The 70,740-nt window shown below is 43.4% G+C and overlaps 4 protein-coding genes across 5 annotated transcripts in view; all 4 read right to left on the reverse strand.

Annotated features, from left to right (window-relative positions):
* Window positions 1-3,625: 3,625 nt before the first annotated feature.
* Window positions 3,626-9,057, reverse strand: FGF17 (fibroblast growth factor 17). 2 transcript variants are annotated; one of them, XM_006864411.1, is made up of 5 exons: window positions 8,978-9,057; window positions 8,750-8,786; window positions 5,371-5,515; window positions 4,992-5,098; window positions 3,626-3,972 (listed from the first exon to the last, which is right to left on the reverse strand). In XM_006864411.1, exons 1-5 carry the CDS (start codon window positions 9,010-9,012, stop codon window positions 3,679-3,681), a joined length of 618 nt encoding a protein of 205 aa, XP_006864473.1. In that variant the 5' UTR covers window positions 9,013-9,057; the 3' UTR covers window positions 3,626-3,678. The 2 variants fall into 2 exon arrangements, with proteins under 2 accessions (XP_006864473.1, XP_006864472.1); XM_006864410.1 differs by having other exon boundaries at window positions 5,371-5,548.
* Window positions 9,058-15,808: 6,751 nt separating this feature from the next.
* NPM2 (nucleophosmin/nucleoplasmin 2) lies at window positions 15,809-35,382 on the reverse strand. The gene is made up of 8 exons (XM_006864412.1): window positions 35,325-35,382; window positions 35,070-35,155; window positions 34,797-34,922; window positions 18,564-18,657; window positions 16,815-16,984; window positions 16,566-16,600; window positions 15,957-15,990; window positions 15,809-15,853 (listed from the first exon to the last, which is right to left on the reverse strand). Exons 1-8 carry the CDS (start codon window positions 35,380-35,382, stop codon window positions 15,809-15,811), a joined length of 648 nt encoding a protein of 215 aa, XP_006864474.1.
* LOC102834957 (ras GTPase-activating protein-binding protein 1-like) lies at window positions 26,792-34,768 on the reverse strand. Its single transcript, XM_006864419.1, has 3 exons — window positions 34,723-34,768; window positions 27,464-28,159; window positions 26,792-27,381 (listed from the first exon to the last, which is right to left on the reverse strand). The coding sequence occupies exons 1-3, from the start codon at window positions 34,766-34,768 to the stop codon at window positions 26,792-26,794; spliced, it is 1,332 nt and encodes a 443-aa protein (XP_006864481.1).
* Window positions 35,383-53,309: 17,927 nt separating the features above from the next.
* XPO7 (exportin 7) overlaps window positions 53,310-70,740 on the reverse strand; it is a 136,088-nt gene continuing 118,657 nt past the window's right edge. The window contains exons 14-28 of the mRNA XM_006864413.1: window positions 70,128-70,263; window positions 69,542-69,615; window positions 68,334-68,414; window positions 67,547-67,610; window positions 67,018-67,126; window positions 66,013-66,119; window positions 63,975-64,063; window positions 63,122-63,229; window positions 60,989-61,071; window positions 60,069-60,283; window positions 59,693-59,831; window positions 57,659-57,819; window positions 56,626-56,724; window positions 55,868-55,995; window positions 53,310-54,895 (exon numbers count right to left, since the gene is read on the reverse strand). Of these exons, the coding sequence (XP_006864475.1) occupies window positions 54,802-54,895; window positions 55,868-55,995; window positions 56,626-56,724; window positions 57,659-57,819; window positions 59,693-59,831; window positions 60,069-60,283; window positions 60,989-61,071; window positions 63,122-63,229; window positions 63,975-64,063; window positions 66,013-66,119; window positions 67,018-67,126; window positions 67,547-67,610; window positions 68,334-68,414; window positions 69,542-69,615; window positions 70,128-70,263 (1,687 nt within the window). The 3' untranslated portion in view covers window positions 53,310-54,801. The remainder of the gene's footprint in view (window positions 54,896-55,867; window positions 55,996-56,625; window positions 56,725-57,658; window positions 57,820-59,692; window positions 59,832-60,068; window positions 60,284-60,988; window positions 61,072-63,121; window positions 63,230-63,974; window positions 64,064-66,012; window positions 66,120-67,017; window positions 67,127-67,546; window positions 67,611-68,333; window positions 68,415-69,541; window positions 69,616-70,127; window positions 70,264-70,740) is intronic.

Below are 70,740 nucleotides of genomic sequence, written 5' to 3' on the forward strand. Positions count from 1 at the left end.
GTTCAAACTAACTAGCAATCCAGCGCATTAACCACAGCACCACACCAGGACTCCTAGGGTAAGGTAAAATGAGCAAAATGAGTAACCTGTTGGAGTGTGGAGGCATCCAAGGCAGACAGATGACTCAAAAGCTATTGCAGATCACGCAGAGGTCTGGAAAACGGTGCAGAGTTTCAATTTGGGAGAGAAAGCAGTCAAGTGCAAGGTGATAGTTGAGATGTTGAGATTGCTGGGGTGGGGGGTGGGAGAGACAGCATGAAGAACAAGAAGGGAATTGAATGGAAGAAACCTTAAGGAAAGTTTCTATGAAGGAATCTCCAGATTGAAGGGGAGCCAGAGAAGAAAAAGAAAGAGGTGAGAGGACAAGGCTAGGCCAGCCTCCTGCATGCCTAGGAAGAATGCCTTTCAAGAAGGGGTGGTCTGTGGTGTTATGTGTTGAGAGGCATTTGACTTGGTGACTGGAAGGTCACTGGTTATTGACATCAGAGGGGCAGAAGCCAGGTTTCATGGGCTGCAAAGTGAGTGGATTTCCCTTTCTGACTTCCTGCTTTGGCTCCTGCCTTATTTGGCCTTTTGGAGAACAGGATAGAGAAAGGATAGATCAGATCGATAGATAGGCTACTCTTAGCTAAAATTCTTGGTAATCATATGCGACCCAGAACCTGAGGGATGCCATCAGCTCCCAGTGTCCTCACACTTGCTTAGAACCTTCAGCCACACAGATAGGACCAAAGTTGCTGTCCTTGTTGGTAGAGCAGGTAGCCAGTTGTAGTGCGGTCTGAGGTACCTGGGGAAGCCTCGGTCCTACCACATACATATGCACTTGAAACCCCTCTGGAGTTCCATTATTAGTGATCTATTCCTTTGGCCTCTTCCTTTCTAATATCTTCTAAGTTACCACCAGTTCAGAGAGAATGAGCTGAAAAGACTTCCAGAGTATGAAGAATGCCCATGAGTATGGCCTGGGTGCTGAGCAGAGAGGCACTAAAAGGTGTGGTGAGAAAGAAGGTTCAGACAGTAGAGCCAGGCATCAGACACCCCATAGGCTTGTGGCTTGGGGTAGGGTGAGGGCACTCTCTGAGATGGCCCAGGCCTCCCAAGCTGGCCTCCTCTCTTTCCCTTCCCCATTCTCTGTCCCTCCCTGCCAGGTCTCACCTCGAAAAGCCGGAAAGGAAACAGTGAGGGCTTTCTGGAACCGGCCCCCAGAGGCTTGTCTGTGCTGGGGAGGTCACAGAGAGGGAGGGAGGGACCTGAGAGAAGCAGGGAAGAAAGCAGAGGCAGGACAAAGAGCCGGGTCCACCTTTGAAGCTCCCTAACCCAAGGGAGGGAGGGGTGGGGGTGGGTCAGAGAGCTCGGCTGGGTGGGGAGGCAGTCTAGAGTTTTAAAGAATGTCTCAAATTCCTGCGGAAGTCAGAGGGATTGTAAGAGCTCCCCCTCCCCAACACACCTCCTTCCCAGTCCCCCCCAAGTCCAGTCCTGCACACCTGGGGGGCCCCCAACCCTTTGTCCTCAAGTAATTGCTGGGTGTTGCCTCTGCTTTTAAAGTTCCATTGAACTCGCCAGTTATCAGCTGTGACTCCAGACCACCCTCCCTACACACACCCCAGAAATCTACCCCCAACACACCCCGCAGTCTTCACCAGGATTAAGTCTCTTTGTGATGGGGGGAGAGAAAAAAAGGAACCTGGTGAAAAGCAATTATGACAAGCCGGAGGGCGGGAGAATGTCTGTCCTGAGGCCTGGGGGACCTCCCTCTTGGCTGCTGTCCCCACCTTCTAAATTGCCCAAGGTTGGGGGTGTCAGACTGCTCCAGTCCTCACCAACAGAGAGGTGAGTGACCCCCCTCAGTCCCCATCAACTTGGACGGCTAGTAAAGCTGCTCAGTCCACTTCCCATTTGGACCAAACCAGACCCCTCCACAACATCCCATTCCTTCCTTATTTTGAGGCCATTCTTGGAGAAGCGCACATGTAGTTCCTATTTCTCCTTCTTCCTCCGTAAACCCCCTCCCAATGCATTCTCACAAAGAAGAAGGAGGGAAGGGGAAACTGAGGTTCGGGGTCCAAGAGCAGAAGTGAGGAGGGATCATTGAAGGTGTCTCCCTTGAGCAGACTTGAGGGGGACGCTTCTAGGTGGGGCCTCCCACTTGACAAGATTAAAAGTGAGTGTAAAGAACGAAGAGGCGGGTTTTATGGCGTCTTAGTTCCACTCCCAAAATGCACACCTGAAGGCTTATGGGAAAGCCCACCCAGAGAAGCTCTGACCCCTTTTTCTTCCTTCTTCTGCCTGATCTGCCCCCTCACCCCGGGCAATCCGGGTAAAGCCGTGCCGCCTCTACTCGTTGAGATTTCCCCTCAGGTGTGGCTGCCCTCCGGCCCCCAGCGGGGACCTGGGAGAACAAGAGGACGCATTCTCGCCCTCACTCCCCCTTCCGCTCCGCCAGAGCCCTCCTCCCCCACCCTCCGAGCCTCCTCACCGGAAAAAAGCAATCTGGTTCCCTGCGAGGAGGCTTCTGGCGTCCGCAGGCCGCCCGGGCCTCGATGAGGCCGGCCAGCCCCGCCGCGGGCGCCCGGGAGCGGTCCCGCCAGCGTCCGCAGGCCCCGCGCCCGCGCCTTGGGCCTGGCGCCCCTGCTGGCCCTCCCCACCCTCCCCGGCCCCTGCGGCTCAAGCCAGCCGAAGGGTTTTGGTTTTCGTTGCCCCGACAGGTAGCACGGGATGCGCGGTGAAAGCCGAGGAAACCGGAGCCCGAGAGGAGGGAGGGGCGCGCCCGGCGGTCCCGGGGGCCCGGCACGCCCTGGGCCGTCAGTCTCCCTTGGGGCGGCGGTGCGGAGGCCTTCTGGAACACAGGGCTCCCTTGCTACCGCAGGTCCTTCTTCCCCTGGAGGCAGGCACTGTCCACCTGTGCCTTCGCGGCCATGTGAGGCTCAGGCCCACCGAGCGGCCCCTGCGTTCGGCCCCTCCACCTGCCACGCCCCGCCCCGGGCCTAGGGCGCTCGCCTCCCACCGCCAGCACCGCGCTTCTCTGGGGCTCTTGCAGAAGCAAGGTCGTTACCAGTTGAGTTTTGCGGTTGGCTCCCCTCCTCCCGACCCCTCTTCAGATAACCCATTTGCAGGAAAATGGTTTTATTCTGGGGCTGGGAGTTGGGGGTGGGGGTGCAGGCCTAGGGAGTGGAATGTGAAGAATGGCCAACTCTTTTTTTCCCCTTTTTCTTTTTTTTCCCCTGGAACAAAAGTCCCTTCCTACAGTCAGGCCTGGAGGAATTTGGGAGCTGGGGGCAGACTGAGGGAGACGCGGGGAGCAGAATTTGAGAGCCACCCCCCCAGACAGTTGTCTGCAAGGCCTTGGATCGGCTGACGTTTCCACTTGTTGCACGTCGCCAGGGCTGGGAGGCCGGCGTTGGAGTCCAGGGTAATACTACAGTTTCTCTCTTAGGGGTTTACCTACTCCCTGGAAGGGAGCCTATTCCAATGTGAGGTCATAGGGCGGCTGCCCTCTGGCACCAACCCCATGTTTGCGGCGGTCCTGCCTCTTTCCAGCTGGAGGCGCGATGCTTCCTGGTCCTCAGTGGTCCGCCTTGGGGGATCTGATTCCCCCACTTGGGCCCCAGCCAGTCTTTGGATTAGGAAGGGAAGGGGATGGGGAAGCTGGTGAGGGACAGCTGTCCCCTGCCTCCGTGACTACGTGACGGGCTGGGGCCGCCGAGTGCGCTTGGTCCGGCGAGTGGGGGCTGAGCCCACAAACTCAAACTGCTTCTGCCTCTCGGCGTGGTTGGGGAAGGGCAGCTGGCCCTGGTAGAGGCGCTTGATGAAGTGGGCCTCTCGCTGGTTCTGGCGGCTGCGGGACGCCTGGCGGGGCCGGCCCTGCCGCGTGAAGGCCATGAACCAGCCCTCGTGCCGGGCGTTCTGGAAGGCGGTGTAGTTGTTCTCTAGCACGATCTCGGTAAACACGCAGTCTTTGCTCTTCCCGCTGGGCTGCGGGAGGAGAGGAGGGGAGTTTGTCTATCCACCCTCTTGGGGTCATCTGCATTTTGGGCCAATTTGGTAGGAATGAGGAAGGAGCAAGAATCCAGGGACTGTGCTTGGTGGAGGGGCACCCTTGTTATAGAGGCAAGAGTAGGAGAGAGGAATAAGCTTTGCTTGAAATCAGACCTAAATACGCTTGTCATTTGGAAGTTGTGTACCCTGAGCAAGGCATTTAACCACTTGGTACCTCCGTTTCCTGAGATGGCGCAAAAAGATCAGAGGTAATTACATAGTCCATCACATCCCCAGCAGCACTAGTACATGAAAACTCTCACTTAGTGAAAGTGAGTGGTGTTGCTGGGTGGAGGGACAGAAGGTAAGGATCTGATGGAAAGAAGGGGACAGATGGTTACAGATTACTGGCCAGGTGTCAAGAACCACACAATCACCCATTTGATTCTTATAGATTGTTTGGGGGCTGTGCACATTTTTTACAGACAAGAAACCTGAGGCTTGGCAAAAAGAAAAGAGAAGTTATTGGGTGAGCAACAGCCTGAATTGGAAGCCAGGATTGACTGATTCCCAAGGAAAAGGAATTCTTCGCTACCATTTCAGATGGTTACACTAGAAGGTGACTAGTGAGCATTTTGCTAGTTGGATCCTGTGGACCCCACTGAATTGGGGAGTGCTTCAACTTCCAACCCTGCTCAGCCCTTAACCCTGAACACAGGAACTGCAACTTCATGCAGGTGTTAAAATATTTACTGATGGATGCATGGGAAATACACTATAAATCAGAGTCAGGGACCCTCCATGATCAGTCCCCTCAGAGAATTTACACATCCACAGGGCTTCATTTAAACCACTGAGTGGGTGGGATGAGAGTATAATAGGAAGTGTAGTCTTGCCCAAAGCCCTAACCATACCCAGGTGTGTTGGAGAGGCGGGTGGGATGCTGTTGGGGCCCAGCATGCTCCCACCCCAGTAAGAATCATTCATCATCTACTTTCCTATCTCCCAGGCCTCACCTTCCCAATGAGTTTGCCCCTCTTGTTCATGCAGATATATTTCTCGCTCTCTGCCCCCTTGATGCGCACCCGGCTGCCAAACGTGTCCGTCTCCACTATGAGCTTGGCTGTGATTTGGGAGGGGAAGGAGGAGAAAGATCTCTGTCCATTGGGGCTACCAGCCCAGGGGTATAGTAGGGGGTCCTACAATCAAACTGATCTCCAGGAGTAGGAGTCAGAACTATCAGAGGTTGACCGACATGCCCTTGGAGGCCCTCCTCTTGGAGGCTTTTCCCTGCTCAACCCCTGCAGCCTCAGCTGACAAACATGTGGATGGACTGCGGGGATGTGTGGGGGGGGGGGGCAAACCAGGTGGACTGGGTAGAGGATTGGAGCTCACCAAACTTGTTGCCATCTTCAGCGGTGGCAGAGATGCGACGCCCGGTGACCTGCACGTGCTTGCCACTGGTTCGACTGTAGAGCTGGTACTCGCGGATCTGCCGCCTGCTCAACTGGTCAGTCATGGCGCCCTGGTCCCTCACGTACTGGTTAAAATTAGGAGACGGGTGATTCTCCCCCTTTACGGTTACCAAGGGAAAAATAGTGTCAATTTGCTTTGGGTGACACCACCACCGGTCCAGCCAGGGGAGAAGGGTGAGGATATGAGTATGTTGGATGCAGGGGAAATACCCTACTGATAGGTCAGAGTAGGCTGTGAAGTGGACACATGGTCAAGAACTAGAGGAGGGAATGACCATGATCTTCCATTGTCACTGGGTGAGCCAGTTGTTTGCTCTACTCCGCACCCTGGAGCAGAGGACTGGTGGATATCCAGCTTGAGAGGCACATAGTGGTAGAGCACAGACCTAAAATCATGACATGGAGCTGGAAGGAATCTCCTAGATGATAAAGTCTGATCCCCATGTTCTATGGAGGAGGCCTACAGGTCCACACCTGCCCCTGACTCAGATTAGTGCTTGTACCTTTCTGGACCTCCAAGGTCTTGGTGCTATTAGCCAACAAGCTTTCTCTTTAATCCTCTCCAATGACCTTGCAGGACCCTACCCCAGCACATGCATACACAAGCACACACTCAGAAGGGCATCTCTTGAGAGCTCTGAGATAGCATTAGGGGGAAAAAACCACATAGGGAGAGCACTGTGGGGTCTCTTTTTAGGTTCCGGCAGGGCTCTTGTGAACCTTAAGAGCACTAGCCATGCAATTCTGAGCCAAATGTTCTCTCTGGGTGCTCAGGGCCCTCAGAGTCAGTTCTGTTCCTATCTTTCCTTAGTCCTTTACCAGGCTGGGGCTCAGAGCCTCCATTGAGGAGGAAGGTGGAGGCAGCTATCAGCGGCTATCAGCTGTGGCCAAGCGCCTGCTCCTCCCAGGCTGCAGGCCTGTGTCACAATGTAACAGGCTTGTGGCTGTCCTCCTGATTGCTGGGGAGAGGAGAGGAGCTATTTCCACCCACTCACAGTGCAAAGACAGCACAAGTACAATCTCCAAGCTGGGCCTACTTATCTACCTATTGCTCTGAGTGTGAGTGGAAGAGAAACAGGCCAGTTACCTGCCCTCTCCTTCCTTCAGGGTGCAAACCAGGAAGACATCTGCCTGGCTGCTTGTGGTGACCCATTACTAGCATAGACAGTATACCTCATTTTTGTCTTCTGTGTTGGCCTGCCTGTACTCGGGCAACCTTTCCTAGCCCTTCCCCAAATCCCTAATTCCACCTTTATCCCAGGCACAAACCCAGTCATCTGGAGGGAGCTAGAGCCAGATCAGTCTCTGTTGTTGTTGTTAAGTGCCATAGCGATCCTGTATAGGGTTTCCGATGAGTGACTGGTGAGCTTGAACCACCGACTTCAGTTCAAATGGCTTTGCAGTCTAGCACATTAACCCACAGAGCCACACCAGGATAAGGGACTGGGCGTGGAAGTTTCACCTTTGAGGCAGGGGGAGGTGAGGGAGCAGCTCTGGAAGCTGGAAGTTTAACCTGTTCAGGATTAACCCTTCTTGCTTGTCATTGTTTCTTCCCAAGTCCAGCAACCCCTGGGCCAGGAGTACTGCTGGAGCATCAGAAAGAAGTGTCTGCAGCAGTGTCCACAGGGGGGCTCAGGACAGCAGTACCCACCCCCCAACCTACCCTGGAAAAAACTGAGGAGAGCATTTAGGGTAAGGGACCTGTCTGGCTTGCCCCTCCATTGGCCTCCCTGCCAGGAGGTGTGGCCTGTCCTGCGGGGTGGGGGGTGGGGGGACCTTGGTGGAGTCCTGCTTGACTCCCCAGCCCCTGAGTCTCCTGGCCCAGGTTCAGGCCCTCCGCCCCTCTTGGCGGGCAGCCTCCTCTGGCTGTCTGTTCCAGGTCAGGAGCAGAGAGGGCCCCCCCAAAGCCCCCTCCTCTCCTTGTCCCCCTTCAAGCCCAGCACAAAAGCAGCCCCACGCCCCCCCACAGCCCACAGCCCACAAGTCGCTCTCCCCGCGGGACCTTGCCTGTCCCTTTCATGTTCCCGCTGCAGGGGGACCTCCCCTTCCACTGCCGCAGACAGCTGCTTGTCAGACGGCCCCTCAAGCATGGCTGTGGTCCGGCCTGCTGGCCCCCCCTCGGAGGGGGGCGAGGGGGCACTTCAAGGGGGAAAGGACAGCTTTGCCACCTTCCTCGAGTCCTGAATGGGGCCTCAGCTGGGCCATAAACGCCCCGGCCAGCCGCACCATTGTGCTAATTCCCCTTCCAGAACAGGTTGGGCCCACCCCCAGCCCCCTCCCGGCCAGGCTGGGGGCTTTCTTCTTGCTCTCCCTGGATGTGTGAAGCAAAAGGCCTGGAACGGGGCTAGAGCAAAAGGGGGAAGGAAAAGGGGGGAGTTGTCTCTCTCTCTCCCACCCCCCCACTGCTTCAAAGGCAGCCCCTTTCCCTCTCCCAGAGAAAAGGCATTTACCTTCAAAAAAAGTCCCCACTGGATATGAAGAGAAGCGGGCCTCTGGCCTGGGAAAGCCAAGCGATCTCTCCCCAGCGCGGTTCTGGACCAGTGCATTTTAATAGCTGCACTTTTATGGAGGATCACAAAAAAGGGACCAAGCCTCGAACAGAGGGCTGAAGCTTGAGGGTGGGAGGTGTGCATGGGGTGGGGGCAAGGAGGTGGTCTGATGTGAGGTGGGGGAATATGAAGAAACAAATCCTGAATCCTGTCCCAGACAAACCTCTTCGGGCTTGACCTCTTTGCCCCATAGTAGGTAGGGAGTCACCCCACCCTGGCGGGGCATCCAGTGTGCCTACTTGACTGTTCTCTCCATCCCCAGGACATCTATGTTAATGGGAATGGGATGGTGAGTAGAGCACAAAAGTGGTTTTGCACTGAAACCTGTCCTTTTAGGTACAGTGCAGGTACCAGCCTCACCTGAACCTTCATCGTCATCATCATCTCCACTCTCTCCCCAACCACTCCAGGACTCCATCCCACAAGTCTGCACTGACCCAGGCTCTCAGCTTTCTCAGGGACCCCAGTGCAGAGGGATGATGGAGAAGCAGACTCCAAGGGAAGCAGGGTGTGCCCTCAGAAGGAGCATTGCTCAGCTGATCTCAAACACCCCAAATCTGCCATATCCCTTTCCCCTACCTCCACTGTCCCACTGTCCCCTTCACTGTATAGGCTGGCCCTCCAAGCTTCAGAGCCTTAAACATGAGAGAAGCCAGAAGGTGTCACTGTCCACCTTGAAAGTAGAACCCCCTTCCTTCACCGGGTGTGGTGGCAGAGGTGAGAAAAGCAAGTTGGGGAGCGCCTGCCTACCTGAGTTTGACAGCAGAGGATCAATAGCTGCACGCACCTGTGTAGGGAGACAAAACAGAGCCGGTTGTGGGTGCCAGCTACAAGCACAGGGCGCGCACCCAGGCACACGCTCACACCCCCTGGCCGGCCAGCAGTCTGCGTGGGCAGCCGGGAGTCCCGGGAAGATTAGGTCTTGCCCCAAGGCTGGAAATGGTAACAAAACTCAAGTCAGCAATGCAACACACTTACAGAGTGAGGTTTGGCAGCAGGCGGGCGGCTCCCATCGCTGGAGAGATTTCTTGGGGCGGCTGCCCCCCTGCCCCCAAGCTCAGGAGCAGATGTGGGCAGTCCCCAGGGGCAGAGTCCCAGAGAAGCCAAGGTCTCTTCGAGCCACAGGTTTTCAGGGGGGAGAGGAGGAGAGAGAGAAGAGGAGGAGAAAAGAAGAGGGGGGAGGAGGGGGAGAAAAAGGGGAGGAGGGAGTAATTGGGAGAGTTGAGGTGTGAGGTGTCCACCTTCCCGTCCAGTGAGGCTGCACAGCCGTTGCTGGCGGGGGCTTGCGTGCACTGTTCTGGCTGCCAGGCTCCCAGCTGGGCTACCGGAGCACGGAGGATGGAGCTGCGGTCCCTGTGGTCTCCCGCATTACTCTTGACCCTAACAGACCCAGACTCCGGACATGTGTCAGGCAGGGGGAAGGAAGGATCCCCTTCCCGCTCCTTAGGTTTGACACCCCAGCTCTCCCAGGTAGCAGGTATTGAGCAGGGATGGGACCGTTGTTCTGACTCTGGGGTTAGAAATTCGCAGAAGCAGCTTTAAAAGGAGGAGCCTCCCTCCAGGGGGGCAGGGGGTGGGCTTGTCTAGGAGTGGTTCCTTCCACTGCCTCTCTGTCACCCCTTGCTCCCCCTATCTGCTGTCTGCCCACCAAGAAGAAGGGATTAAGCCTGTCCCCACTGGCAGCAAGCAATGGGAGCAACAGGTTGGGGGCCAGAGATGGGAGGAAGGAGAAGCTAGGTGTTGTGGAAGGCTCCTAACCTGAGGTGGTGAGGCTGGCTTTTGAGATGAAGACTCAGGCAAGAGCTAGGTGGACAGGCATGAGCAAGTCTTCTCTGGGCATTGGCAGTTTCCTCTTGGAAAGGGGCACACTGAGGCCTTTGGGTTTGGGGAGGACCTAATGAGGTATCTGCACTCTGTGAACATCAAAAGGCACATGGTCTGGGTCTCCCTTTTGGACTCATACAGTGAGGCTGTCTCTAGAGGCTCTCAGAGTATGAAGGAACCTTCCTCCCCAGGTCCCCCAGCAGCTGTCTTAGATGAAATGCCTAAAAAGCAGTTCACATCACTTCCAGTCCCTGCGCTGCTCTGTACAATGCAAATCACCATGTCCATTTTGCAGATGCGGAAACACATGGGTAGGTAATTTGCTCAAAATTAACACAGCTAACAAATGATGAATGAGTTTCTACAGTTCATGTTCTTTCTGCTCTCCATGGTGTTCTGTACTATCTCAAGTCTCTGTTCTCCCATCCTCCCGGCATCCCACATGGCATCTACTTCATTGGAAGGACTCAAGAAGCTTTACTGGATTTGCTGGGCTAAAGGTGATGTCCGAGGCCCTGGAAGCTGGTGACTAGTTTGACTCTGACATAAGAGAGGACAACTTTGTCTGGGGAGGAGGGCTAGCAATTAGGGGGAACTCTGAGGGAGGCTTCCATGTCTGGGGAAGTGAGCTCACACCTCAGCTTTGGGCTCCCTGGAGTTCTCTGTGTCCTCAGGATGGGAAGAGGGGGAAATGCTGGATGTGGATTGATTTACCTAAAGAGATGAAACTCTCACCTCTAGGTCTCCACACCTTCCTGAGCTAGATCAATCCACAAAATTGTCTGTCACCCCTTCCCCCAAGCACACAAACAAGTGCAGACACCTTCAGAGCTAGGTCTAGCCCCAGCACCAATGGCTTCCAGCTGCACCCTCCTTAGGCACCAAGTGCCATCCAGGTGACAGGAATCAGTTTGCCTGACCTGGTTTTGGGAGAGTGGTACTGGCCCAGGTCAGGAGTAATGGGGGTTTGGGAATCAAACTTAAAAAATGTCAAAACTGAAAAAGACCTTAGAGGTTCATCAGCTGGTTGGGCCTTCTTGATTCACAGATGAGACCCAGAAAGGATCAATGACCTATCCAAGGTCTCACAGATGGTCAGCAGCACTGGTGGAACAAGGTGTCAGTTGTCCAAACTCCCAGTTCAGTACTTGCTTCCTTCAAACATGCCCTAGGTTGTCACATCTCTCTGCTTTGGCTATGCTGGTCCTCGGGCTTAGTGACTCCCGCCTGATCATGTCCATTGTTTACATTCTTCCCAGTATTTGAGACCCATCTTAAACTCTTCCTCTTTCATGGAAACGTCTTGGAGCCTGCCTCTCTGTTATCATTGGTCCTGGCTTTGGTTCTGTTCTCTGGAAACCTTTGACCTCATGTCCACATCCTCATCAACTTCCAACTGGAGTATTAAAGGCTGACCTTAATCCTAGCAGATTGGATGGGGTCACCCAGCAAGACAAAGAAGATACATGGAGCAGGTAGCTTAGGGTAGGCCCTGGGGTTGCAAGGTTGATGTGTTAGCAGGGAAAACAGGGCAATAAGAGTGAGGTAGGCATGGGAGCTCCACTGAGTGTGGCCTGCGCTCCTTGACTGGTGGACAGAGATGAGACACTAAGGCCTCTGAACCTGAAGGCCTGTCTCCAATCAGTGGGGAAGTACCTGCAGTCACTGGCCAGCCCTTAGCCTGGGTATCCATGGTAACAGATGCCAAGAGGCCAGTGCCAGAGGGTTCCAGGGTATGGGTGGGCAGCCTGCTTCATGGTGAGATGCAGAATGAAGGATATCCTGGGTTCATCATGATTATCCAGTTGCTGTTAAGTGAACTCTGACTCATGACAACCCCGTGTGTGTCAGACAGAATTGTGTTCTATAGGGTTTTCAATGGCTGATATATAAAAAATTGTCAGGCCTGTCTCCCAAGAGTCCTCTAGGGAGATGCAAACTGCCAGCATTTTTTAGCAGTCAAGCTTGTTACCTGTTTGCAGCAATCAGGGACCCCTGCTCTAGATTTTATCCCCACTCTGGTCCTGGTACTTAAGAGACTGTGTGACTTAGAGCAAATTCCTTTACTTCTCTCGTGTTAGGTTCCCATTTTATATAAAAGAAATGATTCCAAGACTAAGACTCAATGAGAATACACATTCTGATTGGTGACCACATTCGTTACCAATAAGGGGAAGTGATGGAAAAACAGCAATGAAGCTGCGACCTAAGCCCTACAACGTTCAATAGACTCCTGTGAACCTGGGTGGAGACCTGGTTGGCCAGCAGTGTGGCAAGACCTGAGGACCCCGGGCCCAGAGTCAGTGACATATCCACAGAGGACTAGAGTGGAGAGTGAAGTGTCCAGCTGATAAGAAGAGAGGGCATATGCATAAGAACATCCACACTTGCAGCTAATACCCACTTGACCTGGCTTCAGTGACTGGATGATCAGAGCTCAACTAGAAGAAGAAGGAAGAAGAAAAAAAGAGTAATCTGATACAATTTGATGAACTTGACCTACACCCATGGATGCAGCAGTTCAAAAGAGAGAACAAATCTTTACAGCAAGGATCAGTCCCCACCCCCTCCATACACAGAGCAGACAGGGATGGACAACTTGGACATTGGCTACCCAAAATGGGGGTGGGGGGCAACTACAAAGAAGTGACTGCCTTACAAGCTTTCAAGAGGGAGCCTAGATCCAGAGGGCATGGAGGAAGGTTGAATCTCCAGTGAGTAGTATCCAACCTGTCTGGGCGGGGCTGATGACAGGAGATGCGGATGGGTCTCTTGTGATACAATAGTGAATAATTGTTATCAGGACTGATTGTGAGGGTTGGAAATGTAAAGGTAGACATTTTGTAGCAAAAGGAGGGGAGTGATTGACTGTTCAGTCTAGGAGCAGAGGTCCTTGGGACCATCAAAGGAGAAGAGTGGAGAGTGAGACCCTACCCAGAGAAGCAGTAACCCCAGAGATGGAGGCAGAGATGATGACGTGGAGAGATGGAGCAGCTGGGGACTTTAGACCCAGAGAGGGAGAGGGGCTGTGTGCTGATGACCGAGGGGCAGGCTTGCAGGGTATACCCTTTGGTTGGTTGATGATGCATGGAGTGGATTGTAACCATGGCAATGAAAGGATATAAGTTAGGATGAATGCAAAGCTAATGTTCTCCCATGTACACTATCACATAATTCACAATAAAACATTAAAAAAAAAATGTCACCACTGATGTTGTCAAAACTACCACCATCAGTGTCATTTGAGATAAAGGGCAGCTATTGAAAAGTATCAAGTGCCACAAAAGTGAAGAGGACAAAGACAATCTTATGTGGTTGGGGCTCAGTTTACCTGAAGTTCAACTGCCTTTTTCCCTAGACTGGAGTGAGGTAGCAGGAGAAGGGTAGGGTTCATTAACATTTATTGGGGGGTGACAGGAGGTGATCAGGGAAGTGAGAAGTAGTTTGAGCTGCTGTGGTTAGTCCTCACCCCCTAGTGCCAAGTTCAACACCCCCCAACTGGGGCTGTCTCACGCCTGCTCCTCCTAACAGTCCAGCTGGTGCAAACACACCCACAGAGCCCACCTGCAGACCTGCCACTTGTCACCACCTGCTTCTGCCCTCCCTGTCCCACCCCAGCCCACCCCTTTCCTGTTGAACAACACAAGGGTAAGCTCGGGATGAGCTGAGGACTGGGGAAGGTCAAAAGCTATACAGACCATGTGGACAGGCCGCCCAACTTTATTTGACCCCAGCAGCCTGTCCTAAAAAAAAAAAAAAGTCAAACGATCAACATATTATCTGTTGAGTATCATATATGCATATGTGCATAAGTTAAGAATTACATATATACCTGAACAAAAGAACCAAGACATTGGACTGGGGTGGGGAAGGGAAGTGCCCGTGTGCCTGTGTGCCTAGGAAGAGACTTCACTGATGTACCTCCTCGGACTCCTTCACACTAGGGACTTACTTCTACCTCTGTCTTCAGCTAATAAGACTTCCTAGGTGGTCCCATGTCTCATCAGCAAAACATGGATTAAAAGCAAGGACTCTGGGGGCCAGGCTAGCTGGGGATAAATTCCTTTGGGCTCCCCCACCAGCTGTGTTACTGACTGGGGCAAGTTGTTAACCTCTATGTGCCTCACTTTTCTCATTGAGAAATGGGGCTAGTGGCAATCCCCTCGAGGTGCGGCTGTACAGTCAGAAGCAAGTCTGTGGAAGGTGCTTAGAGCAGTGCCGACACAGCATGTGTGTGTGTGTGTGTGTGTGTGTGAGCTGCTATGTCTGCAATCAGATCAGCTTTCTCTCTGTCCAGCACTCCAAGCTCCTGCCTCAAGCCCTTTGTACTTTTTATTCCTGGTGTTGGAAATGTCCTTCTGCCAACTCCTTGGGTACCTGGTGACTCTCTTGTCAATCATTCCCTCAGAAAAACCTTCTCAGATCTCAGTAAATACCAGTCCCCTACATCTAGGATATTAACGTCTTTTACTTCCTTCAGGACACTTGACAGTATTTGAAATTATACTATTGGGTTTTGTGTTTCCTTTACACTGAGTTGAGGGGGTAGAATTCCTCTTGTTTACTCTGTATTGTTGTGCTGGACCTATGTTCAATAAATCTCAGCTAACTGGAACCAGACCTGGACTCATGCCCTTTATTCTCTGGGTGATCTAGAGGTCAACAGTTTATTTGTAGAGGGACAAGTCCCACATCAAGTTCATAGGGTGTAGAACACCATCCCAGCTCTTTATCTGCACATTGAAATGCTAAAGTGGTACAAGAAGCCGAAAGCCTGGTTGCTGACTGTCCCAGGCAGATGTTCAAAGGCCTCTTATAGCTGAGGGCCCATCCCTAACTTCCCATTGGCCCTAAAGGTTGGGGACACAGAAACAGGCAGTTAAAAGCCCAGTGGATGCTCTGCAAGTATAAGTCTGAGTGGGGGCCATCTGTAAATCTGCCTACTGCAGGGATTAAATCAGGGTCTCCCGAATTTGCCTCCGTAGGCCTGAGAGAGTCCAGGGGGCCAGAGTCATGCAGTAGACCCTCCACTCTATTGGCCTAAAGAACAAAAAGATATCAGTTTGATGACTAAGATACCCCAGACCCCAAGCCATGGTGTTTTAAATCACCTCACAAGCAAGCATGCAAAAGCTGGACAACGTATAAGGAAGAACAAAGAACTGATTCCTTTGAATTATGTTGTTGGCCAAGAATATTGAAAACTCCATGGAATTCCAGAATGAACAAATCTCTCTTGGAAGAAGTACAGTCAAAATGTTTCTTAGAAGATAAATTTCATCTCATGTGCTTTGATCAGGAGGGACCAGTCCCTGGAGAAGGACATCTTTGGTACAGTCAATGAAAAAGAAGAAGATCCTTAAGGAGATGGAATGACACAGTGACTTCAGTGGGCTCCAAAACATAGGATTGTGAGGATGGTATAGGACCATGTGGTGTTTTGTTCTGTAAAACACAGCCCTGGCTGAAGGGAGTATGGGTATGGAAAGACCCACACCAGCCCTAGGCCTGGCCCTGGTACACAGCTCAGCCTAAGACCTAAGCTGAAGTTGACAAGGGTCTGAGATGCTTAATTCTTTCTTCAAAGCTGGAGACTGTGATGCCAGAAGAGAGGGAAATAGAAGAGCAGGGTAGAGCATTACATATCTAGGGGCTGGCTCCCCTTCATGGGATGTGTGGGAAAGCAGCAGCTTCAGGCTTTGAGATGATGGTGAAGCCTGACAGGGTGAGTGTGCTGGTATGCTGCTGCCCTCTGCTGGGCATATGGGCTCACTGCAGAGGGCTAGAAACATGGCTCCAGGGAAAAGAAGAAACAAGGAGGTCTTGACAAAGCAACTTTATTGAAGTCTGGGTCCTTCTCTCCTGGTCCTGCTGGACTCAGGGATGGAGAAAGACTGAAGTGGAGGGAAACCCTGAGTTTGAAGCACATCCCGGAGAAGGCCCACCCTGCATGGTGGTGACTGCTGCCAGTCCATTCCTGGTGCCTCACTTCTTGTATACAGGCTTTTTAGCTCTGGGTGTAACTCTGACCTATGGGGAGAAGAGAGGCATCTAGTCTCCCCTCCCTGACCTGGCCACTTCCCCAAAGACTCCCACCACCCCTGAGGGCCAGCCCCTTTTCAATTAGTCATACCTTTGTCATAGGGCTCTTGTCTGGAACACTGGATCTGGAATAGGGGTGGGGTGTCAGGAAGCAGGATGTTGGGTAAGGATTAAGGAAGGATAGGGGTGGGAAACAGCTGAGTGTGGCATCCAGTATTCCAGGGCAGCTAGTGCCCGTGATGGAAAGACTGGTCCTGGACACTCAAGGAAGCATGGGGCTGCAACCCCAGGGGGCTGCAGAAGGCCCTGTACAAATCATCACCCATCTGGTATGATCAACACTGGCTTCTCTTTAATACCCAGCTACTATCTAATATTTATCATAAATATGAGGGGTTCCTTTGTGCTTTTGAAGCCCCACTCCCCATATATCTTTTTCTTAGTGACTCTAACTTCCCCCATAATTTGGATGGGACTCTTTGGAAGGTATTTCTAGAAGTGGAATTAGGTCAGAAGACAAGTACACTTTCATGCTTTTCAAAAAGGCTGTTATCAGCCTAGAATCCCCCCCCCCCAAGCCTTTGTACATGTATGTACACACACACATATGTACAGTCCCCCCCAATAGAATCATACTCTTTCTAGCATGACATACCTTAGCTAGAATGCGTTGGCTAATTAAATAGATGGAAATAGATACCTTACTGCCTCCTCTTCTTTTTCCATCTTTGTTTTCTAGGAACCAAAAAACAGGCATTATTTGGAGAGTTAGGGTGAGGTCCAGGGCCAAAACAGACTCCCAGGATCCACCAGATCCTCAGCTGAATCCCAGTAGGACTTGGCCTGCCACCTGACTTAGGAGGCCTGGCCCAGATTACTGCTGCCCAATCCTTGAGGCACCCCTGGAGGGTCGCCCAATCATTTAGGGCAGTCACATCCCTTTCCCCACCTTAGTAACATTCATTTGCTTCTGGGGTGCCGGCCTCTTGGCTTTTTTCAGAGGGGTTTCCTCCAGAGGCAGGGACACATCTTGATCATCATCATCGTCTTCATTATCATATTCTTCCTCTTCTTCCTCCTCTTCCTCCTCCTCCTCTTCCCAAGCTAGGTCTGAAGTGTCTATGATGGCATAGGAAAGGGAAGAAAGGCAGAACTTTAGAGCAGAATGGGTTATATCTAGTGCCTGTCCAACCTCTGTTGTGCTCCACATGTTGCCCTGGTGGGATCCTAGCTTGTGAGTTGAAAATTCTCATCTAGCCACTTCTAGTAAGAGACCTTCAAGACATCCTGACAAAGTAAAGGCTAAGGTGTGGAGGGGTACTGGGAAAGGGCTGGGGATAGGAGGGGGAGGAAAATGGAAACTGCTTCAGTGATGGGCAACTGCTCTGGTGGCGAGGAACCTAAAACAGGCAGCTATGGAACTTATAACTCATCCTGAGGGAAGTGAGATCTGCCAGGGACTTCTGGGCAGAAGAGTTCCTTGATTAAAGAGGCACAACTGCTATCCAGAGGAAAGAAGGAGATGGAAAATCAGATAGATGAAAACCATTAGTCCAATGGACTAATGGACCACCATGTGAACATCAGGTTACCACTACCAACTTCTCTGAAAGGGATCATATTTGAAGTTCCTTGATGAGGTGGGAACAAAACTCGAAATCATCAAAAAAAAAAAAAAAAAGACCAGGCTCCCCTGAGATTATAGCCCTTAGGAATTCTTTAGGAACTGACATCACCCCCGTCTCAACTTTCAGTCAAGCAATAGGAAACAATAACACTAGTGAGGTACGCACACCTTAGAATAATCAACCATTTGAGATAAAAATGACAGTATTTATCCAAGAACAGTTCAGAAGGGTTAGGAAAGGAGGAGGAATGGAAACAAGAAACAGAGGGAGTAAGTGGGATAAGAAATATTTCACTGTGGGGATTGCAGTCAATGAGATGAAACTAAATGTATATGATTTGTTGAATGGGAAACTGATCTGCCCTGTAAACCTTCAACCAATTCACAATAAGAAGAGGGGGGAAGAAAGAGGCCCAGCTGTCTAGAGAAGAGGAGCAGTTAGTGATATTCCATCTACTCAATCTTGACTCAGAGACCTAGAACAGGGTAGAACTGTCCTACAGTGTTTCCAAGACTCTCATCTGTACAGAAGCAGACTGATTCATCTATTTCTTGCGGAGCAGTTGGCGAGTTGAAATCACTGACCTTTTGGTTAGTAGCTGAGTGCATAACTACTTCATTACCAGTGCTCCCCAAAGAGATATTGCCAGGTGCCGTCAAATCGGTTCTGACTCATAGCGACCCTGAGTAGGGTGTCTGAGGAGCAGCTGGTAGGTTTGAACTACTGATCTTGTGATAAGTATCATGCTAATTTGCTATTCTTATTCCTGTCACTCCATTATTTTATGTGCTCACTATGTATTAGGCATTAGGCTAAGGGCTTTCCTTAAAAATCCTCTTTATTCCCCCAACAACTCTTTGAAGATGAAACCAAGTGGGCCCTCACCCTCACATGACATCAGGTGAGGTGGCTGAAACACAAAGACCAGATGTTCCTGTGGAATAAAAGGGAGCTGGGGCTAGGACATATGGCCTGCCACGTTGACTTTGAGAATCTTTTCCCAATAGTCCTCAAATGAATTTCAAAGAGTTCATGAAAAAAATGGAGTTAAAAGATAAGCTAGGACTTACCATAACATTCCTGACCACTGAGGAACACAGGTCCAGAGCCAGCCCGGAGCTTAAAAGTGACTGGTGGGGAAAACTCCAATCCCACTAGGGAGACCTGCAGCAGGGAGAAGATAGGGCCGTTCAGGTCTAGCTCCTGGCTGGAGGCTGGCCTCTGGAAGAAGCACTTAGAGTTTCTGCCCACCACACACTTCAGGTCCTCTGGACCTCCCTGCCTTCTCAGCCAGCCTGTGCCCTCCTGCTGAGGTCGGTTCTGTGGAAGAAGAATGTGATCCTAACAGTGTTAGAAGGGTTTCAGAGCTGAGGAGCATTTGTGAAGTAGATGAGTCAGAGCCAATAAGAACTGCAGATACAAAGTTTTATGTACAGTATTATCTATGTTTTTTTAAAATGTGCAAGAGTTGGATGAATACAAGTTAGAAATGATAAAGTCTTAATCATAATTGTCAGTGGGCAGGATTTATTTTCTTTATACTTTTCCAAACCTTCCAAAATTTCTAGAAGAACGAGCTTCTGCCACCTGCTAGGTACCATGCTAAGTATTGTACCTGCTTTGTCTCATTTCACTCCTCAGAGTGAGCCCACACAGCTGACACTAGTACTTTACAGAGGAGGAAGCTGGGATGGAGAGAAATTAACTTAGTGCTTCTGATTCAGACAAGATAAAACTCTGCAGTCATGACCACCTAGCAATGCTGGATAAAATCTTACTGCAAAGCTCAATTAGTAAGAAAGAGGAAATCTTTGTGCACTGGAAATGAGGAGTAACCTGGGTAAGAGCCAATGCTGGACTAGTTCTGAAGGGAAAGCAGGCCTGGACACAGCAAGGGCTCTGGGCTTTCATGCTCACACACAGACAGGGACAAGGTCCAGGCTTAAGAGAGCAGAGTGGTACAGAGACAGGACCCTCAGAGGTCCCAGAACAAAAGCTGAGGAGCAAGAACTAAAAGAAAAGCCCGCCAAAATCCCAAACCAACCAACCAATACTGTCGTTGTTGGGTGCCATCAAGTCAATCTTTGATACACAGGGACCCTAAATGACAGAGTAGAGCTGCCCCATAGGGTTTTCTAGGCTGTAATCTTTATGGAAGGAAATAGACAGGTCTTTCTCCAGTGGGGCCTCTGGGTGGGTTGGAACTGCCAATCATTTGGTTAGCAGCCAAGCACTTAACCATTATTCCACCAGGTCTCAAAGAAAGATTACAAGGAAACTTGAGTGGGAATAAAATAATTCACCTTTAAGAGTCTAAAACCCCATGCCAGTACTTCTTACTCATATGAAGCCTGAATTTACCTAATGGGTATGGCCCCACCAAGAATCTTGTGTAAAATGAATTCCAGACTTGTTATATTACTCTGTGGGGACACTCCCCACACCTCAGTCACACAGAATTCTTTCAGGGAAATAAAACAAAAAAGACTGAAGATGAGCTCACCATCTAAAATTACAAAGTACTCAAGAAATAATCCTGCTAGAGTCAGCAGGAAAAACCAACATGTTAGTTAGCAGCTACCACCACCAAGAACGCTAGATAAAAGAATAACAACCTAAAAACTAGTTTGATAATATACATATATATATGTATATACATATAAGGAGCTCTGGTAATGCAGTGGTTACAAATCAGGCTGTGAACCTTAAGGTCAGGAGTTCGAAACTACCATGGGAGAAAGATGAGGCTTTCTGTTCCCATAAAGATTCACAGTCTCAGAAACCCTGTACAGGGTCACTATGAGTCGGAACCGACTCCACAGCACATAACCTCTATGTATGTATGTATATATATGAATTAGAACTATAATAAAACATTGAAAAAATTAGACTTTTGAAAGAACCAAATATAATTTCTAAAAATGAAAAAAAAATAGTAAGTGTTGAAATAAACTGAGCAAGTGATTGAAAAGCAGAATAAACCAGTTGAAGCAAGAATTAGTGAACTGGAACAGCGATATGAAGAGATAGAACATGTACATAGAAAGATTGAAAATATGAAAGAGCTTGATACATGGAAGACAGTATAATAAGGTCTAAACGTGAATCAACTGAGACTAGAGGAGAGTCAACAGTCAAAGTGACAACAACTAAGAATTTTCCAGAAATGATCAAAGACATCAAGCTTCATATCCAGGCAACTCTAAGTCTTGAACAGATAAATAATTAGTTTTAAAAATCCAAACTAGATAATTGGCTAAGGAAAAGTAGCCTTCTTTTACTCCCTGGCTGCCTGATCGTCTGCAGTCATTATGAGACACATTAACCATCCAGACCAGGAAGCTCATGACCAGCTGACTGCTTCCATGGAAACAAATGCTCATTGATGTCCTTTACCCTGGGAAGGCAACAGTACCTAAGATAGAAAATCAGGAAAAGCTTGCCAAAATGCATACGATGTTATTTTTGTGTTTAGATTCAGAACTCATTTTGTTGGTGGCAAGACCACTGGCTTCCCCACGAGTTACAATTTCTTGGATTATGAAAGAAGAAAAAAAGTGAACCCAAGCACAGGCTTGCAAGACATGGCCTGTATGAGAAGGAAAAAAAAAAAAAAAATCTAAAGGTAATAGCACAGAGAATACAAAAAACAGAATGAAGAAAGTCAGGGGCACTTCAAGGGCTGATGTTGGGTCTGACAAAAAGTGAGCTGGGGAGTGAATAACAGAAGGAAGAAAGATTCTGCTCTGACTTGGTCTGTAATGATTGTGCAGAGTTTTCCCCAAAGAACAAACACTAAAATCTTTTTAAAAATCCAAACTTAACTATACCATTGTAAGACAGTAGATAACAAAAATAGAATATCGTAAAATAAACCTGAGAGGAAGATAGATTTCCAAAAAAAAAAAAGGATCAATAATCAGACAGATAAAAAGGATTTCAACAGTAATTATTAGAAAGCAGAATAATAGAATAACACCTTCAAAGTTTGAAGAAACCTTTGCCTACCATGAAAGGATAAGGTAAAATAACAGGAGTCTTGGTGGCTACTGGATTGCTAACCACAAGGTTGGCAGTTCACATCTACCAGCCATTTCTCAAAAACCCTATATAGAGTTAATATGCGTTGGAATTGACTCAACGACACTTAATAACAACACAGGCAACACTAGAGTGAGTTTAACATTCTCAGACCAACTAAAGGGTATTGCAAAAGGATAGAGCTCATATCAAGAAGAAGTCGTAGTGGATTGTAAGCAGCAATGGTAAAAAAAACTTGGTAAGCAAAGAAACGCTCACTTATTTCAACAGTAAATGAGCAAGTATAAAATAGTACTAGTAATGATTAGTCTTGGGATTTACAAGCTGGAACTAAAACACTAGATGGTAACAACATATAAGTTAAGAAGAAGATGATTTGAAAATTTATTTGGATTGTTTGGGAGGAATAAATATTAAGACTTGTTGAGTAGTATACAATTGTTAAATATTTAAGGATAACCAGTCAAAATTATAATTAGAATCTATAGCTTCTAAGCCAGCAGAAAACAGGAAAAAGAAACTTCAATCCATTTAATAAAAGACAGGAAAAAGAAAAAAGTAAATAAGTAGAAAGCAATATGGTAGAAGTAAATCCAAGTATATCAGCAATAAATAAATATAGCCAAACTAAACTGTTAAAATTTTGTAACTACATATACACACACCTAAAACATAGAATGGTGAAAGACAGGCAAACATGTATAGCAGGACTGACAAAAGCTTTCAGTTGCTTATCTACCATCCATTCTTCCTTTCTTCTGTAATAAGATCCTGAGTCTGGGTGGACTCAAATGTCCAATCTTTTGGTTAGCAGCTGAGTACATTAACCATTTGCATATCTCCATAGATTTTCAATGATTGATTTTCCAGAAGTAGATTCCCGGGTCTTTCTTCCAAGGAGCCTCTGATGGACTCAAACATCCAACCTTTTGATTAATAGTTTGTACCACCCAGTGACTCCATAACAACAATACCCTGATGGAATTCAAATATTAGGCCTAGTCAAAAGACTGCATGCATGTCTCCTTTGCAGTGAACTGTGACAATATGACAAAGTTTTGGACAAATGAATTGTAAGTAGAATTTGGTGGATGGGACTTGTTGAAAGACACTTTTAAAGATGGAAAGAGAACTTAGAAAGTGCCTTTATAAAGCTTCTTCTTTCCAATTGCCTTAAATGCAGAAGTAAAGGCTAGAGATGCCCAGTATTCCTGGACTGGAAGGTCATCTTGAGAATGGATGGCCTAAACTAAGGATAGCAGAGGAGAAAGAGAGGAGGACACTTGGTCTTTAGTGACCACAGAGCAGCTCACCAGCCCTGGATTGTCACTCTGGAATTCTATGCAACTCAGAATAAGTCTCTAATTTGTTGTCGGGTGCTGTTGAGTTGGTTTGGACTCATAATAGAGAGCCTATGCACAACCGAATGAAAACACTGTTGGGTTGTGGCTGGTCCTCACAATTGTTACGTTTGAACCCACTGCCACTGTGTCAGTCCATCTCATTGGGGGTCTTCTTTTTCATTGACCCTCCACTTTTCTAAGCATGATGTCTTTTTACAGGGACTGATCCCTCCTGACATTAAAATGTTTAAACATTAAAACTAAGAAGAAACTGACAAGAAATAGCATAAAATTTAGAATACATAAATAACTTACAGTACAAAACAAGCCATAAACAGACATTTTATGAAGAGGCCATACAGATAGCAAATAAACACCTAAAAAGATGTCCAACATCATTAGCCATTAAGGAAATGCAAATTAACACCACAATTGTTGTTTTGTGCCAACAAGTCGGTTCTGACTCATAGACTCATAGTGACCTTGTATAGGGTTTTTGAGGAGAGGCTGGTGAACTTGAACCGCCAACCTTATGGTTCATTCAAACTGACTTTGCAGTCCAGCGCATTAACCCACAGCACCATATCAGGACTCCACACCACAATTAGATCTCACTATAAATATATCAAATGACTAAAAAGAAACAGTAACAACATGAGATGCTGTTAAGGATGCAGATAAACTGGATCACTTATGCATTGCTGGTAGAAATGTAAAATGGTACAGCTACTCTGGAAAACAGGTTAGCAGTTTCTTATAAAAATCTGCAACTACCATGTGACCCAGTAATTGTATGCTGGGCATTTTTCCCAGAGAATTGAAAACTTTGTCTATACAAAAACCTGTATACAAATGTTAATGACATCTTTATTTGTAATAGCCAAAATGGGAAATCAGTCCATATGTCCTTCAACAGATATTAAACTGTGGTATATCCATACAATGGAATACTACTCAGCAATAAAGAGGAACCAATTATCAATATATATAAGTCGGATGAATCTCCAGGGAATTATGCTGAGCAAAATAAGTAACCCCATTTATGTAACCTTTAAATAAATATGTAATGTTTTGCAAATGACAAAACTGTAGAAATGGAAGACAGATTTGTGGTTGCTAAGGGTTACAGATGTGGCAGGGAGTGGGAGGAAGTGAAGTGTAAAAGGACCTGAGGGATCCCTGTGATGTTGAAGTATTCATTATCTTGACTGTGGTGGTGGATATATGAACTTAAACAGCACAGAACTTAATACACACATACAAATAAATACAAGGAAAACTGGAGAAATCTGAATTAAATTGATGGAGTCTATCAATGTCAATATGCTGACTAGAATAAAACATAACTGAGCAAAATGCTCCAACGGGGCAAAACATGCAAAGAACTTCTATGTATTATTTCATACAACTTCATGTGACTCTACAATTATTTTTCAAAATAAAAGTAAAATTAGAAATACTAATAAAATTGGAGAACACTGAAACTCTATATAATACAATTTTTTTTAATATATAATTTTTAGAACAGTTTTGTTTATAGAAAATCTGCAAAAAGTAGAAGGTTCCTATATATCTCTTATCCCCTGTGCATAATTTCTCCTATTATTAACATCTTGCATTAGTGTAGTACATTTGTAAAAAGTGATGAACCAATATGAATGTCTTGTCATTAACTGAAGTTTAAAGATGACATTAAGGTTCACTCTATGTTATGCAATTGTATAGATTTTGACAAATGTGTAATGTCATGTATCTACCATTATATTACATACGGGTTCATTTCACTGCCCTAAAAGTGCCTGACGTTGCACTCACCCATCTGTCCCTTTGCTCTGAGTCTCTGACAATCACTGATCTTTTTATGGTCTCTATAGAATTGGACTGCGAACCGCAAGGTCAGCAGTTCAAAATAACCAGCTGTTCTGCAGGAGAAAGATGAGGTGTTCTGCTCCTGTAAAGATTTACAGCCTCAGAAACCCTGTACAGAGTCGGAACCGACTCCACAGCACATAACCACCAACCACCACCATAGGCCAGTATTCCTCAGGAACATGTATACAAATATTTTCAACAAAATACTAACCAATAGTATTCAACAACAAATGGGATAAAATAATACATCATGAACAAGTGGGATTCACATGTAAGGATAGTACATTAGAAAAATATTCAGTGTAATCTACCATATAAATAAAATAAAGGAAAAGAATCATACGATTATTATTGATTAATGCAGAAAAGGCATTTGATAAAATCCAATACCCATTCCTGATAAAAAACACCCAAAATAGGAATAGAAGGCTAAGTCTTCAACATAATTAATACCATATATACAGGAGTTCTGGTGTGGCATTGCAGGTTAATGAGCTGGACTGCAAGGTCGGTTTGAACCACAAGGCCAGTGGTTCAAGCTTACCAACTGCTTCTTGGAAACCCTACACAGGGTTGCTATGGGTCAGAACCAACTCGACAGCACTTAACAACAACAATAATACAACACCAACAGCTAATATTGCTGTCAGAGAGCAACAAAGCATTTCCCTTGTGAATGGGAATCAGACAAGGAGGCCCTTTATCAGTACTGCTATTCAATATTGTACTTGAAGAGTTAGAACTAAAAGGGAGAAATAAATTTAAAATCATTCAAATTGGCAAAGAAGAAGCAAAACTTTCTCTATTTGCAAATGATATGAGCCTATATATAAGAAATCTCAAAGACTCAGAGAGAAAGATATTGGAACTAGTTGAAAAAGTAAGCAAAGTGGCAGGGTACAAGATATAAAAATTAGTCAGATTCTTTATACTAACAAAGAGTCCTGAAAAGAAAATCAGCAAATCAATACCATTTACAATAGCCACCCCAAAGATGAAATACAGCGACACAAAAGACCTAGACCTATACTAAGAAAGGAGTCCTGGTGTGGTATTGTGGGTTAATGCTCTGGACTATAAGGTCAGTTTGAACTGTAAGACTGGTGTTTTAAGATCACCAGCTGCACCTATGAGTCAGAATGAACTCGATGACACTTAACAACATACTAAGAAAATGATAAAATACTACATTAAACAAAAAGAGATCTACATAGTTGAAATATACGATGCTCATGGCTAGAAAGACTTAAAATTGTGAACATATTAATACTGCCCAAGTACGATATACAGATCTAATGCAATCCCAATCCAAATTCCAGCATTATTCTTTAGAGATGGAAAAACTGATCAACTTTATAAGGAAATGAAGGAAAACCCAGATAAAGCACTATGAAAAAGAACAAAGTAGAAGGACTCTCACTTTCTGATCACAAATCCCACTACACAGCCATGGTAGTCAAAACAGCCTGGTACTGGTACAAAGACAAACAGATCAATGAACAGAAGTGAGAATCCAGAAGCTGAGGGGTTTTTTTTTGCTCTCAAAATGTTTTATCCAATCCTGACACATGTAGAAAATAAGTGAGAAATATTCCAATGAATGAAACATACCAAATGTCAGTAATAAGCAAGACACATTCCTTTGGGGAAATGGCTGTTAAAAAAAAAAAAAAAAAAATCCAGTCTGTATAAGCAAGGAAATTCAGTCTTTTCTTTTTTTTTTTTTCTTCTTTAAAAATCCGTTTTTCCTAAAATATCATTCCACAGAATTGGAAGTGAAGGATCAGGAGAAGAAAGGAGGGTGGGGTGCACACACCAGTAACACAAAAAGGAATAAAAGTGTACAAATGTTAAGCAGTTTATAACAGATCAGGTTCACACTCCAAGATACCAAAAGTGGTTGAAGAAATTCCCTCTTCTGCAGGAACTAGGGTTTCTACTGCTGTGTGATGACCAGTGAAGAGGGATTCACTGCCTTGGAGCAACGCTTCTTCCCATTCCAAATCCTGGTTTCTGCACCTTGCCTCCATGAGGAGGGCCTTTCAATCCACCACCCAGCCTGCCTGGAGGGCCTCCAGGTACCTGCAGGCGGTTATCTCTTCCACATTCAGACAGACTTCACCTCTGAACATGATAGGCCTGTTACTAAGAACTTTCTGAACAGGTTCAGAGTCATCAAACACAACAAACCCAAAATTGGGTAGTTTCCCACCACTGTTAATGTGCAGCTCTACCACATTCCTATAGTTTTGGAAGAAGTCTTTAAGCTCTGATTTATCCACTTCATGAGGCAGGTTGCCAATGAAGAGTTGGTGACTGTCAGGGTGTCTTACAATTCTTCGAGGTTCAACATCACCTTGCTTACCAGCTTCATGAATTGGTCTAGGGCCCCTCTGTGGAGGAATATTGATTCGTTGTCCTCGCACTCTTTGATCCCTCTGAGGTCTCTGCGGTGGAATCTGAGATTCAGGCTTAGACTCTGGATGGGGCTGTGAAGTTGAAACTTTAACAACATGAGGTGGGATCCCAGTAACTGGAACAGCTCCACTGGGAGGAAGATTCTTACTAGTCACAGATGTCCAAGAAAATGTCCTCAAGTCTTCCTGTGCTGTCTGAGGTATGTCTGCAGGTGCTGGGGAAGCCCTCTGCTGAGTCTCCTCAGGAGCACTATCTTCTAATACCGGCTCTGACTACTCTTCTTGGATTTCAGATACAGGTTCTTGGTTCTGGTTCTGGATCAGGCTCTGGTTCCACAACAGGTTCCTCTAAATGTTCTTCTAAGTCAGTGCTGACAGTCTGATTATAGAAAGTTCCAGCATCATCGGGTACCACCTCTGGTATCTGCTGTCTTTCTTCAGTCTCCTCTACTTCTTCCTCAGATTCCTCCTGAGGCTCAGTGACAAAGCCACCAAAGGCTTCATCTTGGTAACTGAAGATATCATTATGAACATAGAACTTATTTGCAACAGAGCCCTCAGGAGCAAGGACAAGTGTCTGCATAAATCTTCGCAAGGCTTGGTTGTTATTAGAGAGCAACCCCATCACCTGGACCACCACACCATTGTTTAGAGTAGCATGAGCATCAACATGGATAATCTCAGTGTGGCAATTGGTAAAGTTTTGTGACATCACTTTCCTATGGATTTCTTTTTGTCCATAGACTGCATCTGCTGGTTTTCCATTTGAATCCAATCCTCCATGGACATAAGAGTTCTTACCATAAAATCTACGTAGCATGTCTGGGGCCTGATTCAGCAGTATATAGTACTGTCTCACAAATTCCTGCCCGACCAGCAGGGGACTCGGCTTCTCCATAACTATTGCTTTGGTCAATTCAACCTGCACTGCTGAGCGCGAGAGGGAAAGGTTTTGCTCCACAACAGGGCAGATGGCAGAGAACTCCAAAGCAACTGCGTCCGCACCCAGACAGCTGAGTTTTGACAACGGGCCCAAACTCACTAGATAGGAAAGAGATAGTCTTCATAACATAGTGATGGCAAAACTGGATATCTAGTTGCACAAGAATCAACAGGATCCTTATCTCTCACCATATACAAATACCAACTCAACATCAAAGACCTAAATGCGAAACCTAGAGTTATAAAGATCAATGAAAAACAGGGACAATATACATAGTATAAATATATTATTGAGCATTACTGAAAACACACAAACAGAAGAAAGACAAACTATGAGGGTAGAGAAAAAATCATTCAGATGCTTATTCCAGTTATATTAAAATACATATCCATGGCTGATGACCACATTGAGCATGAATGTGAAATGATTCTGTTGAATAGACGAGTGGCAGTGGATTATGTGGGAAATCATTTGCAAATCAGCCATGGCTCTGCCTATGAAATAATCCATGACAGACTTGGATTTTGAAAATTTGTGCCAGATGGGTATAACAGAACTCATGGAACAGCATAAACAGAAGCATTTGGACATCTGAAAACCAATTTTGGACCAATACTCAAAGGAACATTAAAGTTTCTTTTAAAAAATTGTTACTGGTGACGAGACATGGATTCATTACTAGAGCCCAAGAGTAAATAGCAGAGTATGAAATGGAAACATCCTCAATTGCTGACCAAGAAAAAGTTCAAAAGTCAATTGATACTTACTGTTTTTTTGGTCTCCTCAAAGGCCAGTACTGGAACATTATGTTCAACAATCAGCAGTGCTCATTACAGTGAGATGCTCGCTGAAGTTCTGAAGCCTAAACTTTGGATTAAACACAGAGGACTGCTATCCAATGGCGTTGTGATCTTGCATGACTATGCATGTCCACACACCTCTGCCCACACTGTTGACACTCCGCAAAAACTTCATTTTGAAGTGTTAAAGCTTCTTCCTATCATCCTGATCTTCATCAGACTTTCACCTGTTGGGTCCCCTGAAAGCAGCCCTTCAAGGATGAAGATTCATTTTTGATGAAGAAGTGAAGATAGTAGTGCATTTGTGGCTTGCAGCCTAAAACATTTTTTAATAGGGGAATACAAAAACTTGTTGACAGATGGACAAAGTGCGTTGTTGAAAATCAAGGAGATTATGTAAAAAAAAATGATGTATTGGTTTTTTCTAACAGTTGAGTAAAATAAATTCTATAGTCAGTGTACGTATAATTTTTGACTCACCCTTGTAGATGGTTGGGACCTTCTAAAAATTAGACAATTGTGTGTATCAAGAGATTTTCACCAAAGGAAAGCAAAAAGAAAACTCTGGGAAAATTTTTTTACAATGATACATCTGACAAAGGACCAATCTCTAAAACATACAGAAAACAACACCTCAATAAAGAAAAAACAATCTAACTTTAAAATATGCAGAAGACATAAACAGACACATCACCAAAGAAGACATTCTGGTGGCCAACATATGAAGAAATGCTCGTTATTAGCCACTGTTGCTGTTGTCATTAAGCACTGTTGAGTCAGTTCTGACTCACAGCGATCTTCCTCCAATCCTGATGCCAGGTTTTTCTTCATAGAACCCAGCTTTTCAGATGATTTGCTCAGCATACAGGTTGAATAAGTATGGTGAAAGAATACAACCCTGTCATACACCTTTCTTACAAGGAACTAGGAATTGATGGGATAAAAATTGAAATCTTTCAAGAAAGTTATGGAGGACAGGAGGTACTCACTCATCTATGCCAAGAAGTTTGGAAGACAAATATCTGGCTGACTAATTGGAAGAGATCTGTATTTGTGCCCATTCCAAAAAGAGGTGACCCAACGGAATGCAGAAATCATTGGACAATCTCTTTGATATCCCATGTGAGTAAAGTTTTACTAAAGGTAATACAGAAATGGCTGCCAGCATACATTGACAGAGAACCTCCAAAGGTTCAAGCCAGATTCAGAAGAGGCCGTGGAACGAGGGATATCATTGCTGATGTCCGATGGCTGATAGCAGAGAATATCAGAAAGATGTTTACCTCTGCTTTATTGACTATGCAAAGGCTTTTGATTGTGTGGATCATGATGAGCTATGGACAACATTGCGAAGTATGAGTATTCCGGAACACTGAATTCTGCTCATGAGGAATCTGTACATGGACAAAGAGGCAGTTGTTGGAACAGAACATGGGAACATTGGATGGTTTAAAATTAAGAAAGGTGTACAACAGTGTTGTATTCTTTCAGCATACAAATATATATATAGGTTTTAAAAATAAAATTAAAAACCATTTCTTTAAAAAAAAAATGGTGCCAGAGCAATGAGTACAAATTTGGGAAAGAAATGTATCTCCAATCTTACAACTCAGATCATACTTAAAAATTAACTGGATAAAATTGAAATGAATCATAGGCATTGATATAAGAAGAGCTCTTAAAAAAAAACAAAAAACTACTGAAAAAATGAAATGGGCAAGCCACATACTTGGGAGAAAATATTTGAAATACATAGTTTTGATAAAGAACTTGCATCTAAAATATAATTTCTGAAACGTATTAAAAGTTTCTTGGGTAGTGGAAATGGTTTGTGCTCAGTTGCTATCTGAAAGGTTAAAGGTTGAAGGTTGGAACCTATCTATCCAGTAGTACCAAGGAAGAAAAGTCCTGGTGATATATTCTGTTAAGATTACCCAAGAAAATCCTGCGGAGTAGTTCTGCTCTTTAACACATCAGATCATTATGAATCAATGAACTGACTCCATGGCAACTAACAACAACTCAGTAAGATTAATTCAATTTTAAGGTGAGCAAAATATCTAAATAGGCATTTTGCAAAAGAAGATATAATAATGACTAGCAAACATATTAAAAGATGCTTAACATCCTAAGGAAATATGAATAAAAACCATGTGAGATATGGTATACATTATGTATACATCCACCTAACTGGCTCAGATTAAGAAGACTAACAATATCAAGTATTGGAACAACCTGGAATTCTCATACATTGCTGATAGTAAAATGGTACATCAATTTGGAACATAGTTTGGCAGCTTTGTGTAACATCTGCTTACCATAGAATCCAGCAATTCCATTCCTAGGCATTTACCCAAGAGAAATTAAGACATGTTCATACTAAGGCTTGCATGCAAATGTTTATACCAGCTTCATTCATAATCTTCTGAAACTGGAAACAACCCAAATGTCCATTAACAGGTAAATGAACAAATTATACGCATCCGTCTGTAGAATGGAGTATTTCCCAACCATTAGCTGGTACATTACTCACAAATATGGATGAATCTCATAAGCATTATGCTAAGCGAAAGAAGTTGGGTTGAGAGACAAATATTGTATTTCATTTATATGAAATTCCAGAAAAGTATAATAATAGAAAGTACATCAGTGATAGCTAGAGAAAGTGGTTGGTTGTTGTTAAATGACATCAAGTTGGTACCGACTCATAGCAACCCTGTATAGGGTTTCTGAGGAATGGCTGATGAGCTTGAACTGCCAATCCTGAAGTTCAAAATGACCTTGCAGTCCAGTGCATTAACCCACAGATCCATACCAGGACTACTACAAGAGGAGTAGAGAAAATTTTTGGAGTGATGAAATTTTTCTCTACCTTGATTGTGGTGGAGGTTACACAATTTAAATACATTTATCAAAACTCATCAAATTGTAAACCCAACAATGGCAAATTGTATAGAAATTATGCAGCAAACAGAACAAAGTCTCTGCTCTCTTGGAGCTTATATATGTTGGTTGAGGGGGAATGATACTATACAGATTTTAAAAATGATGTTGGTGATGAGATTATGGGTGGGACAGAAAGAAGGGATGTTGTGTATAGTCTGTGAAGGCCTCTGTTGAGATGACATTTGACCAAAGACTGAAGTGAGGGAGGAAATCACAGGAATATGCAAGAGAAATATTTCCAGCGTGGAAAGTCCCTGAGGAGCGATTGTGTTTGGAGTTTTCAAGGTACAGTCAAGGAAGACACTGTGGTTAGAGCAGGCTGAGAAGAGAGAGTTGCCAAGGTTGAAGCCAGAGGCTTGCTGAGGCCATGGTAAGGATTTTGGGTCTTATTTTGAGTGAAAAAGGAAGCCATTGACCCAAGTATTCTAGCAAGAGGGGAAGGTCACCTGGTATATCAGGGAAGATGGTGAGACGTGGTCAGAGTCAGGGTATAGTCTGAAAGTAGAACAAACAAGATTTGCTGGTGGATCAGCTCTGTCCTGACTCATTAGAACAAAACTGCTATTTGCTGGGAGAGGATCAGATTTTAGGGAAAATTTGTATTTAAAACTAAAAAATTTGGATTTAGACATATATGGTATGGTAGTTTAATTATCTGTAGATACATGTAGAGCATGTGTATGTTGTTGTTGGTAAGTGCCGTCAAGTTGGCTCTGACCTATAGCAACCCTGTATAGGGTCTCTGAGGAGCAACTGGTGAGCTTGAACCGCCAACTTTGCAGTTCAAACTGACTTTGCAGTCCAGTGCATTTATCCACAGAGCCACACCAGGACCCTGGGCATGTGTATAGGTAATTCTATATCTCCCATTCCAGAGGATGGAAATAGAGAATAAGAATCTTTCATCCCTCATTTCATGAGGCTAGTGTATCTTGACATCCAAGTAAGATAAATGAGATTGGCCTGTAATTTCCTTTATGATCAAATAGTGTTTACTCTAGGAATGAAAAGCTAGTTGATTATTCTGTTATTGTAATTTAGCAATTAACAGATTAAAGAAGAATGTGAGAAATAAGTCTCAAGCTGATCTATCTTCAGGAATAAGGAAACAAAGGATCCAGGAAGCTGCTAATTGACCAAGGCACAGATTATTGGCTGATAGAGCAACAGGAGCCCATGCACCTGGGGTATTTGTAAACAGGATAAATTAGGGAAGGGGGAACCTGCTGGAGAATGCAACCTGTTTAAAAATGCAACCATCAAACGGAAATAGGTGACATCCGGGAAGATTGTTCACCTTGTAGTACTCAGTCAATGAGGAATCAGGCCAGGGTGGGGCTGAGGGGTGGGAGAGGGACTTACAAGTTAGGAAATAAAAACACTTGTAAAAAACGACCACACAGCACATATACCCTTCTTGTCTTCTTGGTTTGGCACCCGATTTTGCAAAATCGGCTAATAAAGACTCACTCTCACTAAAATGAGTACAAATTGTATTTCTTGAGCATTCAAGTAACGACCCATGATAGCTCATTGGTGATCTCAATGGGATCCTAGTTGTCCCTCTGGAGACCAATCGGGGCTAACCTGCCAGTTACCAAAAGGAACCAAGGTAGTACCCGGGGTATTGACATTTTCACAATAATAATCCATGATCACAATAAAAAAGCATTTGATAAAATTACACCTCCATTCATTATTAAAATCACCTAATACAAGCTAGAAAAGGACTTCCCTTGGCCTGGCAACAGGCTTCCAACAGTTCATTCTGGCTGAATCTTCTGCTGAGAATTTGCATTTCCATCCCAGCTAAATTGCATCAGTGTCTTCATTTAGCCAGAACCCCAGGTGATTATTAGGTATACATGAAGAATATATATACCTGAGGATTTGCAAGAATCACCTGGGGATCTTGTTAAAATGTAGATTTGATTCAGTATATCTGGAGTGGAAACAAAGGTTCTCATCAGGGAGTCCAGCTGGAATGCCCCCCATTGGAAGCCCTATCTGATAAAGGGTATCTATCTCACTTACTTTGGTGACATAATCAGGAGGGAACAGTCCCTGGAGAAGGACATCATGCTTGGTAGAGAGTCAGCAAAGAGAAGGAAGACCCTCAACAAGATAGACTAACTAACACAGTGGCTACAACAATGGGCTCAATATACAATGATTGTGTGGATGGTGCAGGATTGGGCAGCTTTTGGTCTCTAGTACACAAGGTAGCTATAACTTGGAATTAACTCAACAGCACCTAATACCACCACCACCAAAACCATCAATGGAAAAATAGTGGATGCGCTCTTTAAGAATGAACAGTGATTTGAAGAAACATTGATATTTCTATCCAACATTATACTGGAAGTCCTAGCTAGCACAGTACCAAAACACAAACCCACTGCCATAGAGTCGATTGTGAGTCATAGCAACCCCATCTAGGGCTTCGGAGACTCTAAATCTTTACAGGAGCAGAGAGCCTTGTCTTTCTCCTATGGAGTGGCTGGTGGGTTTAAATCCCCCAACCCTGTGGTTAACAGCCCAATGTAGGATTTAAAATAAAAATTTAAAAAGGCATGAAACTACCATTATTCACTATGATTATTCTAAAAAACCCAAGATAAGTTATTACAATCATACAATCAGTAAGCAAAATATGGACAGTGTTTCTGTCACCAGCAATAAGCAATTTTAAAATGTAATTTTTCAAGTTAGATTACTTAACTTACCCAAGGCTACAAAGCTCTTAAAGGGCAAAGCTGGAATGGAAGCTCAGGGTTGTCCCCAATTCTTGGTCATAGGCTACATTGCCTCTCTGTATGCATGTGCTTCTGTAGCATGGAGATTTCCCTCATTTGTGTTCATCCCACCCAGAGGGTGAGGCCCAAGCAGGGGGCCTCCTGACTGGGCAGCCATTTTCCTCAGTTGGCTGGAAAAGGCTTACCATGGGTAGGATGGAGGCCTGAAGAGAGGCAATAGTAATCGGCTGTGTCTTCTTGTTCGCCTGGTTGGCTGAGGGCAGGATTTCCACGAGATTCATCTCCTCATTGGCGTTCTCCCCTAAACAAATCTGAGAAGAGTTGAAAACAGAGGTATAGCATCATGCTAAAGGTAAGTGGGAAATCCCTGTTCTTGTTTGTTGAGACTCCCACCTCCTCTTCTGAAGAAGGATCAAATTTCTCCCATCTCCACCTTTCTCACCTTGGAAGACACTCACCGTACTAAGCAACACCTTACAGTCCTGTTTCCCTGCCATCTGGGGCTTGAAGGCCCAAGTTCGCTTCTCCTGATTTAGCTCACAGCCTGAGAAGGAAGGGAAAGAGAGAAGTGGGGCAGGGAAGCTCAAGAGAGGCATATCCTTTTTCCCTTCCAGTCCGCTCTCATTTACACACCCACAAGCACAGGTTTCTGCTCCAGACAGAAGGTGGCACATGGCCTGGGCTGCTGAGATTGAGCCTCTGTCTGAACTCACCCCAGAGCATGGTTGTCACTGTCTTTTCAGCTCTGCTGCTGGTGCTGCTTCGACTCATGGTGCTGGGCGGAGGAGCTGGGGGTGGGAGAAAAGTTGTGAAGGGGAGCCTGCAGTAAGGAGGCCTGCTCTGCCTCCTCAGAGCTCAGACAGCTTTGAGAGACTGTGAGGTGATGTGGCCTTGGCTCTGTCCTGAGTGACTGCCTGACTTTCAACTGATTCCTAATTTCCTGGAAGACAGGTACTAATGGACTGTGCTTGTCAAAGCCACCCAGACCTGAGCTGAGGATACACAAAGTTAAAGTACACATTGAAAGAAGGATGAGTCCGATTAACCCCCAGCTTGATTTCCTAGCTCCCCTTGTGGAGAAGCTTTCTCCCAAAATTCCTGAGGCGAGGCAAGCCCTAGAGAGGGTATGACCTCTTCACAAGGTCTCTGCCTAACTTGGTCCAAGTTACACTCATACCCTGGGTCCTGGTCCTTCTCAGTCCCTCCTCAACCTTAGGGTCCCTTTTCTGCATGCTGTCAGTCATGCCATGGGCTCCTTCTTGGAGTTTTCCTCTCTCACATGCGCACTCACTCCAGCCTCATCCCCCCGTACCTGAGGGTAGGTGTTATGAAGCCTGGGAGAACAGGAGGTGGTTAATCAGCCTTAAAGAGAAGGATCTCCACCCCACATTTCCTTCTTCTATTCTTTCCTCCTGTTTGTGCCTCAGAACTACCAGAAGGGCTTGTTAAAACAGATTGCTGGGCCACACCGCAGAGTTTGATTTGGTAAGTCTCAAGGCACACAACAAGAGAATTAGCATTTATAACGAGTGCCCAGGTGAGGCAGTGGCTGCTGCAGCTGATGTTAGGTTTCTCACTGTGAGAACTACTACCATAGCCAATGAAGATTTGGTGTGGTGCCAAAGGATAAACTCTGCACCACAAGGTTGGAGGTTCAAACTTACCAGATGCTGTTTGGAAACCCTATACAGGGTTGAAACAAGTAGGAACTGACTTGATGGCACTTATAAAAAACAACAAGGATTTGCTGTGGAGTCGTGGGATAAGCACTAGACTGCTAACTGAAAGGTTGGCTGTTCAAACCCACGAGCTGGTCCTTGGAAATCCTATACAGGATCTCTGAGTTGCACCTGACTTGACGGCACTTAACAACAACAAATGATTTGCTGTAAGGAACCCTGGTTGTTGTTGTTGTTAAGTGCCATGGAGTTTGTTCTGAATCACAGCAACCCCTTACAGGATTGTCAAAGAGTGGATGGTGAGTTTGAACTGCCGACCTTGTGGATCAAACTGACCTTGCGGTCCAGTGCTTATCCTACAGCCCCACACCAGGACTCCAAGGAGCCCTGGTAGCATAGAGGATTATGAGTTGGACTGCTAACTATGAGGTCAGCAGGTCGAACCTACCAATTGCTCTGCAGGAAAAAGATGAGACTTCCTGCTGCCCAAAAAGATTTACAGCCTTGAAAATCTTATACAGGGTTTCTATGAGTCAGAACCAACTTCTGATGTCACACAACCCCCTGCAACCACCATGATTTGCTGAGGGGTCCTGGTGTGGCACTGTAGGATAAGCACTGGATGTGATGGTTCAAAACCACCAGCCACTCCTTGAAAACCCTATAGAGGGCTGCTAAGTAGGAACAGACTTGAGGGCACTTAACAATGATATGCTGAAAGATGCTCTGGTGGCATTGTAGGATTAGTACTGGACTGCGAACCACCAGGTCGGCAGTTCAAATCCACCAGCTGCTCCTCAGAAACCCTAGACAGAGTCACTTTGAGTGGAACCGACTTGACGACACTTAACAACAAGCTAACTGCAAGGTGGGCAATTGAAATTCACCAGCTGCTCTGTGGGAGAAAGATGAGGCTGTCTCCTCCCAGAAAGGTCTCAGAATAGGATCGCTGAGTCAAAAAGTACTTGAGGACAATAGGCTTGGTGTCAGGTATGATTTGCTAAAGGACCCCAGGTGGTGCAATGGTTAAATGCTTAGCTATTAACTAAAAGGCTGCTGGTTACTCCACGGGAGAAAGATGTGACTGCCTGCTTCTGTAAAGATTTGGAAATCCCATGGGGCACTTCTACGCTGTTCTATGGGATTGCTATGAGTCAGAGACGGCTCCAAAAAACAAGTGTTTTTTTTTTTTTTTTGTCTCTCTATTGTGGAGTGTGGAGTTCTGGTGTGGTGCTGTGGGTTAATGCACTGGACTGCAAAGTTGTTTGAACCACAGTGTCGGTGGTTCAAGCTCACCTGTCGCTCTTTGGAAACCCTATACAGGGTTGCTATGGGTTGGAACCGACTTGATGGCACTTAGCAACAACAACAATATTGCAGAGTGGAGGGGTGGTGTAAACGGCTGCACACTAGACTACTAAGTTAAAAGGTTGGTGGTTTGACCCCACTCCAGGGCTGAGGCATCCAGAGCAGGCAAGCCATTTATAGAATGGCCATTTTCCCATAGAGAAGTGTGGTTGGGAAGGGATGGGAGGTGGGAAAGGGGCTAGAGGAGGGGCTGCAGCTATGGAGACAGTAAGTGACTTTGCATGGACCGATGACTTTAATAAGCAGCAGTTCACAGGGCACAGTGATGCACTTAAATGCTTGGATCAAGGTAATGAAGAGGAGTAGGAGTTTCAGTCAACACACGCCTCTCTGTCCTTTTCATGAAGCACCTGTTTGGGAGTTAGGGGCTTCTTACCCTTTACTCCCATCTGGAAAGCTGCTTACCAGTGTCCTTTGTGGAACCCTAATCAGAACTTCTGCTGCGCAGGAATCAGATTTTTCTTCTTTTTTATTTGTAAAAAGTCAACTTTATTGAGAAGTAATTTCCATACTGTAAAATGTACCCATTTAAAGTCTATAAATTGATGAATTTTAACAAATGTGTATACCCATGGGAGTCCCTGTGTGGGGCAAATGGTTAACGAAAAGGCTGCAAGTTTTCAGTTCATGCAGAAGTGTCTCAGATGAAAGGCCTGGTGATAGGCTTCCAAAAGACCACCCACTGAAATGCTATGGAGCAGAGTTCTACTCTGACACTCAGGGGGCTGCCAGCAGTCAGAATGCACTTGATAGCAACTGGTGGGTCACAGTCAAGAAATAATCTCATCACCCCCAAAAGGTTTTCTTGCTTTTTTTTGCTGTCAATCTCCTCCCCGACCCCTAGCACCAGGCAAATGTTATCTGCTTTCCCACAGGATAGACAAATATTTCCTGCTCTAGACTTCCATATAAATAGAGTCACACAGATTGTACTCCTTTTTGTCTCCCCTCTTTTGCTGTAGAAAATGTTTAAGACTTATCCCAATTGTAGTTTTTTTTTTTTTTTAATTGTTGAGCAGTATTCCACTGTATGGCTGAACTGCAATGTGTTCAGCCAGTTAACTGTTGATGAACAACTTGGGCAGTTTCTAGGGTTAGGCGGTTTTGGATAAAGTGGCTATAAACATTTCAGAACAAGCTTTTGCATGTGCATGTTCTCTTAGGTAAACAGTTGAAAGTGGAATGGCTGGGTCATACAATAGCTGTATGTTGAACTTTATACAAAACTGCCAGTTGTTTTCCAAAGTGGAAAGCACCATTTCACTTTCCCATCAGCAATAGTTGCACATGCTCCATATCCTTGTAGACTCGGCATTGTCATTTAACAATTTTTTTTTTTTCTTGCTTTTCTAGTGGACATCTGATGGCATTTCATTGTGGCTTCTGTTTGTATTTCCTTGATACACACACAACTGGTCAATACTCAAATTTTATATGTGTATTAGCCACTTGTATATCTTCTTTTGTGAATTGTTTTTCAAATCTATTGTCCATTTAAAATGGATTGTTTATTGAGCTGTAGAGGTTCTTTACGTGATGGTAAGTAAAAAAAAAAAATATGGCTATAAAATCATGGGACCCTTTATTAAACAAAAATATCAAAATGTGAAGCTATTGCTTGTCCACACATCCTCCATCTAAGCCTATGCACTTCTGATGGGACCCTTTATTAAACAAAAATATCAAAATGTGAAGCTATTGCTTGTCCACACATCCTCCATCTAAGCCTATGCACTTCTGAAGATGGTGTTTCCTTCTCTCTAGCCCTTTTGCACTCTTCCGTTTACACCATGTAAAAATAGCAGCGTTGACATCCTCAAGGGACACAAATTGTGTTCCTTTTAAACAGGGGTGGGAAATATCCTGCCCGTGGGCTGTATAAGGCCAGCAAAATCATTTGGTCTGGCCCTGCCAAGGCAACCAAAGATGGCACTCAAAATTCAATAAATCTAGGAACTTTTTTTGCAGCAACATAAATTTATATTAAGTGAGTCATAATAATGTAAAATTTGGGGGACAAGCAAGGAATGTCCATTACAGGGTAGACAGGACACATACTATAAGAGACAGACACTTATGTTTCTTGTTGGCTGCCCTCAGCCCATCTGACTGTATTGCGGTGACTCAGAGGACAGTTAGCGCCAGGCATGCTGGGAGTGCACAAGATGCAAAAGTGTTAACACACTGTGGCAAAACTACAGCAATCCTGTGATGATCAGACGAGATGCAATGCAATGATTCCTTGCAATGCGGATTTCCTTGCCTTTGATGATTGAGGACAATGTTGTCGACTTCTTTGTTGACAACGACAATAACTCCAATGCAGTCTTTAGCTACATGTCCAAGATCAACACTTCTTACAAAAACTGAATCTCAGATTAATGGAATTACAGTACACAGAAAAGACCTCAAGTTGATGATACAAACATTGGATGTGCTCCAAATCCAAGATGTAGATTTAGAACAGTGATCAAAGGAAAATAATCTCATTGAGGGCAACACACACGTTGCATATTAAAATGTTTAAATGGTATGACATCCTAAAATGGTGACTACAAAGAAAAGTTGATGCGGAGTTGTCAATCTTTCCAAGAGAGATGGACAAATGATTATTTTTTTGTTGACGTCAAAGGCAAACAAACCAGTGTGACTAGTTTGTGGTGATGCATTAGCTGTAATGAAAAAAGCCAACCTGGAGTGTCATTACAGCTAAACTCAAATGAATTGGGAGACCAAATGTATCTGGATAAAATCAATGCTCTTCAGAAGAGTGTGGATCAAACAAGTTGCTTTCACTAGGCCTCTTTATGACAGGGACAATGGTATTCAGAGGACTTAGGTAGTGAACAAGCTAATTGCAAAGAAGCTAAGGCTTCATGTAAAGGGAGAGTTTGTGAAAGAGTGCATGGTGGCTTCTGCAGAGTTGTTAGCACCAGACAAAGTAAGATCGTTTCAGAGTGTTACTTTGTCTCAGAGAACTGTCTCAGATTGGATTACAGATTTAGCACAAGATATTGAAAAAACATTGAAGGATTCTGCAGATTTCCAACTTTTCTTTCTGGTTTGTGATGAGACAATGGACATAACAAATAACCGTCCAACTGGCCATTTTTGTTCGTGGGATAACTGCATAGCTTGACTCACAAAAGGAGCCGCTGTCACTGGAAGCCATGCATGGCACTACAAAAGGTGAGGACTTGTTTCAAAGATTTGTTTTATCAATGAAAAAACCTGAGCTAACACTTGAAAAGTTGTGGTCTTACTACAGACAGAGCTCCAACAGTGGTTGGCTCATTAAAAGGGTTAATTGCATTTGACAAGAAAGAACTGAATCATCCCAGTCTTGATCCAAGTGATTTAATTATATGCCACTGCATCAGACACCAAGAAAGTCTTTGTGCACAGTCATTGCGGGTCAACCATGTAATGTCAACAGTAGTGCCATGCATAAATTTTGTCAAAAGCAGAGAGTTTTAATAGCTGCCAGTTTAAAGAATTACTGAATGATCTAGCCTCTGAGTACAGTGATCTTGTTTATCACTGTGAAGTGTGGTGGCTGAGTCGCGAGAACATGTTCATAAGGTTTTATGAACTGCGGGATGCAGCAATCCAGTAGTTCATGAGGGCAACCCTGTCAGGGAACTCAATGATAGCATGTGGCTGTGCAATCTAGCTTTCATAGTGGATATTACTGAGTATGTCTCAGAACTACAGAGCCCCAACCAGCTTCTCAGCTCTCTGCTTTCCAATATGAAATAATTTGAAGCTAAATTAATGATGTGGAAAGTGCAACTTGAAAGGAATCACATGGTGCATTTCCCCACTCTGGAAGGACAAAAACCTTCTAAGATACTTGAATATGGTGATGAATGTGGGAAACTAATGGAGGCATTTAATAAGAGATTCAAGGCTATGAAAAGTAAACAAATAAAATGGAATCTCTTTGCTACACGGTCCAATGTGGACTCAGCTGATGCGCTTGATAACCTGCCACATGAAATCATTCAGCTGTAAAGCAATGATGAGCTGAAAGCTAGGTACAATAACTGGTGAGTTGATTAAATGTTTGACCAGCAGGCTAATTTTTAAGGTGATAATTTTGTATGGCCTGTGAATGATATTATAAATAGCCAAATGTCCCTTGGCAGAAATAAGGTTCCCACCTCTATTTTAAAATGTTGAGTCTGAGGAACAAAAAGAAGACTGAATGGGGCAAGATCAGGGCTGTAGGGTGTATGGGGTAAAGTTCCCCAAGGACATTCATATAGGACAACCATAGTTATCTTTGAAGAATTAGCAAGTGAATTGTCATGATGGAAAAAAAAATCCTTGACACAACTTCTGGGCCTTTTTCTCACCAATGCAGTTTTCAGTTTCCTTAAAACTTTTTCATAAACTCCCTTGATTATCCTGTGTCCTTTAAGAAAATCTGCTATCAATATTACTCCTTTGGAATCCCCCCAAAACAGTAACTGCACCCCTGAGTTGACCTGCCTTGAATTTAATTGGCCTAGCAGATCCCCTCGAAGCCAATGTTTTGATTGAAGCTAGCTCTCTGAAGCTTTCTGATAAATCCAAGACTCATCCTCTTACGATCTGTTTCATAAAATCATCTTGCTAGCTGATCTTTGTGTAAAACTTTTGGCATTAATCAAGCTGAAAACTTGCTGAGGCCAAGAGGTTTGCTTAAAATTGAAAATGTTGAACCATGTGAGATACCAACTTCAGTAGCTATCACATTGATGGTCATTCTATGGCCTTTCCCCATCATTGTCTGGTCTGCTGCCAGTTTCTTCACTTGTTAAGACTGACGGTCTTCCGTCTCTTGGCTAATCTTTGAGATCTTCTCTACCTTTCTTAAAACACTTAACATATCTGAAAATTGTTGTTTTATGTGGGCCAGTATTCCTGTAAAGTTACTGTGAAGTTTCTGTGATTTGGGAAGATGTCCATTTGAGTTTTGTTAAAATTTTGATATTAGCTCTTACTTCAATATAGTGTTTTTCCATGGTACAAAAAGTACTCTGCAAGACTAGCACAAGCGTGTTACTGAGAGAACTTTTCTGCAGCCACGCACAGATCCCAGAGACATGTTTACCCATATATTTTAAAAATAAACACATGCACGTATGAACTGGAACCCAGTAACAATACTTTTTGATTTACCCTCATACCTCAGAGATATTGTGGGGTCAACTCCAGATTACCACAAGAAAGCAAGTTACACAGTTTTTTTGTTTCCCATTGCATATGTTATGTTTATGGCATATAATAAGAAAAAGTTTGGAATATTGTGAGATTACCAGTATGTGACACAGACATGAAGTAAACACATGCTGTTGGAAAAATGGAGATGCTAGAGTTGCTCAATGCAGGCTTGCCGCAAATCTCAAATTGTCACAATTTTTATTGTGAAGCACAATAAAGAGGTATGCCTATATATATAGAAATGCAACTTTTCTTGTGTTTATTGACCTTGCGTTCTGTGATTTTGCCAAATTCCCTTATTAGTTCTAGTAGCTTTTTGTACCCCAAATCATGTCATCTGTAGATAAAGTTTTATTTCATTTCTGAGCTGTACGCCATTTATTTTCGTGCCTTATTGCTCTGGCTAGGAACTCTAGCACAATGCTGAATAGAAATGGCGGGAATGAGTGCCTTTTCCTTGTTCCTTGGGGAAAATCATTCAATCTTTCACCATCAAATGTGCTAGTGGTGGTAGGCTTTTAAGAGATGTCTTCCCCTTCCAAGACTGAAACTCAAATGGAATACACTAGCCGGCATATGGTCCTGCTGCTGGCCACGTTGGTCACTGATAAGGGGAAGAGGGGAAAGACAGCAATGAAGTTGTGAACTAAGTCCGACCACATTCAATAGACTCCTGTTAACCTGGATTGAGACCTGGTTAACCAGCAGTATGATGAGACCTAGTATGATGAGACCTGGGGACTCCTGGGCTTAAGGGCAGGGACATAGTGCCAGAGGACTAAAACAGAGTGTGAAGCATCCAGCTGATATATAGAGGGGGGATGCAGAAGAACACTCACACTTGCAGATAGTACCCATTTGACCTGGCATCAGTGGCTGGATGATCAGAACATGACTAGAGGAAGAGAGAAAGGGAAAAACAAAGGAGTAACCCACAATAAGTGGAAGATCCTGACCTATGCTTGTGGATGCAGTATGACAAAGGAGCGGACAAATCTCTGCAGTGAGGATCATTCCCACCCCCTTGGTACACAGGGTTGACAGGGAGGGGGAACTTAGACATTGGCTACCCAAAATGGGGGAGACTACAAAGCAAGAAGTGACTGGCTTACAAGCTTTCAATAGGGAACCTAGCTCCAGAGGATACAGGGAAAGGTATCCTGTATCAGTTTCAAGTATCTCTTTACTCTCAATTTGCTGAATTTTTACTATGAATTGGTGTTGAATGTTGTCAAATGCTTTTTATCTATAGATATGATCATTTTTTCCCTCTCCATTAGTTTATATGGTAAATGACTTTCATTGAATCTTAAACCAACCTTGCATCCCGAGGACAAATCCTATTTGGTCATCATATATTATCCTTGTTACATACTGATGGAATTTTTCTGCTTATCAACAGTTAAGTATATTGGCATCTGTATGTACAAGGGACTAGCCATGGTATTTTCAATAACCTCATATGCATGTGAAAGCTGGACAGTGAATAAGGAAGACCGTTGAAGAATTGATGCTTTTGAGTTATGGTGTTGGAGGAAAATATTGAGGGTACCTTGGGCTGTCAAAAGAACCAACAGATCTGTGTTGGAAGAAGTGCAGCCAGAGTGCTTCTTGGAGGCCAGGATGGCCAAACTTCGTCTCTCATACTTCAGACATATTGTCAGGAGGGACCAGTCACTGCAGGATATTATGTTTGGTAAGGTGGAAGGTCAGAAAAAAAAGAGTATGATCCCCAGTGAGATGGACTGGCAAGGTGGCAGCATCAATGGGGTCAAGTGTGGCAACAATAGTGAGGTTGGCCCATGATTGGGCAATGTTTTGTTCTGCTGTACATAAGGTTGCTATGAGTCAGTACTGACTTGATGGCACCTAACAACAAGAATATTAGTCCATAGGATAAGCAATGGACTACTAACTACAAGGCTGGCAGTTTGAGCAACTTGGGAGAAAGATGAGGCTTTCTGCTCCCATAAAGATTTACAGCCTTGGAAACCTTATACAGCATCACTATTAATTAAAACCAACTCTATAACGCTTAACAACAATTAGTCTGAGGGTTTTTTTGTTTTTTTTTTGTCCCTCTATCATGTCTTTGCATGATTTGGTATCAGTAAATAATGAATTGGGAAGTGCTTCCTCTATCTTTTTGAGGTTTTGTGTGCTAGGTATTATTTTTTAAGAATTATATTTTTACATCTCTCAGGTGCTCTACTTAGAAGAACAAGGAAGTATGTTTGGATTAGAGTTCGATTCGGGCTCGCCAAGCTCTTTGCCATCTCTACAGGACACTCACTGCCATGATTCCTCTTGACTCAGTCATTACTCTAAGCCCTTTCCCTTTCTCTACTCTGCCTTCTAATGAGCAACCAACCTAACTCTTAATCCCAGGAGGATTCTTTGTGCCTGCCAGAACCCTGACTTTCCTCTAAGAAGTCTATCTTTGTGGGCCCTTGCACTATTTCCTAAGAGTTGTTGTTAAGTGCCGTTGAGTTGGTTCTGACCCATAGTGACCCCGTATAGGGTTCCAAGAAGTGGCTGGTGAACTTAAACCGCTTATATTGCGGTTCAAACTGACTTTACAGTCCAGCGCATTAACCCACATCACCACACCAGGACTCTATTTCCTATGGTGGTGGTTGTTAGGTGCCATGGAGTCAGTACCGACTCATAGCGACCCTATGTACAACAGAACAAAACACACTGCCTGGCTCTGGGCCAACTTCACAATTGTTGCCACATTTGAGCCCACTGATGCTACCACCTTGCCAATTCATCTCACTGGGGGCCTTTCAAATTCCCTTTTCTTCTAGCTTTTCACTGTTGCTTTCACACCATGTTTTTCTTCCTTCATGGTTAAGCATATTCTCTTCAACCACTGCTCTCTGGTTTCAGTGACCACCATTTCACTGAAATTGCTCTTGCAAAGGTTTTCAGCTGGTGCCTGGATCAGTTACAATGGCATAGGTTATGCTATGGAACAAGTATCTCTCATGGCTTAAAGCACAGGAAGTTTATTCCTCACTGATTATACTGTCTGACATTCACTGATAGTGAATGTGCTTCAGTCACTCAAAGACCCAGCCTGTGGAGGCTTTCAAATTGACCCAGCAGTGGGCAGGGCACAGTGCAAACTAAGCATTAGCTTCTAAAGTTTCCACTTGGAAATCACACCTATCATTTCCAAGAAATATTTTATTGACCAGAGTAAGTCACATGGTCATGTTTAATTTCAAAGCAGGCCAGTGAAGAAAAACCTTACCATTTTCTTACAAGGAGAAAAGCTAGAAATATTTGATGAACAATCCTAATTAGTACATCTCAACATTAAATTCTAATGGGCACTCTTTCGTGTTCAGTGCACTTAACCTGAGGTGTGTGGTATAGTTCCTCACTCAGCTGCACGCTCCTGGCTTCTGGAACACTACTCTGGCTAGTTTTTCTCCATCTCTTTTCCTAAACATGTCTCTCTATGGTTCTGTTCCCAGCTCTTGGCTTTTCTTACTCTTTACATTCTCCTCCAAATCCAGGACATCAATGGTTATATTTACATTCCTGTTGAGTATTCCTACCTGGATATTTTCTCCCTCCTCATTCCTCCAACCAGACCTTCTCCTTTGTTCTCTAGCTCCGCGACCCCATCTTATTTTGGAACCCGGGCGTCATCTAGAATCCTCTCCTTCACTTTCCACATTCAACTGGTCACAAAATCCTTTTGATTCCACCTCCTTTAATATTTCTCAACTCTCACCACGGAGTCTTTGTCTTGAAGTCCTTAATACTGACTAGCTGGTCTCTTCAAAGGGTGCAACAGACCTTTCTGAAGCAGACTGATCATTAGGTTGCATAGTGGCCTTTGGAAACTCACTGCTTTTAGCATCAAATCCCACCCGCTTGCAGTCAAGAAAGCGCTCCACTCTCACCCAGACCTAAAGGGCTGTGCTCTCCCACTGTTGTTGTTGTTAAATGCCATCGAGTCGGTTCCGACCCATAGCGATCCTGTACAGGGTTTCCGAGGGTGTAAATCTTTATGGGAGTAGAAAGCCTCATCTTTCTCCCGCGGAGCGGCTGGTAGTTTCGAACCGCTGACCTTAAGGTTCGCAGCCCGATTCGTAACTAGCGCTCTCCCACTAGCCACACGATTTTTCCAGAGAGAAGTACAGGGTGTTCATTCCTTAATGCATTTGCACCTGAGTCTGTTTCCGTCAACCGGTTAGTTCAGCTGTTTGGGTGCTCCGTGATCCCAGAGCAAACCGTGCGGCCCGGTAACCATCCTTTCCACTGAGTTCTTCTAAGGCTGGGACCCAGGCCTTTATCCCTGTGCCTCATCGCCTTTATGGTTACCACGATGCGCGTGGACTCGAGCTTCTACCAGGCACTCGGATCGATGGGCTTGGGGAGCGACAATAGCTCACCTCAAGTCTTCCCCAATAAGAACGACTTCGACGGCAACCAGAAAGCAAATTCTCAGCCTTTCAGCTGCATCAGAACCTACTGCTTACAAAGGATACCTGACTGAGCCTGCGCAGGACGGCGAAGGCGGGGCAAACGACGGCGCAGAGACGACTTCGGGAGCGGTCTGTCTGCGCAGGCGTGATGGCAGAGCAGGCCGCAGGATGTCGGCGAACTGGAGGGCCGCGGAGAATCAGTTCCGGGGAAAACTTGGCTATCTCGGGCTGTAACTTGACTGCTGTTTGCCAACGATTGATTGTTGCGGACGTCAAGCCGGGTCGGCCAAGAGCTCTCTCCCTTTTTTCTACGCAGGGTCCCTAGGGGATGGTGCCAGCAGCTTCTTCCCTTTCCTTCTAGTAGAAGTCTATGGCAACCGTGTGAGTTTAATTCACCCACACTAGTCACTTTGGCGTCTCTGCTGGGGCTTCTCTTAAACTCCACCATCCTCTGCACTCTCCCTACACCCGACAAAGCACATCCTCTTCATTGATCATGAGTTTTTGCCTGCTCCCGACTCCTAAGGAAGACATTTTGGTTGTAGACGGCCAGGAAGTGGGATTAGTAAAAGTCACATTAGAGGATGTGAGGCTCAATTTCCGGTCTTGAAAGGGTAGATGGACAAAGGGCCTGGAGGTTTAGGCTAAGGATTCTGCAGACCGGGAAAAGCGTGAAGGTAGGACATGGAGCTAGAGGTGACAGTTACAGGTCTCTAGCTGAAGTTTGCTGACAGTTTATAGTTTGGTATGCTTTGTGGTACACACTCTGGACTGCAAGGTGTTAAAAGAATGGGGAATTGATTTCTGAAAAATACAAATCATGCTGCTAATCTCACTGCCAGCAGTTCGAAACTACTTGTTCCACGGGAGAAAGATGAGGCTTTCAGCTCCCGTAAGCCCGGGTCGCTATGAGTCGGAACCGGCTCCACGGCACATAACAACATACTCTTAAAAAACTAGTAGTGGTTCATTTATATTATTTTAGTTAGCATTTCCAACTTTTTCCAGAGTGAATTCAGTCCTTGATGGGATGATTTACCTTCACTGTGTTTTCAGACTTCAAAAGTGCTTTATAATTTCCTGTCCTTTGACTAGCTGTAGGGTGTATCTACCAGACTCTATAGTGACCTCTCTGAGCTTTGGTATAGGTCAAATCCATTGTCTATTAGTCAGTTTTTATCCTGATGGAGTTCTGGTATGGCGCTGTGGTCTAATGAGTCAGACCGCAGTCGTTTGAACTCCAAGGTCGTTGGTTCAAGCTCACCAGCTGCTCCTTGGAAACGCTACACAGGGTCACTATGGGTTGGAACCGACTCGACTTCACAACAAGAGTCTGGGTGTCTTTCAGACCTTGAACCCAAACATGCAGATTTGCTTAATTTGTCATCCAGTAGCAGGTGTTGGGAGAGATTTCCCACTTGTCATTCTTCACTTCTTTGCAAAAGCAAGCTAGCACTGAGATGGTTTGGGCCATGTAAGTGATGCTGCATGCTTACATCTACTGAGTTGTCTGTCTCAAAATTGAAAACTATTGTCAATAGTGCTTGTATTTTGTATTACTGAGGGATCTTACTCACAGGAAGCAGAAGGGTGGAAATAAATTTGCCCTGAGAATGATTTCTGCTTTTTTGTTGCTGTAGTAATTACCAAGGAGTCCTTGTGTAGTGCTGTGGGATAAAGCACTGGACTGTAAGGTCAGGTTGAACCACAATGTCAGTGGTTCAAACCCATTAGCCACTCCTTGGAAACCCTATACAGGGTACATATGAGTGGGAACCGATTGGATGGTACTTAACAAGAAATTATTACCAACAAGTATTTGGTGAATGAACAAATGACAAAGGACAGCAGTGAGACTGTCCTGAGACCCACGAGAGTTTTCTGAGGAGAGTATTATTACAAACTGGATTCCACTCTCCATGTAAACTGTCTAATGTCCCAGTGTGGCAGCTAATTTCTTCAGTTGACCCACCATTCCAGAAACACTCCAAAGTGGGTGACCAGTGAATTTTAGGATATGGAAGAGGTCTAAGATAGATGTAATACACTTAGAACACAAGCTACTGAGGCAAGAATCCTTTCCAATGTTGTCTTCAAGTTGCTTCTGATTCATAGTTGACCCGCTATAGGGTTTGAAGCATCACCCTTGCGGTTAGCAGTCCAGTGTTTATCCTGCAGTATCCTACCAGTACCCTATTGTTGTTGTTGTTGTTAAGTGCTGTCGAGTCGGTTCCGACCCATAGTACCCTATTATCTAGCATTTAATTGGCAGCTGCTTAATTATGACTGGTGAGTACATTTTTATCCTTCAGTTATTTTTAAAATATTTCAAAAACTAGGACTTTTTTAAGTAGTTACATTTTCCAAGGGTGACTCCACAGCACATATGTTGAACCGTTATCATCTATCAGAAAGGAACCTTGGTAGCATGGTGGGTTACAAGTTCAGCTAAAACTGCAGAGGCCAGCAGTTTGAATCTACCAGAAAGATGAGGCTTTCTGTCCCTATTAAGATTTACAGCCTCAGAAACCCTGTACAGACTAATAATGAGTCAGAACATCCTTGATGGCACATAACCACCACCACCTATTGGAAAGATGAGACTTTCTATTCCTGTAAACATTTACAAACCTTGGAAACCTTATGCAGTTGCTAAGAGTTGGAACCGAATGGACAGCTCTTAACAACCTATCAGATTGTGTGGCGCTGTAGATCAGCATTGGACGGATAACCACAAGAATGGCAGCTCAAAGCCAGTATCTGTTCCTTGGAAACTCTGAGTCAGAACAGACCTGACTTCACCAACAGTGCCTAGCAGAATTATGATTTTTACAAGTTCACTGTAACAATCTTTTTGTTTTGGCATTTGGCACTTCGGTAGAAGTCAATTTAGATTTGTAGATCTAGACAAAAATCCTGAGGGGGTAAAGACTGGTGACAAATAGGAGAGAGGTGTTTTGGTGCAAATGGTTTATGCTCAACTATTTTATACCAAAACATCTTCAGATTGTGCTCTGAACCCATGGAGTGGTACTGTGGGAAAAGACCTGGTTATCTACTTCCTTTAAGATAACTGCCAGGCAAACCCCATGGAGCAATTCTATTCTGTAACATAGAGGGTTGCCATGAGTCAGAATTGAGTTGACAACAAGGGAGTTGGCTTTCTAGATTTAAATTCATATAACCCTGTGCCCAAGGATATTTTAGAACTGGTCTATTTTTGTAAAAGCCCTGGTGGTTAGGCATTGGACTGCTAACTGCAGGTTGGTGGTTCAAACCCACAAACCGGGAGAAAGATGAGGTTGTCTGCTCTCAGAGTAAGTTTACAGTCTTGTAAAACCTATATAGGGTCACTATGAATTGTAATCATTTGAGTTTGAATTTCATCTGTTTCTGTACTTGTTTGAAATTTAACAGGGCACTAAAACAGTATTTTTCCAGCATAGGGATTAAATGTCCTTTTTGTGCAGAATGTTAAAACTATTATTTCTGAGTAGGTTCTCACCTGTCATTAGACAATCCACACTTCTGCTCAACGTCACTGCTTCTTAAAATCTAAAATCTTAAAATTGGGATGTTGGGTCAAATACCTTTTTTCTTTGATTTACATTATAATGGGAATTGTTACTGTTGTTGTTGTTAAGTGCCTTAGACTCATAACGACCCTATATAGGGTTCCCATGGAGCAGGTGGTGAACTTGAACCTCTAACTTTGTGGTTCAAACCGACCTTACAGTCCAGCATATTAACCTACAATGCCACAACATATAACTCTTGAGCTGAGGTAGCAAAATACATATATATAATCTAATGAAGTAACCTACAGTTTAGAATTTAGGGTATAGTTTGTGTCAGGAAATACCACGTAAAGACACAGCTTAATGAACACAGTGGCACAGAAACCTCTAAATAAACTCATGTTTTGACTTGATAAAAAAACCTCACATGATAATTTGGCAATTGACTTTCACATCTTTTAGGTTGAGTCATTAAGAAATGGCTGATAATTGATCATTTGTGACCAAAAATATGACTCCTTTTTTATGGTCCCTCATAATTGTCAATTAAGGAGGGAACAGTTGTCCTGTTTGAAAAGTCTGTTGGGGTTGTGGGAGAATTTAACAATGGCACCTAGCTGGAATGGGCCTACATTTAGGGCTGCACTGAAAATACCATCTTGGCCATGTTTCTTGCCTCTGTGGAAAGGAAGGGAAATGTAAGACTTTGCTCATCAGTTGTCCTCTCAGTGCATTTGCTCACACTTTGTGAGTTATTTTAGTCCTAGACCTGAATCAGAGTCCTGGTGTGGTGCTATAGGATAAGTACTAGACTAACCACAGGTCGGAGGTTCAAACTCACTAGCCTCTCCTCTGAAACCCTGTACAGGGTGTCGCTATGAGATGAAATCAACTCAATGACACATAACAGACCTAAATCAGAATTTTAGGTCCTAGGAGCATGTCGCAGGAGTGTTTTCCATATTAGTTAAGCTTTACATTTTATATTTCCATTAAGCTTAGAGAAGGAATCTGACTATGATAATAAATACTTCTACTCGCCTTCCAAGGAGCTGGGTATGAGTTGGGCTGCTAATCACAAGGTCAGCTGTTTGAATCTACTTAGTCACTCTGTGGGAGAAAGATGAGGTTTTCGGCTTCCGTAAAGACTTACAGTTTTGGAAACCCTACACAGGTTCACTATGAGTTGGAACCAATTTGATGGCGCACCACCACCACCACCATTTGTCTTCCAGTTTAACAAAATTGTTTTGCCTCTGAAATAACTCAGGACTGCCAATTGTACCCGGCAGACAAAAAGAGTCAATCAAAACAGTAGAGTATCAAGAGGTAGACAAGAGTGATACTTTAACCTGTGATTCATAGGATTTAAATACAGACACCACTGCCAGCACTGGTTCACTAGACTCTGTATTCTAATGTTTCTCAATCTTCCCGGCACTCAACTTCCCTCATACTTAGGAACTATAGAGTAGAAACATTAGATATAGTCCTTGTGAACTATAGTGTTTATTTAATAAACCTGGCTTGTGAGGTTTGCAAATTATTCTGCATCTGCCTTTGAATTTGTCAGGGTCTAATAATGCACCAGACTGCAAAGCCATTTGAATTGCAAGGTTGGCAGTTCAAGCTCACCAGTTTCTCCTTGGAAACCCTATACAGGGTGGCTATGGGTCAGAACCGACTCGATGACACTTAACAACAACAAATAAGAAAACCTAGCCCACATTAGAGATGCCAGAACATGAACAAAGTTGGGTTTTAATTATTACTATTCTGCTGGTAATTGTATTGTTCTATGGAAACTAGTAAAAAAAAGGTCAGGTAGAGTAGCTTACCTTTTACAGCTGTAGACAACAGCATATGATTGAGATATATACACATATACATATATATATTTGTTGTTGTAAGTACCCTGGAGTCAGCTCCAACTCATAGTGACCCTGCATAGGGTTTCTGAGGCTATACATCTTTACAGGAGCAGAACACCTCATCTTTCTCCCGTGGAACTGCTGGTAGTTTCGAACAGCTGACCTTGAGGTTGGCGGCCAACTCGTACTACCAGAGCTCCTTCATATATACACACACACACATATATTGTTGTTATGTGCCATGGAGTCGGTTCTAAATCATAGTGACCCTGTACAGGGTTTCAGAGGCTGTAAGTCTTTACGGGAGCAGAACGCCTCATCTTTCTCCCGTAGAACAGCTGGTAGTTTTGAACTGCTGACCCTGAGGTTAGCAGCCCGATTCGTAACCCCTACGCTACCAGAGCTCCATATATATATATATATATATATATACACACACATACATATCCAACTAAACTAATCACAGTTTCAAAGGAAATTATAAGGTTGAGGCCCCCCCACCCCATCATCCATCTACTGATTAAGAAGACATGTTTACAATAGCTTTATGTGTTTAAGAGAGTTAGACATATCCCTATAGACACACTAGATTTGATTGTTGAAACCAGGTCAGTAGAAACCATTGAAGTTTATTGGCGGTCACAATGCTTACACTGTATGCAGCAAACACCCTTACAAGTCTATCCGCAACCTGATCACGCAAGAAAGGATTCACCACACAGTCGCCAGGGGAGAAGGAAAAAAAAATTAACAGGCTTGTTTCTGGGGTAGAGGAGAGAAATAAAAATAAAACCTAATTGATGAGTGTCCCATGGGCAAGAGCTGAACTAGAGATGCGTACAACTAGCAGCAACAATTGTGGAAAAAGTACAAGGCAAATAGCTTTCTCCATTAATTTTCCTCTGTAGGTTATTATTTTTTTTTTTAAATATTCAAAACATTTATTATGGTTCTCATTTTATAAAAATGTATATTTTTTTTAAAGAGGTGGGATAATGTTAAATACTTCATGCTAGGCAGACCTTGTTATTAAGAACCCCCTCCACTGTAGTAACTTCCTCCAGTTCATACATTCACGAGTGCAGGGTATATATAAATATCCACATGCATACATCCACACACACTGCCTCAAGGGCTGAGGAAGACGGAAAAGTTATTGGCCACACGCAACTGGGCCTCTGATGGATTCAGCCAAGTTGCTCAGCAGTAGAACTGGCTTATTCCCTCTCTCAGGTCTCCATCTTTACAGAGACCAAGAACCTTAAATTGACAGGTTAAAACTGGACTTTAAAAGCAAGAGGCATCTGTTGAGGATGAGGGTAAAGTGGGAAAAAGTATGGAGGTAAAAACATCAAAAACTTGTAGCTGGAGTTGTCACTGCAAGAGGCCAGGGACGTAGGGCAGCATCTGTGGTTATAGGGGGAGGGATGACGCTCCGGCATGGCTTAGAGTTCCTAATAACAAGGGTTAATACAGTAACAAGAAGTGGTATTTTTGGGGACAAGGAAAGGGCAATAAGAAAAAATATACATTTGGAATTTTAATTTTTTTGCCTCTCTACACTTGTGTCACTAAATATATCTCTGCACTTTCACACATCCTTGTCCAGTAAAGCTTCAGGCCACCAGAATACACATTTTCTTCACTCGCACACACAACCCCCTCACATCAGCATTGGTGCACTAGACTCTGTAAAAATTTTTCAGTCACACTTTTTGTTTTAAACTTGAGTCAATATAAACCTTGTTCAAAATGTTATGAAAAAATGTACATGTTTATACAAGGCAGGTTGTGGCAGGACACTGGGGGTTCTCCCCACTTGGGTGGCCCCAGGAGGAGGGGGCTGGAGTCTCACATATTTGTGTCTCTATCTCCTCCCACTACCCTTCCCACCCAATTCCCCAGGAACCAGCAGCGCCCTGCCCCCAGTGAGTGCAGTCACACCCCTATTCCCTGGGAAACAGCTAGCTGACCTTCGCTGTTTCCCCCACACCCCTGGAGGAAGGAGCCAGGATCAGCGAGGCCCTCTCCCTTGTAAAGTTCACCCCTCTGGGCCAGACCAAAGGGACGCTGCTCTGTACAGGTCGGATCCAAGGAGGTGTCAGCTCATCATGTCATTGCTATTCACGCCATAAGTGGAATTCTTCATCGAGTCGTTGACTTCTCGACGGAATGCTGACAGGTTCTGGGTGAACCTGCAGAGAGGATGCATGTGGGTTGGGGGGTAGGTGGAAGGAAAAGCTCTTTGTCTAAAATGTGTTTAGTGGCGGCTACTGAGAAGCAGAATATATAAACTGATGGGTTTGGTTTAGAAAATCAGCTAATCCCTATTGACTGAAAGGGAAATCTGGGTTAGTTTTGCTTCCTTTTCTACCTAGAAACTTCATAGAGTTAGAGATCTGGTTAAATATGGGGCCTTGCAGGCCATGTTGGGCTCATGGTAGCATAGAAAGAATCTGGTCTTGGGGTTACAGTTAAGCTGGCTGGCTCACTGACAGAGGTAGGAAGTAGCCTTCATCCCCAAGTGGGGCAGTAAGAGAATGAAGCTCTATCATTTCTTAATGCCGAGAGACCAATGGCTTAGTTCCGTGCTGTCCAGTATGGGAGCCACATGTTGCTACTAGCACCTGAATTGTGGCCACTGCAACTAAGAAATGGAATTTAAAATTCTCTTTAATTTTAATAATAAGGGTAATAAAACCAACAAAAAACCAACAATACTGTTGCTCAATTCAGCTACTGAGAAACTTTTAAGTGTGTTTGGAATAACTTAGGTATGGGAATTTACTTTGTTAAGTACACATTTTATGGAATCTAAATATAAATCAGTTATTTCTGATGAAAAATTAGCATATGATTGAGAAAAAGGATTTTGAAGACTTAATACAAATAAAGGAATTTAAATTCTCCATTATTTTTATCTTAATTATAAACTGACAGTAATGTTCTGTATACAGTGGGTTAAGTACAATGCATTATTTAAGTGAGTTCTGCCTGTTTTCTTTTTATTTAAATGTGGCTCCTAGAAAATGTAAAATATAAAATATGTAGCTCACTCTTCTATTGGACAGCATGGGGTATTAGATGGTCTCCAGATCTGAGTATGCAAAGACTAGAGAATCTCTTTCTTGCTTCAGTGATTTCTCGGCAAGACACTATGCACTCACCTGTCTCTGTTTTTCGTAAGAAGATTTCGCTCAATGCCTTCCATCAGATTTTCAAAACACAGATGCATAGCCTGCTGCTTCTCTGGTGGCTGGCTGTTCACGATACTGTTCCTTAGGTCAGAAAAATACTGTGGGGCAAGGAGTAAGACAGAGGTAAGGAGAGGATGGGGAAAAGGCAGATGAGCCTGCCATCATCAGCAGGCTTGAAAGAATGTTCTTCTTCAACAGAGAATCTAAATTAGAAACTCTTTTTTTTTTTTTTTTTAAACTGTAAGGCAAGCATTTGCAGGATAACTTGTCTCCCTTGTACTTAACAAAAAAGAATTAAAATTTTATAAATCACCTTAATGCACCATCTGTTCTAGATGCTTCTTTTATAGGAATCTGAGACTTTACAAAATTACTTCTTCACATTCACTTACGGTACAGCTGGAATTAGAACTTAGATCTTAAAGGTGCTCTGACCTTCAGGTATGAGTCTCTCCTTTAAAAGCATTTCTCTTACTTTTAAAAAGAAAATACTTCCTCATCCTTTACCTACCATATGTGCTGACATCCAACAGTTTTAAGTGATTATGTAATTACATTCAGCTGATGTTCTAACATGAGTAGGCTATGTGTGGTAAATGGGTGTTTCTCCATTTCACCACTCTGGGGTGTTTTTGTAGGGATTTCTCATAGTGCTTTGGAAAACTGATAGCTAAATATGTGCCTCCTACCACTTGTGGCTGTGGGCATCATAGAACTGGTTCTCCTACCTTTTCATTAAGTAGTATCAAGCCAAGTAGGGGCCGGGACATAGACCACTGGTTCCTACAGTCTTCAAAGATGATGATGTTCAGCACCGTTGACAGCATCTGGAATGGAGAAATGAGGCAGTGACCTTGGGAAGTGTGTGGTTCAGTGGGAGATTACAAATGACAGATTCCAAATCAGGTGAAGATCTTTTCTGTCTAGGGTACACCAGACAAACATTTTATGAATTTCCATTTTATTTTGTTTTGAGGTAAATTTTTGTTCTCAGATGTTTCCTTTCCTGTTCTTTATCTTAGCTTGAGAATTTCATTTAAAATTGGACTTTCCCAGTTCACCCTGATTTTTATAGGGAACGAGATGGGGTCAAGCAAATGTAATTATAGTAGGCAATACTGCCTTGCATTACTGCTTCCAAGTACTTGTCTCTGAGGAGACAGCTTTGTAACATTTTTTGGGATGTGAATTATTTCACTGCTTTATAAGGAACAATGTGAAAAAGGTGAGGCTAGTTACAATACTAACTAACCCATTTCTTTATCTATTTTTAACTAACATTGTATTTAAGTTGTTTCAAGTCTGATTATTGAAAAGACTTTGCATACAAATAATTCGAAGGCAAGTATATAGTTATCTCTCTGCATCTTCAGTTATTTCCTTCAATTAAGCATTCTTGTTCCTGTTTTGCAGATGGTACTACAGGCTCTAAGAAGAATGGATACTGCTGACCCAGGATCCATTTAGCATAAGGTTAACAGAATGGTTTTCACAGAAGGAAGATTGTGCTTATGAGGTGGGGCAGGGCATAGAGGATGGCATGGTGACACTTGGAAAAACAATTTAGAACATGATTTTCACCCCTAGATTTTTCTGTATCAACAAGATCTAAATATCCACTACAGCAACTTGATCCCAGCACTAGCAATTTGATATATTGGTCAAACTCATCTTGCTTTACCCCTCTTCTCAGTACAAAGATTTCTTTCACTGTAGAACACAGAACACCCCTCGCTGTCTCCTAATCCTTAAATTCCTTACCTGCTGGATCATCTCTGGATGCTGCTGCATGATATGCAGAAAACGGTCACTCTCCTGGTTGAGGGGTGTTGTCCTCTTCTTGGTGCTACGGGACAGTTGCTTGAAGAGGTATGTCACAATGTGGTCTAGGCAGGAGCAGCAGCCAGTACATACCATGGTATCTGGAAGACAGAGGGGAAGATGGAGTAAAGTATCGATACTGAGCTGCTGGTGGTCACTTGGGCAAACATGGTTTCCATTGGTCTAAGCTGAGACCCCAAAGTGGTGCCTAGTCAAACTGGGAATTGTAGCCACTTCAGCATAGGCCATTCCTTATGATGCCTCCTGTTATATCTTAGCAAGGCCTAATTTCTAAGTTTGAGAGTGTGTGGTAACAGACAGTATAAATAATAATGGACATTGAATCAATGCATTATGGATGTCTCTTGCTTCATAAAAAAATAACAAAATAATAACTAACATTCAGTAAATGCTTCTTTTGTGCCAGATATTGAGTTAAGTACCTTAAAAGTTTTCTCTTTAATTGATCCTCACAAGAACTCTATGAGGTGGGTGGTACTCCATTTTTCAAATGAGGACCCCAAGTTTGGAGAGGTTTTGTGACTTGCCTAAAGATCACACCGCTAGTAATTAGCAGTCACACTGCTAATGAGAAGAAGTCCGAGATGTGAGCCTATACGCTAAGTTACTTGTGGGACACCATCAAACCTAAATAGTGTTAAGACATCTACAGTTTGTGAGACTGTGGTATTGTAGCATTTATCTATGAGGCATCTCTGGGGAGACGATAGGGAAGAAGCTACAGACTCTGCCATGCATTTTACCAATGGGATACTGCAGCACAACTGTGGACAGAACTCTATAGGGAGGCACAGGACAAAGGATTACGTCATGGGCCTCGAAAGACTAAGCCAATCTGCTTCCTACAGGACAATACTCTATGCAGAGGTTCCTCAGTTTTCAAGAAACTATCAGCCTTCCGAAGAAAAGTCAGATACTTTAGCTGGACTGTACTAGATATAGCTATGCACCTTGCTGGGAGTAAATGTGTATCAAAGAAATAGCCCAGTAGATAGATAATCCAAAGTCATTCTATGTGCATTTGCAATACACTGATTTTTTTTTTTGGTTGACTTTGTGTTTATGAATCGGGCTGTGAACCTCAAGGTTGGCAGTTCGAAACTACCAGCCGTTCCATGGGAGAAAGATGAGGCTTTCTGCTCCCGTAAAGATTGACAGCAGACTCCCTATCGCTATGAGTCGGAACCGACTCCACGGCACATAACAACAACAACAACGTAAAAATGTGTTTTTTCCTCTGAACCCACACACACTTATTAACATGACTAGAAGCAGCTTGGAAACAAAAGAGCTGACAGGAACCAGTTGACAGGAATCACAGCATTCACTGCCCTTAGGATACAGTCTAAACTCTCTTCTAATATGGTGCAAAGGTCCCCTTTATAACCTCAAAATTGGTCCCTGCTTATCTCTCAGCTTCATTTCATTTTCTGCCAACGCTTCTGTACTCATATTCCCAAAATCCATCGCTGCTGGGTCAATTCCAACTCACAGGTAACCTAGAGGTGTTAAATTGTTGCTAATCCTGCTGCTAGGAACCCTCCCCCTTACTAACTTGGATGACACATTTATGTTTAAGCATTGATGTTAATGTAAGTCAAGCAAGCCTTCCTTGACTTGCCTCCTCAAAACAAGGAATTTTGGTATTCTTCCTGACGGTGTCCACAGCACTTTATACTCACCCCACTGAGTACTGACACATAGCTCTTTAAAGGCAGGAAACTGTGTGTTGTTGAATTAGTATATCCTCAGTACACAGCACTGTATGTCTGGTGTTTAGGAGGGATGAAGAGCTCTTTTCTGAACAAGAATGGAGTCATGAGTTCCGTACTCTGTTGTGACAATCAACTCCCTAGAGCAGTGATCTAGCTGGACACTGGTGTGGTATGAGATTCTCCTCTCAATTCAGCTGAGTGGTAAAACACATAAACCCAAACAAGCCTAGATGCTTACCAAGTGCAGTAAGTCCCTCAGAAATGGAAGAGAGAATGTACATGATGACATGAGGTTCCAGGCTGGCAATAAAGTTCATGTGGTCCTGGGTCAGGACTTCCAGTAATGAATAATAGGACTGGCTGAGCTTGGGGTAATCCTGTGGGAGAAGAGGAGGAAGAAAATCAGGTGAGGCACTGGGCACCTAAACATGCAGGGAACAAGATCTTAAATAATAGCTTAGTGCTTTCCAACTTAGGAAACCAAAAGACCTAGTTATAGCAAAAAGGAGCTAGTAAATAATTTCTCAAGAGAAACAGTCACAGTTAAGAGTTTCAGGTAAAAAAAGTTTGACTGTAATGAGGGGCTACATGCTGTCATTGAGCTGCAGGCTTACCAGGAGATCACTGTGGGGAATAGAGAGAAGCAGCTTGATGAAAGTCTGAAGAGCATTGTCCAGGGCATCGTCTCCGTAGAGACGGAAGACTCCAAAATTGACATAGCTCCCACTGAGTGCAGCCTTTAGCATGGAGAAGCAGATGGATATGCCCTTGAGCTTCAGTGCGTAGACCTGATCCTTTGGGACCTCTCCTAGTGTCAGGATGCGATTGCCTACATAGATACAGAATATAAAATTTGTATTTAAAGAAATGTGTATACTTATTATATCACAGTATACAAGGGGGGTTCGAAAAGTTTTGGGAAAAATTCTATTATCTTTTAATTCCACTTTTCCATGAATTTTTTGAAGCCTCCTAGTATACCAAAGGAATTCTTGTGGTACAGTGGTTATTAACTGACAGATCAGAGATTCAAACCCACCAGCATTTGATCTGTCAGTTAATAACTATGATCTGTGAGAGAAAAACCTGGCAATCTGCTCCCATAAAGACTGTGGTTGTGAAGTGTTGTTGCGTTGGTTCAGACTCATAGCGACCCTGTGTAAGGTTTCCAAGGATCGGTTGGTAAGTCTGTACGACCGAACTTATAGTCCAGTGCTTTATCCTACAGTGCCACAGCAGAACTCCACCTATAAAGATTACACCTATAAAGATTACAGCCTAGGAAATCTTACGGGGTAGTTCTGTATGTGGGTTGCTATGAGTTGAAACTAACTCAACAGCGCACAAGAAGAAATACATACCAGTGCAACCCTCCTACTTGAAAGACCTTTGGGAACAGTTGGTACTCTAATACAAACCTATGAGGAACACAACCAACCCATGGAAATGCTGTCCTGGCTGTTGCCAGCGTTGGCCCGAGACCCACCTAACTGCTTACAGTGTAGTGACTGAGCGGGGCTGCAAAAATACTTACCATACATTGTTATCATCTTGCTGGTTTCTCGGAATAGTAAGATGCCATTGGGGGAAGAGACATCAAACTGTAATCGCTGAGATCTGAGCAGAGGATAAGAAAGAAAAAATGTCAAAGATGGGTTGCTGGGAGATTGGGGTACTTCAGGTTCTCATATGAGTACCTTGGATGATGACTTTTGCATGAAAATGTGCAGATTACCTATTCTAGTGTGAAAGAAACCAAATTAGTCAAAGATATTTAGTCAATGATATATCTTGGAAGACTAACAAACTAGACTCAGGGTCTGCTGCTCAAAAACATTTTTAAAGGTACCAAAAAAGGAAGTAATAGATAAAATTACTCTTAAAATTTTCTATTTTCATCTGATTAAATTAAATTATAGTGTCTTCCACAGTCACTTCCTGGTATTGTTAATCTGCGCCCTTCAGACAATTTACACCTTACTTTATGGCTTTAGTGCCAACTAAAGAAGGGTGCAAGGAATATTACCACTTTATAAGAAAAAACATGCAAAGGGACTTGGAATGCTACAAGTTAGGTAGGGATGGAATTAAAAAAAACAAAAACTATAATCTTAGTTTTGAGTTTCTGATTCTGTTCACAAGATAAGAACATTTCTTCCTTTTTCCTTCCCACCACAATAAGGAGCTCTGATAGTGTAGTGGTTACAAATCGGGCTGCGAACCACAAGGTCGGCAGTTCAAAACTACCAGCTGTTCCATGGGAGAAAGATGAGGCTTTCTGCTCCCATAAAGATTTACAGCCTAGGAAACCCTGTACAGGGTCGCTATGAATCAGAACTGACTCCGTGGCACATAACCACCACCACCACAATAAGAATAAAAGGCACACTCCCCACAACTGCCTGACTAGGTCCTATACCATCTGGTCTCTGCCAGACCCCTCTGGCTTACAGTCTATTGTGGCCTCCCCTATCCACACAGTGGCATTTTTTTCTGTCTCAGAGTTCCATCTCAGGACTCTTGCAGTTGTTTCCTTTGTTTCAGAATATTCTTTTTCCTTTATATTTACGAAGCTGCCAGAATCTTTGTTATTCAGATCCCAGCTTAAATATCACCTCAGAGAGGCCTTCTCCAACTCTCTATTCTTTAAGTTCCTCTCTATCACCTTGCTTTATTTTTTCATAGCACTTATCATCGTCTGATACTTCTGTGTTTTATTTTTGTTGTTGTCTCTCCCACAGATTGCAAAGAGCAGAGATTTCATCTGGCACAGTAGTTAGGAAAAGTATTTGGCAAAGAGTAGATGGTTCAAAATGTGTTTTATAAAGGAGTAACTCCCCTCATGGGAGGTTACAGCCTGAGTATTCCTCAACACCCCTTAAATGTTGTTGTTGTGAAGTGCTGCTGAGTTGGTTCTGACTCACAGCTGCCCTGTATAGAGTTTCCGAGGAGCAGCTGATGAGTTTGAACCTCCAACCTTGCGCTTCAAGCTAATCTTGTGGTCCAGTGCTTATCCTACAGCATCACACCTGGACTCCCTTAACTAAGTAGTTTTAAATATTATTAAATCGCAGGAGTCCCGTGAGAGGCAGATACATGTATCAGAAATTCTAGAAAGTCAAGATGCCAGTTTTTCTTTGTCTCCATACCTAAATTGTAGGGGAAGTCTAAAATTTAGTACAATGGAAATCCCTTTTTAGGTAGTAAAGATTTACCTAAAAAGAAAGCAAAAAAGATTTTTTTTTTCCAATTTGCTTACTGAATACCTTTCTTAAGAAATAGTATTCTGATAACGTCCCATACCACTCTCAGCTGTCTATATAAAATGTGATGGATATGGCATCATTACCAAATATTAACTTTTACATTCCGGGAAAGGGATATTAAAATCTTGGCTGCTGATTTTACTTCTCATAAAAATGGATGCCTTGAGACTCTTTTTAAAGTGATTTCTTTTCTGCAAGTTGCAAAGCTTTCTTTGGATACACTGCTATTTCAAACAAACAAACAAACCATACACACATAGAGATAGGTTTTCATATCTTAACAGCAGTGCATTTTTCTTTATCTGTCATAATTTGCCTGAAACATTAGATTAAAAAGCAAATTCTTTTAGGCCTTTCTCACAGAAAAGGGCAGCTATGCCTTTTGAAATTCTCTTGCTTACCGATTATGAACTAATTCAGCCATCAGCTTCAGCACAGGCGTGGTACAGGCTGGATCATGGTACCACAGCTCAATTGCTCGCTGGAGAATTGGCATGTAGGATGGATATCTGTAAGTGAGAAGCTAAGGAGGAATTTCTAAATCTAGAAAGGTTCAGAATTTAAAATAATGACTCAGCAATAGCTAAGCACAAACAATCAAATTACAGTTCTCTCATTTCTTGTCTCTTCTCTCTTGCTAATCTTGAGGCCTTTCTAACCTGAAGATGCTAACAAGGAACTGTGTGTCCCTTTAGCCTGTAACAGGAATCTATACATTTAATTTACACAGTGCCTTTCTTCTGAAAAGCACAATGTATTTCAAGATTATTTATCTTCTAACTACTTCTATGATGTAAGAGACGGCTATTTCCTCTAATAATTATTGGAGAAACAGATGTATTCAGATTTTAAATGATTTAAGGCTATGAAATCAGTAATAAGATTAGACTTACTAGTTCCTAATAAAGCTGTCTTTTTAAGCTAGAACTATCTCTCTTTACTAAGAGTAGCAAGATGCATGTGCAATAATTCACAGGGGATAGTTCCAGAGGCATTTATATCTGGGACCCACAAAGTGAAATCTGGAATCTTCCTTCTCACTCATTTCCCAATCTTGACTAGAGCAGACATGATGTCATTAAACATTGGTGGAGTGATCCAAAATTACAGGGCGCATGTGACAGGTCTTTTGAATAACTATATCTTCTTTGCCTTGCCACACCTTCCTTCCCCTCCTCCTTTCCCAATGACTTCATCCCCCATTCACACTCCAGTTTAAGCTTGCTGGTATGCTCCTAGATTGAGTTAGGATACATCCATTCAAACAGCATCATGAAGCTGGTCTTGGCATTGAAGGCGAAAGCTATCCCTCTCAGGTCTCTTACTAGGCCAACTAGAGTTCGCTGTAGTAGAAGGCAAAAACATGTTAAAATAGAAGAAAAACAGAGCCTATAACCACCTGACGGGGAATTCTCATCTCTGCAATCAAATTCTTCTTATGATTTTAACAAATATTCCTTCCCAACTATACTGAATCATGCTAGAGTGAAATCTTTTCACTTAGAAAATAAATTTTACAAATGTTCTCATTATAGTAAGAAAATGGAATGGTTCCTGGCCCATCACAGCAAAAGTAAAAGCTAATAAAGTCTGGAGACATTAAAGTGATAAATCGTACGGAAAAAATGGAAAAGCAAACAAGTCCATTCATTCAAGAGGTAAAAGAGCCACATAAGCGAAGACCTGGCACTGTACCTACTAACACAAAATGTCAACACCATAAGTAACTCAAATGCAGGTCTGCCAAAAGGAAGGCAAAGAGGAGAGTCAACCTGGTACATGACCCTTTGCTTTGGGTGTCTGGAAACAAGACTAGGGTGTCAAATCTAAGAGCAAGAAAATACTATTCTCCTTTTAAGAAACAAAGATGAAGCCTAAAGAGGTCAAGTAATTTGCCCAGGATCATGCTGCTAGGTAGCAGAAGGGGTCAGGTTTAGGATTCAATGCACTAAGACTCCATATCCATGATCAAATCATAACTCTTTCTCAAGAAAACTTTTAAAGCTACTGCATACCTGCTAACAGCAAACTGAGCTATTGTTAAGCTGACACCATAAATTTAATGTTCACATCTAAGATATGGTCAATCAAAGATTTGTTAAAGAGAGCTTGTCAAACATTTGGGACACAGTTGGTTCAGAGTCCAGGTGATTGTTCTTTATGCTAATTTTATTTACTTTGTATTGAACTAATGTGATGGCTGCTATTCACTGATGTTAATTAATGAAGACCTAGATATTGGTTTCTTATGTGTTATATGTATGTAACTCTTATGTCTGAATAGTATACATTTCAGATCTAAAACACACATAAGAAGAAAGAAAGAGTTGGACAGAGTGATGCTGCTGTGTGACTGCCCCGCCGACATGGAGATAGGTTTTCTAAAGACGATTGGTGGCGCTACAATTCAGCCTCAGTGTCCGTAAGAACACTGAACAAAGTCCTACAAATATCAGTATTCTGCTGATTTGGCCATAGAGAGCAGGTGTGTGTGAAATAAAAAGAGAAGGAAAACAAAAGTAATGTTAATTCTGAGAGTCAATAATCAGTAACTAATAAGTTCTTTTAAATTCTCATGTTTATGGAAATTTCAAAAACCCATTAAATGACTCACATGTCAAAGAAGAAATCTTAATGGAAATTAGAAAATGTAATGAATGAACTGAATGAATAAACGAAGATGTTATGTATCAAAACTTGTTAAACACTGTAACTAGAGGGACATTTATAGTCTTAAATTACATAAGGAAAGAAGGATTTAAACGTTAAACTAGAATTACATAACTCCAAGGAAAATGTAAGAAAATGAAGTTAAGAGTAGAAAAGAATGAAATAGAAAACACAGATAAAACAGAACTAAAACAAAGCAAAAAAAAATGTGTTGTTTTCTCCCCCAGAGATTAGTAAAATTGACAAAACTCTTTTTAGGACCAATCAAGAAAAAACAGAAAGCACGGAAAATAAAAAAATGTAGCATATATGATTGGAAAATAAAGTAAATAAAAAACCCAACGGGAAAATTATAACTTTACGGTAATACATGTAAAAAATTAGATTAAAAAAATCATCCTAAGAGTTGCGTAGGAGTAAACTTTTAACATAAAAATAAGAATTTGTAAATGTATACTAATCCTTCTATTTTAAAATCTCAGATGATCAAGAGATTAAACAAAAATCTAAACCAGTGGTTAGTTTATGGATAATCATTATTTTCTGCAGTACTAATTAATCCAATATCTAGCAAGGAATGCCCTCAGTCAGAAGCTAGTCAATCAATGGCTGAAGGACTCACCTTTGCCTCTTGCTCGTTGAAACTATTAGTGCTAAACATCTGGGCCACTGCCTCAAATGCTGCTGTCAGTGGCAGCATGAACTGCTCATATTGATCTTCATCCTCTCCTGGAAGGAAAACAACCCAGGTGTCACCCTTATATCAAACATTCAACAATGAGTATTAATAATAATTTTTAAGAGTAAAATATATATAAAATGTATGCATGATGTTGTTAAGGGCTATTGAGTCGGTTCTGACTATTACTGACGCTGTACAGGGTTTCCAAGGAGTGGCTAGTGGTTTTGAACCACAAACCTTGTGGCTGACAATCCAGTGCTTATTCTACAGTGCCACACCAAGATCCACTACCAAAATGTATACATAGATTTGAAATCATCTGGGTTCAGGCATGTCCCATTGCTTTCAATAATGGGCCATAAAATCAGAGACTGATATGTGTGTAAGATATTAAGTTTTTTATTTTTCTTATGTGAGAATTATAGCCAATTGAGAAGACTGGGTATGGTGAGTTAGGTGCATGTGGAGGCTTGACTCAGTCCCAACCCCTCCCCTTGTACCCTTCATAAACCTGGATGGTTTTATAATTAGTATTAATATTATAAGAGTTAGAAAGGTGACTAAGCCCTCCTGGTTCATAGGTGCTATAGAATTGAGTTATATATAAAACATTTTATTGATTGTCTCAGGGGTTCCACTTCAACATGAGGTGAGGTTTCTGGCCAATGAGAAGCATTTCGGAACCTCAGTTCTAATCCTTGTATTTTATAGATGAGGTAATGCAGAGAATTTGGAAACCACTACATATCAGATGAAAACTGTAAGTGCATACTATTATTCACTTCCAGTTTTATAAGGACCATCACAGCACGATCTGTTCTTGCAGATCGCTTGGTCACTGTTGAAACAATAGAAAAGACCTCCCACACATGTAGTTTTCTATTCTCAAATAAATTTAGAACGCTGCCAGATTACTTCGTGAGCCGCTAGGATTTACTGCAGTACCTAAATCCACCATGAGGAGACGTCCAAGTGCTGTGTAGAAGGTAGTCCGACACCGCATGTCTGTCAGGTTGGACTGATTGTTAATGCCCAAAAATGAAAAGTGCTCACTCTATTGAAAAAAAGAAAACATGTTAAAAACATGGATTAGAGGTAGAACGCAAGCCAGTAATTTAGGGATTACCGATCCCTCTCTCAAACTAATGGCCATTCCTCAAGGATCTGAGTATTTTTCCCCATTAATGTTGATACCTGCAATTTATCTGAAGTATGAATGTAAGTAGTAGGGTACTTCACCATAATTCAGACGGTCTGGTTCCCAAAGAAGAGCTCTAATGGTACTAAGTATAATGTGGCAGATCAACTTTTGGGAAAAACTTTTAATCTGGTAATGTGATATGAGTTAGGGAACACAGACTTTGGCTGTAGCAGCACCAAGAACTCCATTTAAAAATCTACTTTATGTACTAAAAATGTGTGCATGCATTTGTGGCTGGAGTGTAGAACCAGGACAAAGGGGTAAATTACTCACCGTGTGATTGTTCAGCATGAACTGTACGGCGCTAAGCTTCACTAGTTTCCTTACACTACTGTATGTGAAGACAAAGGGAGAAGGTCAAGGAAAGTGAGAAGCAAAATATTTAAGGCAAACTGAAACTTTCCATGATAAAATAAAGTTTATTTCTTCACTATGAACTCCATACCCAAATATCTTACTTTTCTTAACTACCCAAGCATACCACTGAAGTAGGGGGAAAAAAAACTGTTCTCTTCTAAGTAATATTTAACTGACAAACTCTAATTTGTAAGAAAACAGATAAATCCCATTAGTTTTAAGAGTACAGACATCCTAGGGCATCTTTTCTCAAGAAGGGTTCTAAGAGAAAATTAAGTCTTAACCCACTGTATGTAATGAATTTCTCTCCTATACATTCAGGATGGTACTAGTTATGTGATCTTTGGGAGAATTACAGTTCTAGTAAACCTACTCCAAGTTAAGAGGACGTGTGCCCACTCCCTTTCTCGCAAAACTTCCAATTAGAATCCTTTTACCAATCAGCTGATAGGATAAACCAAGAAGGTTTACAGTATTGCCTACACAGAGTGTATACGTACACCTTTGAGATAGATCTGATGGATCTGAAATATCTAGACTGTAGGAGAAGCCAGAGAAAAATGTGTAGTAAACTATTAGGTTGTGTTGGCTCACTGGAAAACGGAAAGTCCTTGTGTACACACTAAAATGAAAGTGGAAACAGCAAGAGGCCATGACTTCTATAGTGGGGCATGCCCACAGAAGCAATCTTAGAAAAGGATATCCAATGGAGAGGTCATTGAGTAGCTGCAGTGTCTTGGAGGTGATTGGTTCACAACGGCCCCAGTACTTCAAGTTGGTGATGCTGGAGAACAAAAAGAAAAAAAAAAGCAAAAGACACTTTTGATTTCTCCAGTTTCTTTGAGGATTGGGAGAAGAAGAAAATCATCCATCAAAAGTCACCACACACCTCCATCACCAATTCACAGACATCACGACCACAAAAAATGGGTATAAAATCTCCGTACTTACATTTGGTTGACTAGAAAAATTATCCTTCAGATAATCTTCACTACTTGGTTCCAAAGCTACACTGGCCCATACCCAGGCCCTTGGAATTCTGGGGCACTCCAGGGCTGATTTCTGCAGCAAGGGTAAGAGATTTCTGCGGCAGTGATAACATGCAGACGTATGCAATTCTGCACCTGCACCATCCACTGTCAGCTGCAGAATTCTAGTAGCCCTTGCTTCTGGATTCTTGGCTGGGAGAGTCCTTTAGACCCCCTTTTGCTTTATTAATCACAAATTATTAACCAGCTCTTGAATATGAGTTTAAGATTGGGATAGTTGGAGTTTCAAGGAGGTAAAATGTCACTTTGCACACAGCCCTGGGTAATATATATAACTCTGGTGTGTGCTTTAATAGGTTGAGTTCCTAAAAAAAGGGGGAAATGTAACCAAAAGGGTATAACTTAAAAGAAAAAGGGCCAATTAGGAGATTCAACTTTTAAAAAAGTTCAAACAATATCACTAGATGCTGGAGACTCATGACCCTCAAAAGGTAATGCTTCTTGAGAGGGAGAAGCCTGTTTTTTAAAAGCAGGACTCTCCTCCTGTGGGGTGTAACTAGTGCCAATCAGCACCAGAAAGTGAATGCCTACTTTGGGCATCCCTGGCAGCATGGTGACCAACCACTGGGGAGATGTAGGTCCATTTTGCTAATGCCATGAAAAAGGTTTCACCCATGATTCCAGAGGCTGAAGAAAAGATTCTACATGAACAAAATTAAATCCTTGCCTGTACAAGCCTGGAATGCTCTGGGGCCGGGCCATATCTCTAAGCACAGCTTGTCACACACTCAAATGCACAATTTTCTGACGCAAACGATCAATTCTGGAATACCAAGGCACTGGCAGCACAAGGCCAAGATCACATTTTACAGTTGCAACAGGATTGCAAGGGACTCTTGCTGACGGCAAGTAAAACACTTACATTTTTCCTATGAAGACGCTGAGGACCATGGTCTCATCATTCAGGCCCAGAACTTCTGAGAGTCGGCGGTACAACTGGTGTTGTGTTAAGTGAAGAGAAAGTAAGTGGGAAATAAGGATTAGAACAGTCATATCCCAATATTATTTTTGTCCCCATTCAGGGGGTAAGATGTTGGTAGTAAATGGACAACAATGCTGGAGAAGACTTTACTGAAGGGATGAGATAATTTTTAAGTATTAACGAATACTGATAGGTACTAGATAACTCACTGGCCCCCTTGGACCCTGAAATTACAAAAGACTGCCAAAACATTCTGCTGTTACAAACACAAATTCATACATAGAAACTAAGAATTGTCAATTTGGGGGGGAAGAAGAATATCCTTAAGCATAAGGAGCACAAGAGACATGAACTCAGTTCTTTGATGAGTCTCCTAGAATTCTACAGACTAAGAGGTGATATTTGGATTATCCTGATACCTATAATCTAGAAGCTGTATCTGAAGTGTTATCAACCATTTCCCTCTATCAGCAATTCCACAACTGAGAAGTGAGAACTAAATGGAGCCAATGAGAGTCCTTGTTACCTTCGAGGATTTCTGCACTTGGTCCCCAATGTAGATCTTACGAAACTGTTCAAAAAAGCTCAGCATGGCCAGTTCGAGCTTCTCGTTACCCGCCTGAGCCAAGCGAGAATCTGTTAAGTTCATCAGCTGGAGTACCCTAAAGGAAGAGGAACAATGATTCTCTCAACAGCAAGATATCCTGGTCATGCTAGAAAATCCAACCTCCCCCCAAATAGTTATATGAAAGGCATTCTCTGCAGGCTCTCAGCTCTGTTGAGGGCACTCAAAATACTCGGTCTCATAGGAACCACAACAGAGGAGCAACTAGTTAGATGTTTAATAATTCTAATTTACTAAGGATGTAGATTGAGACAGAACTCACGATCAGTTTAAAAGTACTAAAGAAAACACTAGGACTAGGAGTAATGGACTTTCTCAAAACACCTGTGAGATTGTGGGTAAAGCAATTTACATTCTAAGTCCTAGTTCCTTTCCATAAAACTAAGGCGAGATCGGACTAGACCGGTGGTTCTCAATTTTTATTTTTCCTACAGAGCCATGAAAGCAATGGAGACAAGTGAAGGATGATGTTCAGGAGCAGGGAATACATCCAGGGACAAAGGGCAGATATGCT

This window comes from Chrysochloris asiatica, unplaced genomic scaffold (genome assembly GCF_000296735.1).
Source record: "Chrysochloris asiatica unplaced genomic scaffold, ChrAsi1.0 scaffold00064, whole genome shotgun sequence".
NCBI classification, from domain to species: domain Eukaryota; kingdom Metazoa; phylum Chordata; class Mammalia; order Afrosoricida; family Chrysochloridae; genus Chrysochloris; species Chrysochloris asiatica.

Coding starts and splice junctions, on each gene's coding strand:
- NPM2 (XM_006864412.1), bottom strand. CDS start 35,382: ATGAGTCGAAGCAGCACCAGCAGCAGAGCTGAAAAGACAGTGACAACC. Junction 18,658..34,796: donor AGGCCTCCATCCTACCCATG/GTAAGCCTTTTC, acceptor TCCCTGCTGCAG/GTCTCCCTAGTGGGATTGGA. Junction 15,991..16,565: donor AAAGAAGAGGAGGCAGTAAG/GTATCTATTTCC, acceptor CCCCTATTCCAG/ATCCAGTGTTCCAGACAAGA.
- LOC102834957 (XM_006864419.1), bottom strand. CDS start 34,768: ATGGCTGCCCAGTCAGGAGGCCCCCTGCTTGGGCCTCACCCTCTGG. Junction 28,160..34,722: donor GCTTGGGCCTCACCCTCTGG/GTGGGATGAACA, acceptor GTGCGGACGCAG/TTGCTTTGGAGTTCTCTGCC. Junction 27,382..27,463: donor AGAACCAGAACCAAGAACCT/GTATCTGAAATC, acceptor GGGCTTCCCCAG/CACCTGCAGACATACCTCAG.
- FGF17 (XM_006864410.1), bottom strand. CDS start 9,012: ATGGGAGCCGCCCGCCTGCTGCCAAACCTCACTCT. Junction 5,549..8,749: donor TCCTCTGCTGTCAAACTCAG/GTAGGCAGGCGC, acceptor GTAACCGTAAAG/GGGGAGAATCACCCGTCTCC. Junction 5,099..5,370: donor TGAAGATGGCAACAAGTTTG/GTGAGCTCCAAT, acceptor CCCAAATCACAG/CCAAGCTCATAGTGGAGACG.